The 64269-nt window shown below is 38.4% G+C and overlaps 1 protein-coding gene across 1 annotated transcript; it reads left to right on the forward strand.

The window, feature by feature from the left end:
- The first annotated feature begins 12202 nt into the window (after positions 1 to 12202).
- Positions 12203 to 60695, forward strand: htra1b (HtrA serine peptidase 1b). Its single transcript, XM_055004742.1, has 10 exons — positions 12203 to 12747; positions 26148 to 26247; positions 28433 to 28547; positions 29395 to 29484; positions 46382 to 46576; positions 48396 to 48428; positions 49668 to 49782; positions 52015 to 52072; positions 56428 to 56523; positions 60086 to 60695. The coding sequence occupies exons 1-10, from the start codon at positions 12288 to 12290 to the stop codon at positions 60252 to 60254; spliced, it is 1431 nt and encodes a 476-aa protein (XP_054860717.1). The 5' UTR covers positions 12203 to 12287; the 3' UTR covers positions 60255 to 60695.
- The last annotated feature ends 3574 nt before the right edge of the window (positions 60696 to 64269 follow it).

Consider the following 64269-nt stretch of genomic DNA (forward strand, 5'->3'; position numbering starts at 1 on the left):
CAGCTACGAAACCAAAAAGTTGGCATAATCAGAAGGTTGGGGTGGATGGATGGGTCAACAAAACACTGGACACAGTAAGTCATTTGCAAATTAATCCCAAAGTCAATACTGTTTTAACCGTCGTTATATTAGAACTTTAATTGTGTGTTTTTGTCTATAACATTACAATGAATCACGACTCGTAACAGGAAGATTATCAGTCAAAGCAGCTGAGATGTGCATATTAGTGCAAATTTATGATGGGAAACAGTTCAGAGGAGTTTTTACATGTCATTATGCACAGAAAGATAGTTGTGTTTTGTCATTTTAAGGAAATTTTCTTCATTTTCCCCGTTAAAAAGACATTTTGTGGCTCTATGGGGAAAAGTCTTACCTACCGCCAAGAGGTTTCTGACCAAGTTAAATCTGGTAAAAGAGAAAGTTCATATTGATTCAGAGAGGAGGACATAAAACAACGGTCCTGGAGTGGAACTAAAGCAGGAACACTGTGGTTAAACTCTGAGCCGCTCAGCCACCATGACAAATCCCAAAACTCAGATTTTTTCCTGAACAAAACAAACACACAGCGTCACGCTTTCACGTTTCAAAACCTGCAATTTAAAAACACTTTTCTCTTCATCACATTTGTGGTGGTTTAAATCGGAGCTCTTACTTTCTGGTCCTTTATCTCCCTGATTTATGTGTCACCACCATTATTTCAGACCAACACACCCTTCGGGGATCAGACTCTGGGTGGGTTTCCTTGGCTTCCTCCAGCACCAATAGCTGTGGAAAGTCTGTCAAACACAACAGCAGCAGCCGAAAGGTCGGATGCAGATTGTTAGCTAATTGTGTGAAAATATTTACCAAGCAGACTCAAGGAAAAGGCTGCTGTGACTCCATTCACTAAAGTTCACTTTAAACAGCATCTTAGTGAAGTTTTATGAGCAGAAATGTCTCAGGTATTTCAAATTAAATGCACAGATGAGCTAAAATGTGAAATAATGATTCCCTCAGAGGCAGCAGAGACTGTGCTGGATTGTGCAGTCAGAGTTATGCAATACCCTTTGGCCAGTAAATAAAGTCCTCAGATCTGGTAAACATTAAAAAGTGCTATTAGCCGAGTAAATCTTTCACATGTCACTCATGTTTACAAGGTACTTGAGAGTAATTCTCGTGCTTTAATGGCTCAAAATAAGAAGTTAAACCAGTGGTGAGTCACAGTTTTGCAACGACACGATTCCTAGAGCCAGAAAACTTTTTCCCCATCGACCCCAATTATTAAGGAGAAGCTTTTAAAACTGTGACAGGAGACTACTAGCCACAAACAATGAGGTTTTACATTTGTTAGAAGTTCCCAGAGGCCAGAAAAGTGACTTTAATTTGCCTGATATCGTCCTAATGTGAAGTCTAAAGGATGTTCAGTAGCACGTGATGTTTTTATTCAGGCACCAAGTCTTCAAGTTGGTATAATCAGACTGTTCCCTCAAAAAAAGATCCAATATTTTGTTAGTGCACCCTTATATGATCCCTAGTTATGTTTTATTGTGACAGAGCCCTCCGGTGGCAGCAGTTTTTATGCCTGGGTCAAAGGAAGGTGATGTGATGCAGTTATTACGCCATAAAGTTGAGGTTGGGGTGGATGGATGGGTCAACAAAACACTGGACACAGAAAATCATTCGCAAATCAATCTCAAAGTCAATATTGTTTTTAACCGTGGTTATATTAGAACTTTAATTGTTTGTTTTTGTCTGTAGCATGACAACAAAAGGTCTATAAAACCCTGTAAGACAAGCTTTTCCTTGAAGTCTGCATTGAGGTTTGATTAAACATCTGCTGCACAAAACACCTTAAATCTTCTCCTTAAAGTTTCCATAAAATGTTTATTTGAAGTTTTTTTTTCCTTACCTTGGTTTTATTCTTGACGAATCCCTTAAAGCTAGCTGAAGTTAACTAAAGCTAAGACGTTAGCAACCAAAGACAGGAAAAATCTTAACTCTAACTCTTTTTTAACCCAAACATAGACAAGCTTATGTTGATAAATAAAGAGAATAAATAGTTTCAGCATTCTTGAATTAATTTTCATTGCAATTTCCTCATACATTCCTTGTTTTCCTGTTAATTGAGGATTAAATCTTAAAGAAAATTTATGCTTTCTTTGGTTGTATTCCTCCAGAAGAATTAGCCTTTATCCAGTGATCGATTTAGTTTTCTTGCCTTCTTTATTTCTGCAGTTTTTCTCCAGATAAGGAAACAAAAGATCTTTTGTGAAATTGTTGAATTTTACTGCTGTAAAATCTCCTCCAATGCAGTAAAACTTTAACAGTTTTCTGTTAAGTTGACCGTCATTACGTCCCTCAGCGGAGGAACTTAGTCCTCAAGTGTCAGAGTGGTTGGAAGCTGGAAGTACAAAGGAGCACCTCTCAGGTAAACAGGTTTAAAAGTTCCTGCAGATTCGTATCCAGTTAATGTGGTCTTTATCAAAACACCCGCTGCTGTTGTACGTTGACTGAGAGTCTTTACGCCAAAACGTTTCTGCAGATTTATGAGCCGACTGATGCCAAATAAGTTCATCAAAAAGATCAAAACATGATGTTGTTATGAATTTTACGGTTACATGGCGTGCTGCCTTTTCTTGACTGGGTTCTGGAGAGTACAACTGAGTAGTTTTTGTTCCTGAAACCAAACCACACAGAAAACATCTTAGTGTTTTATAGCTGCTGTTGGCATCAATGCAGGAGATGCCAATGTGGGTTGATTCAGAGTGAAGAGACAAATGAGTCTGTGGTTTTTTTTCGTGTTCGGAACATCGAATCACAGACTGTCCACCCAAGAATGGAGAAGAAATATGAAATATTAAGTGACGTAGTGTTAGAGGACATGGGGAGGACGTTTTAACCTTTTCTAAGGCCAGACTCATCCTTCCTTTATGAGAGTTATTGTACGAAATAATTTTAAAAAACAAGATTGGATGCCTTTTGTTTTTAAATTCTTGTAAGTCAAGTGTACGACCCAGAGAATTGAATAAATAAATAAGTAATTAATTACTCTCTCAGCAGCAGGTGATAGTTTGTGTTTTCTTGCTGATGGTGGCAGTAACACAACCAGACCATGAACTTTATACTGACAAACAGATGATTTTGGATCTGAAGCTGCTTTTAAATGGCTCCAGGTGACTTTCTGACTTGCTCAAGACAATGATTTGCTTTTCCAGATCTTTGCTGAGCTCCTCAGACTTTCCCACTGTGGTGTTTGAGTCTAATGAGTGGATCTAATAGGTTCTATTTAAACTGGCTCAGAGGAGTCATTACATTTACATTACATTACATTAAGAGGCCATGAAACTAAGAAAATTTGATTAACACAAGTTTGTACATCACAAAAACTGGTAAAGTTTCTGTATGAATGTTTTTTTTAACCAGCAGGTTTTGTCATATCCAGAGGAGTCAGCAGCTGTAGTCGATTCTCATCATTCAGGAGAAGTTTGGAGGCCATGGAACTAGGAAAATTTGATGAATGCAACTTTCTACATGACCAAAACTAATAAAGTTTCTGTTTGTATATTTTTGATTAAACAGATTTTGCCATATCCAGATTGAGTCAGCAGCTGTAGTCAAATGTAATCACTCACAAGAAGCTAAAAGGCCTTAAGACTAAGAAAATTTGATTAATAAAACTTTCTAGATCACCAAAATTGTTAAAGTTGCTGTTTTCATATTTTTGACCCAACAGATTTTGTAATATTGAGAGGAGTCAGCAGCTGTAGTCAAATGCAGTCACTCAGGAGAAGTTGAGGAGTTGTGAAACTAAGAAAATTTGATTACCATAACTTTCTGCATCACCAAAACTGATCATTCAAGTTGCTGTATTTATGTTTTTGACCCAACAGATTTGGTCACGTTTTCAGAAGACCTTTAATAAATCTATGAAAGAAGTAATTCAACGATTCCATCATTGAAAATCCAGAGCTATGAAATATTATGTGACAAGGAATCACAGCAGTGGTTTTCTCAGGCCAGATTCCTCCTTCCTTCAGGAGATTTATTTTATATATATATATATATATATATATATATATATATATATATATATATATATATATATATATATATATATATATATATATATATATATATATATATATATAAACAACAACAAAAAAAAGATCAGATGCCTTTTGTTTTGAAACTCAACACTGTGCTTTTGCTTCTAACTCAAGAGTACGACAAAGATAATTTAATAAACAGGCACATATAATAGCAATAACTCTGGTTCCTTCTCTTTTATAAAGCCAGTTCCACTTCACTGATTTTTTTCCTAACGTGTTGCAGAACAAATGGGATTTTTTTCCCCAGATGTTTTAAAAAATAGCTTTTCCACAGCAGCAAGACAAACGACCTTCTTCATTACCGCTACGTCGAGGATCCATTAGTTTCCCTGGATGTCAAATAATGACATAATGACCGCATGATGTCACAGAAACTGACGTCATCAAGCGTTCGTGTTCGGAACTATTGATCGTTTCCAGCACAGAGTTTCTGTGATGTTTGAGCTGCTCTAAACAACTTTTACATTCTGAATGAACTATTTTATTTAAGACAAGATAAGGTGCACATTTATGGATCTATTCATACCCATAAATAATAAAATAGGCATAACTAAAGCACTAAAATAGCTCTAGTGTGTTTGTACAGATGCTAGAATCCTCCATCTGGGGCTGAAGGAGCTCCAAATATTTTACTAATTTGCAGTGTTGAATTGCAAATGAGAGACTAAATATTGCTGTAGATAAATGTGATTTAAGTTTAAATGAATATGGACACAAAAATACTTTCGTTTTTTAACACAATTTTAATAATCAGGTGCCAAAAGCATGAGCCTTAAGAAGAACAGGACAGTAATTAACTCAGATTTACAGGTTTTAAGTGGTGATTTTTAATTTATTTTTAAATTAAGCTGTGAATTTAATAGTAAAATTGTGGAGAAAAGCATATCTAAATTGTAGATTTCTAGATAGAGTAATAAAGTATTTTTAATTGATGTTTAATATATAAATATTTAGATCATATTTAGTCTTTAAAGGAAGCAGTTAACACAAAGCCAGAGTCTAACAGAATTCAATTTATTTTATTTGTTGCTGTATAGTGCACATTAGTAAACAATGCTGTCAGGCGGATTTCTCTCATTAGTAGTTTTTTTTTTTTTTTTAAATATAAGGTGGAAATGATATATCAGTTATTGGGGTTGTTTATTTGCATGTAGAACAATAAAAACAGAGAATACTGGTTGTTAATAAGAGCAACATTCACGACACTTTTATTCTGCATGGTCACATGTGAATTAAAACCTACGTCACTGTATTGAGCTTCGTCTCTGTTACCGGAAAAATCGATGGCTGAACAGCAGCATCAGCTGACAGCAGGTCAAAGACAAACTGCAGCAGCATCAGTGTACAGTTACAGCTAGAGAACATTCAGACTGAAGGATGAAGAACAGAGGAGACGTTAGAGGACTGATCAGTTTAAGATGAGAAGCAGAAACGGTCGACCTCAGACATTAATACATGTGTTATCATGCAGACTGTTACTTATTGAGCGTTTGTGTTAATGTGTAATAGAAAACTTGCACAAAAAACTAACTTTAAACAACAGATCTGAGCTGCAGTTTGACTACAGTCATGAATAAAAGTTTCCATCCACTTATAAAGACCTATATATGATAACAGTCTTGAGATTCAAATGACTCCTAGGACTCTGGATTTTCTATGATGAAATAATTGAAACACAGGAGTCTTCGTCAGACAAAAACAATCCTGTATTTTGGCTCTTTCATGGATTTATTAAAGGTCTTCTGGAAATATGACAAGATCTGCTGGGTAAAAAATATACATACAGTGAACACTAATATTTGGTAAAATTTGTCCATTTCCACCTCAGTTTGGTTCTTCTGGTTTCAAGCTTCTAGTTAATATTTGACTCCTGTGGGCTGAATTGGTTCAGTTCAACTAAATTTGTTGTCTTTCTGACTCAGACTTGTTTCTTCAGGTTCTTGATGGTTTTAAGTCAGGACTTTGGGGAGACCAGTCTAGAACCTTCATTCTAGCCTGATGGAACCATTTCTTTACCATGTCTGATGTGTGTTTAGGCTCATTGTCTTGTTGAAACATCCAACTGTGTCCAAGATCAACCTTCTGCTGATGGTTGTACGTTTCCCTGAAGAATGTGGAGGTAATACTCCTTCTTCATTATTCCATTTACTTTGTGTAAAGCTCCAGTTTCACAGAGCATGATACTGCCACCACCATGCTTGATGGTAGGTTTGGTGTTCTTGGGGTTAAAGGTCTCACCTTCTCTCCTCCAAACATATTTCTGCTCAGGTTTTGTTCCATGTGACCACAGAACTTTCCTCCAGGAGGCTGTTTCTTTGTCCACGTGATCAGCAGCAGACTTGAGTGAAGCTTATCATTCATTCAGACAGTGATAGTTTGTGTTTTCTTGCTGATGGTGGCAGTAACACAACTGCACCATGAACTTTATTCTGACAATCAGATGATTCTGGATCTGAAGCTGCTCTGGATTGGTTCCAAATGACTTTCTGACTTGTTCAAGTCAATGATTTGCTTTTTCAGATCTTTGCTGAGCTCCTCAGACGTTCCCACTGTAGTGTTTGAGTCTATTTTGCTCCAACACCTTTTGTCATATCCAGAGGAGTAAATCATAATTACACAAGAGATGTTAAGAAACTCCGAAAATCTGATAAACACAACTGTCTGCATCACGAAAACTGTTAGTTGCTGTTTGTGTATTTATGATCCGGCAGAGTTTGTTATATTTCCAGAAGACCTTTAATAAATCTATGAAAGAACCAAAATGCATGACTGTTTTTTTGGGATGCATGAGTTTCAATGATTCCATCATAGAAAATTCAGAGTTATGGAGTCATTAGAAACTCAAAACTGACATGATGTAGATGATCTTTACCCAATTATCTTCATGACTGTAATTTCGAGACACTGGAAAAACCAGTTGTTGGACTGACTTGAATGCATTTCTTCAACTGGTAACACACAAATGATAGTTTACATTGCTTCAACTTCATTTTAGGGAAAGTCAGCTTCAACTTTTCCAACTTAATATTTGCTTTACCCAAATGTAAAATGGAAAACGTGTTACTGTTTTTTCTTTTTCTTTACTCTGCGACGGAGTTGCAGCGGAAGTGAAGACGTCATGATGTCAGCGGTAAATGTAAATTTCACATTTTCACTTAAAATAGAGCTTTCGGGGTAAATAATGTAATTTTAGGGTGATGAAAACCAGAAAAATAAACGTGTAATCACCAAACCACAAAGATAAATGAGATTCAGTCAAAAAGTGGAGGTGAAATAAACACTTTCTACAGTGTCAAACTTCTCATAACTCTGACAAATTGATACAAACCGTTTGTTTTTTTTTACAGTGCACCACTTTATCCTCTCACTTCACCTCCGCCTCCCCTCCTCCCCCAATCTGACGTCACTCAGGTCCACCAATCAGCTGCCGTGTTTATCCTGCAGCTGATATAAACCGAGCAGCTTCTTCTCGCCGCATCAGTTTAGTAAAGTCACCGTTAACTTCTCAGTCAGGAGCTCGTTTAGAACTTCTGGACCAGAACTCATCTCTTCTCCACGATGCGTCTCCAGACGGTTCTGTGCGTCGCGGCGCTGCTCGCCTCCTCCGTCCTGCTGTCCGAGGCTCGGATCTCCAAACGCTTCGCCATCGGCTGTCCGGAGAGGTGCGACAAGTCCCAGTGCGCCCCGATCCCCGCCGACTGTCTGGCCGGAGACGTGCTGGACCGCTGCGACTGCTGCCCGGTGTGCGCGTCCGGCGAGGGCGAGCAGTGCGGCGGCACCGGGGACCGGGAGTGCGCCGAGGGGATGGAGTGCCTGGTGACCGACGGCGTGGAGGTGTCCGCCACCGTCCGGCGGAGGGGCAAGGAGGGCGTGTGCGTGTGCACCAGCTCCGAGCCGGTGTGCGGCAGCGACGGCGTCTCGTACCGGAACATCTGCGAGCTGAAGCGCGTCAGCAACCGGGCGATGAAGCTGCAGCAGCCGCCGGTGATCTTCATCCAGAGGGGAGCCTGCGGGAAAGGTGCGTGTGCGTGCGTGCGCATTTGAGAGGAAGAGATTGTATCTTACAAAACAAACAGGAAAAGTTTTAAAGAGCTTGAAGTCCGATAAGGAAGAAGAATTTCAGTAACAGCAGCAGAATAAACATTTTCCATCAGAATATTCTCACATTTCACAAATATTCCAAAGAAATCAGCATTAAGTCACACAAGAAACACTGATTTACTAAATTACAGGTGAATTCAAAGTAACGATGCAACAATTAATATCATAATTTAACTATTAGACTTTGAAATAAACATTAAAAACATGCACATATCTACATCCAGTCCAACATTTTACAGTTAAATAGAGTTTAGAGTTACCATGTAAAATAACTGCAGAAATACACAAAACTTCCCATAAAGACATAAAACTTCCATGAAAAAATGCAAGACACCTACAAAAACACCCACAACCACCACAAAACAACCATAAAAAGACACAAGACAATCGCAAAGACACACAAAACCTCCACAAAAAGATGCAAAATACCCACAAAAATAAGCAAAACCTTCATGCAAAGATGCAAAACAACTACAAAAATATCCACTATCAACACAAGACACAGACCAACCACAGATACAAAACCTGTATGAAAAGATACAAAACACCTACAGAAACACCCACAACCACCACAAAATGACACAACAACCATAAAAAGACACAAAACAATCACAAAGAGACAGAAAACCCCTACAAGGAGATGCAAACCTTCCAAAAAAAGATGCAAAATACCCACAAAAAGAAATAAAACCTTCATGCAAAGATGCAAAACAACTACAAAAAGATCCACAATCAATACAAAAAGACACAAAACAACTACAAAAAGATCCACAATCAATACAAAAAGACACAAAAAAAATAGCTTTTCCACAGCAGCAAGACAAACGACCTTCTTCATTACCGCTACGTCGAGGATCCATTAGTTTCCCTGGATGTCAAATAATGACATAATGACCGCATGATGTCACAGAAACTGACGTCATCAAGCGTTCGTGTTCGGAACTATTGATCGTTTCCAGCACAGAGTTTCTGTGATGTTTGAGCTGCTCTAAACAACTTTTACATTCTGAATGAACTATTTTATTTAAGACAAGATAAGGTGCACATTTATGGATCTATTCATACCCATAAATAATAAAATAGGCATAACTAAAGCACTAAAATAGCTCTAGTGTGTTTGTACAGATGCTAGAATCCTCCATCTGGGGCTGAAGGAGCTCCAAATATTTTACTAATTTGCAGTGTTGAATTGCAAATGAGAGACTAAATATAGCTGTAGATAAATGTGATTTAAGTTTAAATGAATATGGACACAAAAATACTTTCGTTTTTTAACACAATTTTAATAATCAGGTGCCAAAAGCATGAGCCTTAAGAAGAACAGGAGAGTAATTAACTCAGATTTACAGGTTTTAAGTGGTTATTTTTAATTTATTTTTAAATTAAGCTGTGAATTTAATAGTAAAATTGTGGAGAAAAGCATATCTAAATTGTAGATTTCCAGATAGAGTAATAAAGTATTTTTAATTGATGTTTAATATATAAATATTTAGATCATATTTAGTCTTTAAAGGAAGCAGTTAACACAAAGCCAGAGTCTAACAGAATTCAATTTATTTTATTTGTTGCTGTATAGTGCACATTAGTAAACAATGCTGTCAGGCGGATTTCTCTCATTAGTAGTTTTTTTTTTTTTTTTAAATATAAGGTGGAAATGATATATCAGTTATTGGGGTTGTTTATTTGCATGTAGAACAATAAAAACAGAGAATACTGGTTGTTAATAAGAGCAACATTCACGACACTTTTATTCTGCATGGTCACATGTGAATTAAAACCTACGTCACTGTATTGAGCTTCGTCTCTGTTACCGGAAAAATCGATGGCTGAACAGCAGCATCAGCTGACAGCAGGTCAAAGACAAACTGCAGCAGCATCAGTGTACAGTTACAGCTAGAGAACATTCAGACTGAAGGATGAAGAACAGAGGAGACGTTAGAGGACTGATCAGTTTAAGATGAGAAGCAGAAACGGTCGACCTCAGACATTAATACATGTGTTATCATGCAGACTGTTACTTATTGAGCGTTTGTGTTAATGTGTAATAGAAAACTTGCACAAAAAACTAACTTTAAACAACAGATCTGAGCTGCAGTTTGACTACAGTCATGAATAAAAGTTTCCATCCACTTATAAAGACCTATATATGATAACAGTCTTGAGATTCAAATGACTCCTAGGACTCTGGATTTTCTATGATGAAATAATTGAAACACAGGAGTCTTCGTCAGACAAAAACAATCCTGTATTTTGGCTCTTTCATGGATTTATTAAAGGTCTTCTGGAAATATGACAAGATCTGCTGGGTAAAAAATATACATACAGTGAACACTAATATTTGGTAAAATTTGTCCATTTCCACCTCAGTTTGGTTCTTCTGGTTTCAAGCTTCTAGTTAATATTTGACTCCTGTGGGCTGAATTGGTTCAGTTCAACTAAATTTGTTGTCTTTCTGACTCAGACTTGTTTCTTCAGGTTCTTGATGGTTTTAAGTCAGGACTTTGGGGAGACCAGTCTAGAACCTTCATTCTAGCCTGATGGAACCATTTCTTTACCATGTCTGATGTGTGTTTAGGCTCATTGTCTTGTTGAAACATCCATCTGTGTCCAAGATCAACCTTTTGCTGATGGTTGTAGGTTTTCCTGAAGAATGTGGAGGTAATACTCCTTCTTCATTATTCCATTTACTTTGTGTAAAGCTCCAGTTTCACAGAGCATGATACTGCCACCACCATGCTTGATGGTAGGTTTGGTGTTCTTGGGGTTAAAGGTCTCACCTTCTCTCCTCCAAACATATTTCTGCTCAGGTTTTGTTCCATGTGACCACAGAACTTTCCTCCAGGAGGCTGTTTCTTTGTCCACGTGATCAGCAGCAGACTTGAGTGAAGCTTATCATTCATTCAGACAGTGATAGTTTGTGTTTTCTTGCTGATGGTGGCAGTAACACTACTGCACCATGAACTTTATTCTGACAAACAGATGATTCTGGATCTGAAGCTGCTCTGGATTGGTTCCAAATGACTTTCTGACTTGTTCAAGTCAATGATTTGCTTTTTCAGATCTTTGCTGAGCTCCTCAGACTTTCCCACTGTAGTGTTTGAGTCTATTTTGCTCCAACACCTTTTGTCATATCCAGAGGAGTAAATCATAATTACACAAGAGATGTTAAGAAACTCCGAAAATCTGATAAACACAACTGTCTGCATCACCAAAACTGTTAGTTGCTGTTTGTGTATTTATGATCCGGCAGAGTTTGTTATATTTCCAGAAGACCTTTAATAAATCTATGAAAGAACCAAAATGCATGACTGTTTTTTTGGGATGCATGAGTTTCAATGATTCCATCATAGAAAATTCAGAGTTATGGAGTCATTAGAAACTCAAAACTGACATGATGTAGATGATCTTTACCCAATTATCTTCATGACTGTAATTTCGAGACACTGGAAAAACCAGTTGTTGGACTGACTTGAATGCATTTCTTCAACTGGTAACACACAAATGATAGTTTACATTGCTTCAACTTCATTTTAGGGAAAGTCAGCTTCAACTTTTCCAACTTAATATTTGCTTTACCCAAATGTAAAATGGAAAACGTGTTACTGTTTTTTCTTTTTCTTTACTCTGCGACGGAGTTGCAGCGGAAGTGAAGACGTCATGATGTCAGCGGTAAATGTAAATTTCACATTTTCACTTAAAATAGAGCTTTCGGGGTAAATAATGTAATTTTAGGGTGATGAAAACCAGAAAAATAAACGTGTAATCACCAAACCACAAAGATAAATGAGATTCAGTCAAAAAGTGGAGGTGAAATAAACACTTTCTACAGTGTCAAACTTCTCATAACTCTGACAAATTGATACAAACCGTTTGTTTTTTTTTTACAGTGCACCACTTTATCCTCTCACTTCACCTCCGCCTCCCCTCCTCCCCCAATCTGACGTCACTCAGGTCCACCAATCAGCTGCCGTGTTTATCCTGCAGCTGATATAAACCGAGCAGCTTCTTCTCACCGCATCAGTTTAGTAAAGTCACCGTTAACTTCTCAGTCAGGAGCTCGTTTAGAACTTCTGGACCAGAACTCATCTCTTCTCCACGATGCGTCTCCAGACGGTTCTGTGCGTCGCGGCGCTGCTCGCCTCCTCCGTCCTGCTGTCCGAGGCTCGGATCTCCAAACGCTTCGCCATCGGCTGTCCGGAGAGGTGCGACAAGTCCCAGTGCGCCCCGATCCCCGCCGACTGTCTGGCCGGAGACGTGCTGGACCGCTGCGACTGCTGCCCGGTGTGCGCGTCCGGCGAGGGCGAGCAGTGCGGCGGCACCGGGGACCGGGAGTGCGCCGAGGGGATGGAGTGCCTGGTGACCGACGGCGTGGAGGTGTCCGCCACCGTCCGGCGGAGGGGCAAGGAGGGCGTGTGCGTGTGCACCAGCTCCGAGCCGGTGTGCGGCAGCGACGGCGTCTCGTACCGGAACATCTGCGAGCTGAAGCGCGTCAGCAACCGGGCGATGAAGCTGCAGCAGCCGCCGGTGATCTTCATCCAGAGGGGAGCCTGCGGGAAAGGTGCGTGTGCGTGCGTGTGCATGAGAGGAAGAGATTGTATCTTACAAAACAAACAGGAAAAGTTTTAAAGAGCTTGAAGTCCGATAAGGAAGAAGAATTTCAGTAACAGCAGCAGAATAAACATTTTCCATCAGAATATTCTCACATTTCACAAATATTCCAAAGAAATCAGCTTTAAGTCACACAAGAAACACTGATTTACTAAATTACAGGTGAATTCAAAGTAACGATGCAACAATTAATATCATAATTTATCTATTAGACTTTGAAATAAACATTAAAAACATGCACATATCTACATCCAGTCCAACATTTTAGAGTTAAATAGAGTTTAGAGTTACCATGTAAAATAACTGCAGAAATACACAAAACTTCCCATAAAGACATAAAACTTCCATGAAAAAATGCAAGACACCTACAAAAACACCCACAACCACCACAAAACAACCATAAAAAGACACAAGACAATCGCAAAGACACACAAAACCTCCACAAAAAGATGCAAAATACCCACAAAAATAAACAAAACCTTCATGCAAAGATGCAAAACAACTACAAAAATATCCACTATCAACACAAGACACAGACCAACCACAGAGACACAAAACCTGTATGAAAAGATACAAAACACCTACAGTAAAAACCCACAACCACCACAAAATGACACAAAACAACCATAAAAAGACACAAAACAATCGCAAAGACACACAAAACCTCCACAAAAACATGCAAAATACCCACAAAAATAAACAAAACCTTCATGAAAAGATGCAAAACACCTACAGAAACACCCACAACCACTACAAAATGACACAACAACCATAAAAAGACACAAAACAATCACAAAGAGACAGAAAACCCCTACAAGGAGATGCAAACCTTCCAAAAAAAGATGCAAAATACCCACAAAAAGAAATAAAACCTTCATGCAAAGATGCAAAACAACTACAAAAAGATCCACAATCAATACAAAAAGACACAAAACAACCACAAAAAGACACAAAACAATCACAGAGGCACAAAACCTCCACAAAGAGATGCAAAACTTCCACATAAAGACACAAAATAACCACAAAAAGAAATAAAACCTTCATGTAAAGCTGCAAAACAACATCCACAACCAACACAAGAAGTCTTCAGAACAGAAGAAATTGTCACATTTTAAAACATTCAGCCAGATAAACTTTAGTGTTTTTAGTTGAAAAATAACTTAAAAAAAAATCTTTATGTATTTAATTTAATTAGTGCCAACTTTTATCAGATGTTTGTGGAACTTTGAAAAAAAACATGAAAGCACAACTGGAGTGTCGTAAGTTGTAATTCTCCTAATGACCACTAGATGTCACTCTAAGAAAACGCTCTTAAATAGAGCAACTTATTTGGTTAAATACTGTGAGAGAAATAATTTGTTGATTGAACTGCGGCATGAATCACCCAGATGCTAATTTTGAAAATGGGGAAAGTTGAAAATTTGTGTCAAAGTTCCTTGTATTGTTGTTGTGAATCTGCTCAGTGACAAACGTCTTTTGTCTCACTCAATAACAAGGAAAAAAGTGTTAAAAGAGGTGAAAATCGCTACAAATCTGGCCATGTTAGATGCTACAGCAAATCTGGGAAAGTTGTGGCGAGAGACGGTTAGAATGTAGTATTTTCAGACCTAAAGTGAAACTGAACGCTAATGGAATGAAAGTGGCGTCTCACTAACTCCTGTAGACCCAATTTAGAACCACCAGTTGACTTTGGAGTTGTTAAAAATGGAAAACCTCCACAACGAAAGGGTGTGACTTTCCCAAACCCACAAATTCTGTGCCACAAATGCATCCCTGAATCCACAAAATCACAATTCAACTCAACTAGAGCTGAAACGATTCCTCGAGTTATTGGAGTAAATCGATTATTAAAATTCCTCGAGGCAAAATTCTCTGAATCGAGGCTTCGTTTAATCAAGTACATGCTAGACCCCAGGACACGAAATGCCGGATCGCGGTCCAAGGCCAGACCCAGACTTCATTCAATACAAACTGGGTCCTTCAGTTTGAGGAGACGCTTCTATTTTAACCAGCGCAACAAGCTGACAGTTCGGTCATGTGACCACCTAGTGGCCCGCTGAAGCTCCAGCGCTGTCATGTGACCTCTAGTGGTCCACTAGTGACCGCCCACCATGCATGTGATTTTCAGACGTGGCGCGTTTACATGCTGGAAAAACGCATCTAGTGGACACGAACCTTCACTGTATGTTTTCTGTAAGTATTCATACACTATATATGTACAATACCCCTGTACTATACTATAGTATATACGTGTCCAGGACGGTTATTTCTGTTGCACAGCGTGTTCACTTCCGCTTTGATGCTGTAATATGCATTCCTAGTGCGGAATCTGAGTACTCGATGAACTGCCAGAATAATCGATAGAATATTCGATTACTAAAATAATCAATAGCTGCAGCCCTAAACTCAACAAAACTGCATTCTTGATTACATTTTGTGCGTTCGTTTGTGATTAATTTTTCAGTCAACCAATCAAATATTAGACTGACTCGTCACCCAGAAAATCCAGGAAAAGCTTCAAACGTACCATCACAGACGCATATTTTAACCCAAAACGTGACCTTTTCCGAAACTGAACCGTGCAGTTTTAGCGCCTAAAGTCAAGCAGCAAGCACAAATGGCAAGTATACGAGATAAAACGAAACTTTAAATCAAAGAATAATGGTCCCACACAAGCATTCTTCACGACTTGTGCCTCCTTACATGGATTTTGTGGCTTTACTCTTAACTTTTGGTGAGAAAATATGTCCATGAATACAGTTTAGTTGTTCAGGATTGTAATGTTTGGGAGCCAGAGACGACCCATGGAAGTGATTTTCTCATCTAACAAAGCAAAAGTAGGTTATTTCCCAGAACGTCGCTGGATTCATTTAATGCATAAACGGGATTTACTGCTACAGCTTTGTCTTTGTTGAAAGCTTTGTGTCTCTTTGTTATTGCTTTTTGTCTTTTTATGATTGTTTTGTGTCTTTTTGTGTTGGTTGTAGGTGTTTTGCATCTTTTCATGGATGTTTAATGTCTTTGTTGGAAGTTTTGCGTGTCTTTGTGGTAGTTTTGTGTCTTTTTGCAGTTATTTTGCATCTTTTCCTGGAGGTTTTGCATCTCCCTGTGGAGGTTTTGTGTCTCTTTGTGATTGTTTTGTGTCTCTTTGTGATTGTTTTGTGTCTCTTTGTGATTTTGTGTTGGTTGTGGGTGTTTTTGTAGGTGTTTTGCATCTTTTCATGAAGGCTTAGTGTCTTTGTCGGAAGTTTTGTGTCTCTGTGGTAGTTTTGTGTCTTATTGCATTTTTTTTGCATCTTTTCATGGAGGTTTTGCATCTCCTTGTGGAGGTTTTGTGTCTCTTTGTGATTGTTTTGTGTCTCATTGTGGTTGTTTTGTGTCTTTTGCAGTTATTTTGCATCTCTGAGGTTTGCGTTTCAAGCATTTTAATTTTTCCCTCTGTCGTCGTCAGTCTCGCTTTTAAACTTCCAATGAATAACCTCTGAGGTCACCTTTCTGCAAATGATGCTGCAGTTTTTTTTCCATATCTTTTATTTAGCAGATTACCAGAATGTGCAGCTACACGTTTCAACTTTATCCCACTTCATCAGCTCATGTAAAAAGGACTTTTTAAAGTCTTGGCGAGCTGCTGCAAGTACCTGACTTGAAATCCTTCTGTCTCTCTGGCGTCTTTCCGTCAAGTTTAAAAAATGTTTTCCACCTTTAAATCTGGCTCACAGACTCGGTGTTATCTTAACGGGGTCATAATGTGTTGAAACGAGGCCAGGAAGTCCTGAGTGCCTCCCTTGAGCTGCGAAAACAAACCGAGGCTCAGAGAGGCAGCAATGAAAGAGTCCGGAGGAGCAAACACAACCTGCTCCAGCTGCGAACACAATCACCTGCCGAGGAGCTAAACCAGGTCAGAGTCCTTCTCCGTCTTTGATCCGAGCATCCAAAGCATTCATTCATTCATTCTTCTTCTACTTCTCTCATCCTTTTCCCTCCTAATGGACTCCATCTTTAATCAACCGCCGGAGACGCTGTTCCTTCTTTCTGAGGGTTTGACCTCCTTCAGTTGAGGACAGAAATCTGGAAGCAGACTGATGTTCAGCTCAGCTTCAAAAGAGGTTTCTGGAACACAAAGAAACAGGAAAAAAAATCTACCTAAATGTCATATTTGTCCAGAGGTTTAGACACAGGTCTTTCAACGTTTAATCAAATCCAGCTGTTCAGCCTCCTCTTGCTTTATGTGATGGAGATCAAGTGAGTTTTTGTCCTCCAGAGGACTTTTCTGTAGTTTTTCATCTGAACTTGAAGTATTTTATATGATCTAGTGTGTTTCTGTAAGTGTTTTATCTGTTCTTACTTAGTAAAAGTGGGAATTTCTGGAAAACACAAGGCACAAAACAATGATAAAAAGACATAAAAGAAATAAAAAATTGGAATTTCTCGAAAATTAATTGTTTAATTCAAAACTAGTTTTGACAAAATGATCAAAAGGTCACACAAAAACATCACAACGAGGTGCAAAACAACCACAAAACACACAGAACAACTACAAAAAGACACAAAACTTCCAAAAGAAGTAAAACCTTCATGCAAAGATGAAAAACACCTACAAAAACACCCAAAATCAACACAAAAATACACAAAACAACCACAAAAAGACACAAAACAATCACAAAGAGACACAGAACCTCCACAGAGACGCAAAATATGCACAAAAAGAAATAAAACCTCCCACGAGAAGACACAGACCAACCACAAAAAGGCACAAAACTACCTCAGAGATGCAAAACTTCAATAAAGAGATGCAAAATGACTGCAAAAAACACAAAACAACCACAACACAAAACCTCCATGAAAAGATGCACAACACCTACAAAAATACCACGATAAGACACAAAACAACCATGAAAAGACACAAACCTCCACAAAGAGGTGCAAAACTTCCATAAAAAGATACAAAATACCCACAAAAAGAAATAAAACCTTCATGCAAAGATGCAAAACAACTACAAAACGATTCACAATCAACACAAGACACAGACCAACCACAAACAGGCACAAAACTACCTCAGAGAAGCAAAACGTCCATGAAAAGATGCAAAACATCTACAAAAACACCCACAGCCACAACAAAAAGACACAAAACAACCACAAAGAGACACAAAATAACCACAGAGATACAAAACTTCCACAAAAAGATGCAAAATACCCACAAAAAGACATAAAGTCTTCATGCAAAGATGCAAAACAATAAGATCCACAGCCACCACATAAAGACATAGAACTAAAAATTGAATCAACCGCCAGAGATGCTTTTCCTTCTGAGGATTTGACCTTCTTCAGCTGAGGACAGAAATCTGGAAGCAGTTAGCGACACGCTAACACTCAGTCTGCGCTGATTCATCTCTTGGATCTCATTGGCCAGTTGTGTAACTTCCTAAACAGACACAGATTTAGGTCACGCAGTTATTTAACCCAGATTCCAGGGGATCAAAATGTTTTTTTTTTCTCTTCTCTCCTTTTATTACAGTTTTTTCTGCTGTTTTTTCTGCCTCCTGTGCAGACTTGCAGGCCGTTTGTCTGATTGACAGTCTTGGAAACGGCAACAACAAAAAACACGGTCGCACGGTGACTCAGCTGCAGGAATGTTTCCCAAATGATGCCCTGAAATGCAAACTGTCATTTGGGTTCAGACGACGAAACACTCACAGGACAGGAGTTTATGTTTTAGGGTCAAAAAAACACTTGATGTACCGTTTTACTCAACCACAAATTACATTCACATTCCAGTTCTTATTAAAGAACAATACTGATGTTGCACTACGTTGTTCTTGGTGTTTAGTAAAGTGCATGGAAACACTAGACAGTTAAACTCTGAGGAGCTCTGCACTGCATCTGTTGGTTCCTAATGAAGATGTAAATCACAGATGTGCTGCTATGCAGGAAAAATCACACAATCGTATGTGTTTACAGCTTTGAAATGTAAAATATTGTCAAAACACAACAAGTGAAACAAATTCAGGCCAATATTTAGCAACCAAAAATGTCTAGTCTCTCTTTTTATGCCACTGTTTGTGTTTTTAAGGCAAAATATTACTGGTTAACGTTAATTCAATACAATTTGGGATGGTTTGTTCGTTAATCCAGCGAAGACACAAAACATCCATGAAAAGATACAAAATAACTACAAAAAGTACAAAAACAACCACAAAACAATGCAAAAGTTCCACAAAAACAACCAAAACCTTAATGTAAAGATGCAAAACTGCAAAAAAACAAAACGACCGTCAAGAAGCCGAAAATGTCCACAAAGATGCAAAACCTTCACAAAAAGATGAAAAATACCTACAGAAAGACACAAAACTTCCATGAAACAATGCAAAAGAATTGCAAAAAGATCCACAACAGCCACAAAAGGACACAAAACAATCACAAAGACTTGTAAAACTTCTACAAAGAAACAAAACCTCTAAATAAAGATGCAAGGCAACCAGAAAAAGACACAAAACAACTAGAAAAAGACACAAAACCTCCAGAAAAAGACACAAAATAACCACAAACAGACACAAGCTGACTGCAGCCTTAGTGAATCTATTTCTGGTAGTGAAGGAACACATTGTTTGACTTATTTTATTTGGGTTTTAAGACTAAAAATAAAGACTTCCTGCTTTATCCATTAAACTGTGTTGAAACGTTGCACCAGTGTGAGCAGAAACCGTCCAGCAGATCATTGAACCACCGACTCAGCGTTCAGTTGACCGTTCCTGACCTCTGCAGTGAAGCTACAGACACCTGCAGCCGCTCGGCTTCTTCATGCTGAGTCTGACTGAGTTCACTTCAAAGCTGCAGTGAAACCACTAATCCTGCAGCCAAACACACAAACAGCCGAGTCCTGCAGACGTTCAGCTGCAGACGGAAACTCTGCAGCAGGAAACTCTGCAGCAGGAAAACTCATCAGGTTGGAGAGCAGAGACGTCTGAGATGGAACCAAAGTGACAAAACTTCACCTCCAGTCAAAGTCAAGCCGAGAATTTAACAACCTCAGACCTAACGTGACAAAAAGCCTTTTAAACACTTTAAAAAAATCACTTAACTTCCCCTTTTAACTGGTTAGAATTCATCTGATTTGCTCTCTTTAGAAATATCTGTGCTTAAATATACTCAGTTAATGAAGATAATGTAGAGAATCTGGCTTTAAAGATGTTTAGAACATTTATTTGGATGGAAAAGATCCCCAAAAGTCACATTTAAATCATATTATTGCAGATGATGCTCAAGCAAACTGTAGGAATTTCAGTTTCTTTTCTGTTTTGACCAAAACAAAGGCAATCCAACGGCAATCTGCATTAAATATGACATTAAAATTAAAAAACCCAACAGATTTTCCTTCCTTTTCTGTTATGTTTAAGCCAAACACTCAGTGTTCGTTAAATTTCTCTGTATTTCACAGTTCATCTGAGTTTTAAATCAACTTTTTCTATCGGCTCTAAGCAACAACTAGAAATATGATGGAAAATATGGAAGAAAAACCAAGGAGAAGCGTAAAAAAGATGCTTCAGAGGAAGATTTCTGATCTAAAAAATAGTCAGCGAGGTGTGCATCATATACATGCACATCAAAATCTCCATAAAAAGATCCACAACAACCAAAAAAAACACACAAAATAACCACAAACAGAAAATGTGACAAAGATGCAAAACTACCATAAAAAGAATTAAAAATAACTACAGAAAGCCACAAAACATCCATGAAATGATGCAAAAGAACTACAAAAAGATCCACAACCACCACAAAAGGACAAAAACTACTACAGAGGAACACAAAACATCCACAAAGAGATGCAAAACTTTGACCAAAAGATGAAAAATAACCACAAAAAGACAACAATCACAGAGACACAAAACAACCACAAAATGATGGAAAACTTCCATGAAGAGATACAAAACTACCATAAAGCAATGCAAAAATAACCACAAAAAGACACAAAACCTCCACAAAGGCACACAAAATATCCACAAAGATACAAAACGTCCATGAAGAGATGCAAAACTACCATAAAAAGAATGAAAAATAGCCATAGAATGACATAAAACCGCCATGATATGATTCAAAAGAACTCCACAAAAGATTCACAACCACCACAAAAGGACAAAAAAACTACTGTAAAGAAACACAAAACAACCACAAAGATCCAAAACCTCCACAAAGGCATAGAAAATTTCAACAAAATGATGGAAAATAACCACAGAAAGACATAAAACAACCACAAAATTTCAGGAACAAATCACTTGTTAATGTTTTACATACATTAAACCCATGTGAGAGTTATTCATTGTGACAATATATATATTTTGAAATATTATTCTGGTATTTGGCAGCATTTCCCGTCCCTGTATAATTGGTTTTACAGGTTTTAACGTTTTAGCAGATGTTGGCACAGAGTAAAATCTGGATTATATGTTGCATAAACCTTTAACTTTCTGCAGTCAACAGCAACAGAACTGCATAAAACCACATTAATAAAGCTGCTGATGCTAGATTTTCATTTATTTTTACCTTTTAAGGAAGAAGTTTTATAACTGAGACATATAATGATGTACAGAGAGCATAAAGTAAAAGCAAAAAAATTGAATTTTCTTCGAAAAATACGTGCTTTCCTTTGCGAGGTCAAATGACGGGCTGCTACTGGTTCGAGTTTTATCAGCTGCGCCGGCGTCTGGGGAAGGATTGATATGAAGTGGAGAAATGTGGTGAAGAACGATCTGCTGATAAGATCTGAAGAATGTGAAGGATCAGTCGATATCGTTCAGAAAGATCCTGCAGATCTGTGACCCTGAGGACAAACTCAGGCATGTCCTCACTGGAGCTCTGCCGGCTGTCAAATGTTGGAAAAATGAAAGCTGGAGGTTACATTAAACGGATCACAGCAGCGGTTTGATAAAAAGCTTTGTGAGGTTTAAACAGCTGCCAACTCTTTTACAGAATGTGCCACTCGTTTGTTTCCTTCTTTAAAAAGGATTGCATCATGCAGACTGATTTTCAGCTTCAAAAGAGGTTTCTAGAACACAAAGAAACAGGAAAAAATAATCAACCTAAATGTCATATTAGTCCAGAGGTTTAGACACGGATCTTTCAACACTATGATCCAAGTTCAAATCCAGCCGTTTAGCCTCTTCTTGCTTTATGTGATGGAGGTCAAGTGAGTTTTTTGTCCTTTGTTGGACATTTCTGTTGTTTTTCATCTGAACTTTATATGATCTAATGTGTTTCTCTATGTGTGTTATCTGTTCTCACTTAGTAAAGGTGGGAATTTGTGCAAAACACAAGACACAAAATAATGACAAAGAGATATAAAACTTCCACAAAGATACAAAACGTCCATGAAAATATGCAAAACACCTACAAAAACACCCACAACCACTAAAACAACCATAAAAAGACACAAAACACATCCCAGATACAAAAAAAACACTACCAGGAGATGCAAAACTTCAACAAAAAGATGCAAAATACCCACAAAAAGAAACAAAACCTTCAAGCAAAGTTGCAAAACAACTACAAAAAGATCCACAATCAACACAGGCCAACCACAAAAAGGCACAAAACTACTTCAGAATGCAAAACTTCAACAAAGAGATGCAAAATAACTGCAAAAAACACAAAACAGCCACAAAGAGACACAAAACAACCATAAAAAGACAACACAATCATAAAAAGACACAAAACAATCACTCAGAGACAAAAAAATTGTAAAAGTGGGAATATCTGGAAAAGACAAGACACAAAACCTCCATGAAGACACAAAGCCTCCATGAAAAGATGCAAAACACTTACAAAAACACACACAACCACCACAAAAAGACACAAAACAATCACAAAGAGACACAAAACCTCCACAAGGAGATGCAAAACTTCCCCAATAATTGCAATAACCACAAAAAGAAATAAAATCTTCATGCAAAGATGCAAAACAACTACAAAAAGAATGTGCAATCAACACAAGAAGACACAGACCAACCACAAAAAGGCACAAAACTACCTCAGAGATGCAAAACTTCAACAAAGAGATGCAAAATAACTTCAAAAAGACACAAACAAACGACAGTGAGACACAAAATTTCTGACAGACACAAAATCGCCACGAAAAGATGCAAAACACCTACAAAAACACACACAACCAAAAGACACAGAACAACCATAAAGACACAGAACTACCTCAGAAATGCAAAATTTCAACAGAGATGCAAAATAACTACAAAAACACACAAAAATTGCACGAAAACATGCAAAACATGTACTTAAAGTCCACAATTGCCACAAAAAGACACAAAACAACCATACAGAGACATAAAGTTGTGTGCATATATGTATATATGGAGGGAGGGAGGGAGGGACGGGTTTTCTTGTTTTTAATGTTTTTAATGTTGTAAAGCACTTTGCGTTGCATTTTTAACTGTATGAAAAGTGCTCTATAAATAAAGTTTGATTTGATTTGATAAAACGCCAAACGAAACGTCGAAAACAACCAAAGAGACCAACAAAAGATGCAAAACAGACAGGAAAACTCAACAAAAATACACAAAGCAACTACAAAGACACAAAAACCCCACAAAGAAACACAAGATCTATGCAAAACTCCACAAAACTGCAGTAAAACACGTGTGCATCAATCTGTGATGTAGTAGTTTAAGATGTTCATCAAGGGATCGAGGGTCCCTGGTTCAAACCCACCTCTTTACCTTTATGCTCAACTTTTAATGAAAGACGAAGAAACATTCAAACCAACAACATGTTCCTTCTTCTGTCAGGACTTTCTGAATTCCCACAGAATCTTTTAAAAAAAAGTCACAAATCTGTAGTTTTCATTTTCAGTGTAAAAACACTAAAAAACACAAAACAACTTCAAAGACACTAAACAACTACAAAGATACACAAAACAACCACCAAGGGACACTAAACGACTACGAGACACTAAACAACCACTAAGAGATGCTAAACAACTACAAAGATGCACTAAACAACCACAAAGAGACACTAAACAACTACAAAGAGACACTAGACAACCACAAAGAGACACTGAACAACTACAAAGAGACACTAGACAACCACAAAGAGACACTGAACAACCACAGAGAGACACTAAACAACTACAAAGAGACACTAGACAACCACAGAGAGACACTGAACAACCACAAAGAGACACTAGACAACCACAAAGAGACACTGAACAACCACAGAGAGACACTAAACAACTACAAAGAGACACTAGACAGCCACAGAGAGACACTAAACAACTACAAAGAGACACTAGACAACCACAAAGAGACACTGAACAACTACAAAGAGACACTAGACAACCACAAAGAGACACTGAACAACCACAAAGAGACACTAGACAACCACAAAGAGACACTGAACAACCACAAAGAGACACTGAACAACCACAGAGAGACACTGAACAACCACAAAGAGACACTAGACAACCACAAAGAGACACTGAACAACCACAGAGAGACACTGAACAACCACAAAGAGACACTGAACAACCACAAAGAGACACTAAACAACCACAAAGATACACAAAACAACCACCAAGGGACACTAAACGACTATGAGACACTAAACAACCACTAAGAGATGCTAAACAACTACAAAGATGCACTAAACAACCACAAAGATACACAAAACAACCACCAAGGGACACTAAACGACTATGAGACACTAAACAACCACTAAGAGATGCTAAACAACTACAAAGATGCACTGAACAACCACAAAGAGACACTAAACAACTACAATAGACACAATAAGCAATCTACTAAATGTGAATGGAAGAAACACGTCTCAGTTGCAGCCAGTCCTGATAAACCAGCTGCTTCATGAACAGCTGTGCTGCAGCTTTTTAACCTCTCATTCTGTCACCACATCAGACATTTTCTTTCTGAAGCAGAGAAACGACGAAACTTCAGGTCATCATGTGACTGGAGACGTGTTTCAAGTTCATCATCATATAAACTAATGTTCAGCTGTGTGACCGTCAGCTCAGAGGTCCAGTGGTTTGGATCCAGATCTGTGAACAATAAGGTCCAAAATCCAGCTGTTCTTCTCTTAATGTTCTTCAACAACACTTCTGTTGTTTGACATTTGGGCCTGAATCACTTCATATGATCCAGTGTGTGTCTGTCAGTGTTTCATTCGCTCTTACTCAGTGGTAGTAATTGTGATGTAGGATTTAAAGATTTAATTCAAAAATTATTTTCACAAGACAGTCACACAAGTCACCCAGAATGCTCCGCAATGAAACAACTACAAAGACACACAAATTTAACACAAGACCCTAAATAACGACAAAAAAAAACAGTTAACAGCTAAAAAGAGACACTAAACAACCACCAAGAAACAAAATACACATACAGAGAAACACAAAACAGTCACAGAGAGACACAAAGCAACAACAATGGCATACAAAATACACAAACAACAACAAAGAGACACAATACAACTAAAAAGACGCACAAAACAATCACAAAGAGAAACAAAACGACAATGACGTACAAAAGACACAGAAACAGCGACAAAGAGACACAAAACAACTACAAAGACACACCAAACAACCACAAGGAGACACAAAACACCTACAAAGAGACACAAAACAACTACAAAAACATACATGACACCCACAAAAGACACAAAACACCTGCAATACAAGACAATGTTTTGCTTTCTGAATCCTCCTACAGGTCACTATTTAAACGACTGCCTGCACAGCCATCGCACATCAAATATCCACTATATTTACAAGCTTGTTTTTAATATTTGTGTGTATTAACTGCTTCTATAGCTGCGATATGTGATGGTTTTATTTAATGTGTCTCGACGTCTTGCTTTAAAAAACACATTTATGACAGACGGAGGAAGGTGTTCAGTAAAACAAACGGTCAGCTGATGTGTTATGTAAGGCGACAGTGACGGTTTCTGTCTCCTGAGTCATTTCCGTTTGGTTTTACAAGCATCGGTGGGAGCCGCAGACAGACTGCAGCTGTTCTTACACCTACAGTTTATATACCAAACCACACACATCTGGATCTGGTTTAACACAGCAGCTACAGTTCGGGTCGGTTTGCACCAAACGTCGGACCGCAGACAGTCGCCACAATTCACATGTTGAAACGTGATTCTCTCATAAGTCAGCAACAATTAGACGGTGATTATTTTTTATCCAATCTGGCAACACAAGCCCACCGTTTGCTCCTCTGTCACTGATCTGACAACTGCCATGATGGATGAGGTGGTGAAGCTGAGAAAAATCCCTTCGATTGTTGCCATTAAGTGGTCACTGACATCTTGTTCTCCTTCCTTCAGGTCAGCAGAACCCCGACAGCCTTCGTTACAAGTACAACTTCATCGCTGACGTGGTGGAGAAGATCGCACCCGCCGTTGTTCATATTGAACTGTACCGAAAGTAAGAAAATCTACCTGTACGCCTTACACAAAATTTGTATACGCCCAGTCAGTATACCTGCCCACACCTAAGCATTCTACCAAATATGCAACCTGTTGGCCTAATAGTGTAGTTTCTGTCTATATGGTCAACAACTTTTGGTTGCATGTGGATCTCATAGACTAGAGGAGGTAATGTGCATAAAGTATATGTAGAGGCCAAGTCAACTTTGACAAAAAGACACAAAACAACAATAGCCCATAAAACAACTAGAGACACGAAAACCATTGCAAGCACAACAACCTACAAAGACACAAAACAACTACAATAAGGCATAAAACAAGAAAGAGACATGAAAACAATTACAACCACAACAAACTACAGACACATAAAACTACTACAAAGACACAAAACAGCTATAATGATGCACAGAAAACACAAAAATGACCACAAAGAGACAAAACTATAAAGACATAAAACAGCTACAATGACACATAAAACAAGAAAGAGACAAAAGAAACAAAATCGCCAAGAGACACAAAACTACAAAGACACAAAAAGACAAAGTGACCAAAGCTTCTACAGTGATACAAAATCTCCACAGAGACGCAAAGCTTCTCCAAAAAACACAAAAAATAACCACAAAAAAAAGCACAAAACTTCCATGAAAAGACACTCGATGGAGACCAAACCTGATAGAACTTCTAAAATCTCCAGATATCTTGTGCTCAACACCTTAGTGTTACGAATTCAAAGGTGGCTCAGGTGCAGGAAAAGGAACAGACAGATTCAAAATGCAAGTAAAAGATTTATTTGCACAGTCTAGAACAAAAAGAACTACAAGTCACAAGACTAGGAACTACAACAGGAAACGCTCGAGGCAGAAATGAATCATAAAGCTCAGGAAACTACTAGTGACCACTAGAGGCAAGGAAGACAAACTAGCACTGACTGACGGTGGGTAACACCCAGGCAAGAAAGTTCAAACTCTAAATACTATGATAACAGAACCCACACAGAACTCAAAGCGAAGCTAATCACATTAAACTCGGAAAATCACTGAAACTGCTGATTCTACAAATGTACTAAACTATAACACTAGGAAAAATAAACAACTAAACTAAACTGTAACTCACGAAGAAACAAAAGCGAGACGCTCAGACTGGGATCTAGCGTGTCTGGTAGGTGGTTCTTGGCTGCTTGCTTGGAGCCCAGATGGAGAATGTTGCAGGAGGCAGCAGCAGGTTCTGAAGATGGACACCAGGTGAGAGAATCCAGGCTCAGAACTGGAGGTGGCGGCAGAAACAGTTGGACCCAAACTGGAACAAAGGAGGACAAACAGGATTACTAAAGAGTCTCAAAAAGATACTGAGGCTGGAGTAACAAGCAGTGTGTGGTTACTGGCTGTGTCACCATCCAGCACTGAGAGGTGAGCGGCGTCTGATTATATAGTGGTGAAGGAGGGCTTGATTGGTAGATTTCTACCTGCTCCTGCACCAGCTGATGGTGATCACAGATGGGAAACACCTGCCGCTGCTTCTGCACTGCTGAACCAACCTAAAAAGGAAAAGAGGCGGAGAGAGAGAGAGGGGGAGGGCACTATCTAGGCCTGGCAGCAGCCAACCTGACACTTAGGAATAATCACTGACACAGTTTCATTATTGTTTAATCTGCAAAATATTCAGTTGAGTAGTCGATTAGCTGCTTTGCCAAAAACAGATGATGATGACGTGTACTTATAGGTTGTTTTAACAATGATCCAAAATCTTCGGAAGTTTTACCTCAAATAAACCAAAAAATCATCACATTTGAGGTTCTTTAACCACCAAATGCTTTGAATTTTTGCTTGGAAAAGAAAAAAAGTTGCTGATTAGTTTGCTATCAATAAAACTAACTGATTGATCAACCAATTGGTGCTAATGATAATAATAATAATGCTAATCCATCGCCTTTGCATCGAGGGCCATCGTTCGGCCAAACTTTGAATTTTCTATTTGAATTTCTACAAAACTGATAATATTCTCCTCCATTACAAATATAGTTTACAGTAACAGTAAGTGTTATAGCTGCAAGCATACATTTATACCTAATAATGTCCTCCTGCTGTTTAGTGCAGCACTTGAAAGCAGGTACAGCTGATATGAGGTGACCTCATGTTCTTGTTTCAGATGTAAAACCAAGCTCATCTTTTACTGTTTCTTTTCAGGATGATATTTTCTAAGCGAGAGGTGGCGGTGGCCAGCGGTTCTGGGTTTGTTGTGTCTGAAGATGGACTCATCGTCACCAACGCCCACGTGGTCGCCAATAAACACAGAGTAAAGGTATGAGAAGCACACGAAAACATGTTCACAACACCTCAGTTTCAAAGCTAAATTCCATACATTGTGTTCATGGAGAGAGAGCATACATCCATCAGCCACAACATTAAAACTACTCACAGGTGAAGGAAACAACATCAGTGGGTGATTTAGCAGGCACTGGGTGAACAGTTAGTTCATCTGACAGACTTTGACAAACTCTGACGTTCAACAGTTTGGTCAGATCATCTCAAAAACAGCAGGTGTTGTGGGATGTTAACAACGGACTGAAGGTTGACCTGTCTGATCTTACAGAAGAACTACTGTAGCTCAAACCTTCCTACTGTTTTGATAGAAAACGTGTCCGACCACACAGTCACAGCGTTCTACAGTGGACATCAGAACTGGGCCATGAAGAAATGGAAGAAAGTGTCCTGGTCTGATGAATTTTCTTTTCCATCCTTTGGGTGTAGGCGTCATTTAGAAAGAAGGATTCATTATGGAGAGAAGGCAGTAAGATGCTCTGGAAGATGTTCTGACGGAAAACTCAGCCTCTTGGCTGTTTTGGTGGAACGGGGCTGATCTACACAATATTAGTCAGGTGGTTTTAATGTTTATGTCAAATGAAATTGAAGGTGATCAGTGCAGAACATCTGAAGACCTAAATTTGAAATCCAGGTGCACAAAAAACACATCTGAACATGAGTTTTGCGTGGACAGATGTAAACTGACAAAACAGAGGAAGTAAAATGGTGTCTCTCTGCAAGATGAGTCCCAGCTTTACTCTGTGTTTGTTCACGTTCTGGAAAGTTTTCTCGTAATAATGAGGTGTTTGATCTGATCAGGATGGTGTTTTATTTGTTTCTTCCAGGTGGAGCTGAAGAGCGGAGCCACATACGATGCCAAAATCAAAGACATCGACGAGAAGGCCGACATCGCTCTGATCAAGATCGACACACCGGTGAGCAGCGGGGAGATAAAGGGAGATTCTATTTTGGAGAGGAGTCTGGTTTTAATTTTAGCTTGGAGCAATTTTTGAAGCAAAGGTGGATCACGAGTCTTTAAAGTGGGTGTCGGTGGAGCAAATGCAGATAAAAATAAAGAGAAGCAGAATGACCACAAATAGTTTCAAAGCGACCGCAAAAAGATTCAAAATTAACACAAAAAAACAAAAAAAAAAGATCAGGATAAAATACAAGGAGACAACAAAAAGCCTTAAAATAACCACAAACAGACCCTGAATGATCACAATGAGACGTAAAACAAGCACAACGAGCTGAAAAGTGACCACAAAGAGACACATTATGTCTACAAAAAAATCCACAATGACCAAAGAAACACAAACATTAAAAGATTTGGAATTATCACAAAGAAGCCACTAAGACACCACAAGAGACTCAAAGAAACCACAAATGGAAAGCACCACATACACCTGGAAAGTGATCACAAAAAATCCCAAAGTACCACAAACAGACACAAAATGAATACAGAAAGTTTCAAATGACCACAAAGAGAGGCTGAATATTTGGAGATGTGAACAAAATGACCATAGAGACACATAAAATGACCACAAAGAGACAACCAGAAGACAAAAAATGACTGCAAAGGGATGAAAAAAGACCACAAAAACATAAAATTAACCATAAAATGACACAAAAATTACTGTTAAAAGCCACTATATAAGCACAAAGAGCTGCAAAATGACCACAAAGTGACACATTATGTCTACAAAAATACCACAAAGAGACATAAAATGACCACAAAGAGGCACAAAGAGCCGTCTACAAAAATCCCTAAAATGACCAAAGGGACACAATGTGAACAGAAAAAGTGACAATGGCATCACAAAGAGCTGTAAAGTGACTGTAGAGACACATTATATCCACAAGAAGTCCCAAAATGGCCAAAGGGACATAACATAAACACAAAAACTTGCAAATGGACCAAAAAGAAAAGTAAAACTACAACAAAGATGTGTTAATAAATAACCAAAATGAACTGCAGAATGACCCCAGACACAAAAAATCACCACTTAAAGAAACAAATTGACCATAAAGAGCTGCAAGATGACTGCAAAGAGACGAAAAATGACCACAAAAGCATAACAAAAATATATAAAATGAGACAAAGTGACTGTTAAAAGCCACTAAATAAGCACAAGAAGCTGCCACCACCATGCTTCACATCATGATGCTGCCACCACCATGCTTCACATCATGATGCTGCCACCACCATGCTTCACATCATGATGCTGCCACCACCATGCTTCACATCATGATGCTGCCACCTCCATGCTTCACATCATGATGCTGCCACCACCATGCTTCACATCATGATGCTGCCACCACCATGCTTCACATCATGATGCTGCCACCACCATGCTTCACATCATGATGCTGCCACCTCCATGCTTCACATCATGATGCTGCCACCACCATGCTTCACATCATGATGCTGCCACCACCATGCTTCACACCATGATGCTGCCACCACCATGCTTCACATCATGATGCTGCCACCTCCATGCTTCACATCATGATGCTGCCACCACCATGCTTCACACCATGATGCTGCCACCACCATGCTTCACATCATGATGCTGCCACCACCATGCTTCACATCATGATGCTGCCACCTCCATGCTTCACATCATGATGCTGCCACCACCATGCTTTACACCATGATGCTGCCACCACCATGCTTCACATCATGATGCTGCCACCTCCATGCTTCACATCATGATGCTGCCACCACCATGCTTTACACCATGATGCTGCCACCACCATGCTTTACACCATGATGCTGCCACCACCATGCTTCACATCATGATGCTGCCACCACCATGCTTTACACCATGATGCTGCCACCTCCATGCTTCACATCATGATGCTGCCACCACCATGCTTCACATCATGATGCTGCCACCACCATGCTTTACACCATGATGCTGCCACCACCATGCTTCACATCATGATGCTGCCACCACCATGCTTCACATCATGATGCTGCCACCACCATGCTTCACATCATGATGCTGCCACCACCATGCTTTACATCATGATGCTGCCACCACCATGCTTTACACCATGATGCTGCCACCACCATGCTTTACACCATGATGCTGCCACCTCCATGCTTCACATCATGATGCTGCCACCACCATGCTTCACATCATGATGCTGCCACCACCATGCTTCACATCATGATGCTGCCACCACCATGCTTTACACCATGATGCTGCCACCACCATGCTTTACACCATGATGCTGCCACCACCATGCTTCACATCATGATGCTGCCACCGCCATGTTTCAATGACTGCAAGGAGATGAAAAATGACCACATATCTTGCATATGCATATCTTCATTTTTTTGCCTATACACTAAATAAAAATGTCCTGTGAATTGTCAAAGGGATAACAAATGGTTTTTCCCTCCTCATACCTTGTTTTTATTGTCCTAAACAAACTGCTGAAATCAGGTATTTATCCCTTTGTTTTTCCAAAGTCTCTGTTTCCTGGAAGGAAAGTCTGGTTTTAATTTATGGGATTTTTTTTCAGGGCAATGCAGAAAAATATCATGATTCATGAGAGTTTGGAATCTGTGGAGCAGGTTGGGCTTAATTTGGGTTTTCATGTTCTCACGGCTCTTTGTTTTGGTCCGCCGATGACTGGACGTTGAGGAAGTGAGGTTTTTAACAACATTTATGAACTGGAAAAAACATTTTTAGGATTAGGAGGTGGGTGCGTCCCGTTTGTGTCCAGACGGTGGGAGGTTGCTGCTGCTACTTCCTGTTTAAGGTCAGAAAATTCAGCCGGTTTTCTTAGGTAAGATTTAAAAACAGTAATTTACAATCAAAGTGCATTTATTCACAGTCTGAGATCTCATATTAGACACAGAGCAAGACAGACTAATCCTGATTCTCCGATTTCATAAGAAGTCTGTTTGTGAGTGCACATAATTAAAGACTGGGGCTATAAATAGGCCAGATAAGAGAAAACAGATGAAGAATTAAGAGAAATCAAGTCCAGCTGCACTTATGAAAGCACTGCCTGCTTTTATAAACACCTTATGTCATGTCACTGTATTATACAACTCCAATCTGGTTTCACTTTTCACAATAACAACAACAGGAAGATTTAAAGGTCAGAAAATACAGATATTGAGTTGATCTTTTAATATTAACAAGGCTTAACATATGCGTCAGAGTTGTGAAAATATTAGAGCATTTCAATATAAGATTTATTGTATTGCAGGTACATAAGTCATAACATGACAATTTAAACTTACACTCAGTTTTATGGACCCAGATTTTACAAGTCAGCTTTATTATTTCACCAGACACCCTGATAAACCCATACTGTGACAATAATATTCCTGATTGATGATTAATTTCAGCAGCTTTTAAGGCATAACTGCTGAAAATATGCGGCTTCTCAAATAGTAATAGTTATCTCGATGTTTTCACATTTTAGGTTAAAATAAATTGGACAATTTGGTCTTTTGTTAATATTGATGGGATTTTTCACTATTTTCTGACATGTTAGACACTAAACAATCAATTGAATATTTAAAAATTCACTTTTACAGTACAGTCATGTCATGTGGTTGGTTATCAAGCCAGTATTCTCAAGTCACAAAATAACCCCCCAGAGGCACAAAATAACCACAACAAGATAAAAATAAACCACACAGAATGACAAAAGGACCCAAAATAGACACACAAAAAACTCAGACACATGAAAAATTACCGCTAAGAGCCAAAAATTAACTACAAAAATGCAAAAATTAACCACAAAATCCCAACACTAACCAGAAAGAGATGCAAAATGACCAGAGATAAACAAAACAGGTGAAAATGACAGCAGAGAGAAGAAAATTTAACAAAAAAGAAAATGACTACACAAAGCTGCAAAATAACTATAGAGACAAAAAATATGACCACAAAGACACATTAGTTGATCACAAAGGAATGGAAAATGAGCAAAGGCACAAAATCGACGACAAAAAGACACAAAATGGCTAAATTTACATAAAAATGACCTCTAAATAACACAAAATGAAGAAAAAAGGTGAAAATTTTAGCAGGAAGAGCAACAGAATGACTTAGGAGACACAAAATGACCACAAAAAGAAACAACATAACTGCAAAGAAAAGAAAAATGATTGCATAGAGCTGAAAATGAACCTGAAAAACTCAAAAATTAATCAGTAAGAGATGGAGAACAGCCAACGGATGACTACAGAGATGGACCCGACTACAAATAGATGCAAAAGCTCCACAAAACCACTGTAAAGACGCACAAAACAAGCACTAAAATCACATCCATGTTGTTTGCAGTTGTTTTGATTTGCAAGTCTGTGCCCAGGAGCACCTTAAAAAAAGCAATTTAAAGGGAATATCGAGAATATTTACTGTTTCTCGTAATAAATGTGTGTCTGAAAATGTTGTATTTTATTGTAATAAGGATGCTGTATGAGGATTAAATTTACTGCTGTTTTTGCATCAGATAGCAGGTCATATTTTTTACGTTATGGTTGGTTGCATGATTGCACACATTTAAATATAAAAAGTTTTTTGCACGGTCAGAAAGCCGCGCTGATGAGGAGAATTAAAGTCAGACTTGTTTTTGCTTAAGAACAACACACAACACACAAGACAAACATGAATGAACACAATAACCCCACACACACACACACACACACACACACACACACACACACACACACACACACACACACACACAGAGAGAGAGGAACGCTGCAGGATGTGAGTTCATGTTTGCCGGGCAGACAGGGTTGTGGTTTTCCCCGACGTGTTTGGGCGGCTGGCAGGGAGGAACTGGAGCTTCAGCAGGTGAAATGGTGTAGAAATCAACAAACATGCTCGGCATTAGCGGTGATGGTTTGCATGCACGCAAAGAAACAAAAACAAAGAGGCATCTGTTTGTGTACAAATCACTTTCAGACCTCCACCCTTCCTCACATCCCAGAACACACCTTAACTGTGTGTTAATGGACACAAACGTTGTGTCTTTCAGTGGGAGGTTGTTTGATGTTGAAGTATCACAGTTTGTTTACAGCCTGTAGCCTGATATTTACAGGTTTGGGGATCATTCCTGGTAATTTGAAGACATTCAACTCAACAAGTTGATTGCGGAAATTTAAAGACATTTTTAAAAAATGCAGTCGGGAAAAAATAGTAACTGTCAAGCAAGTTGTCAACTACAGTGAGTGAAAAGGGTCAAATTAATACCATGAAATTAGGATTACTTATGAGCCTAATGAGCTAAATGTTTGCAAAAAAACCCCACAATTAATGGCTCATATTGGTATGAAGGGAGAAAGCAAACAAATAAGTAGTAAAACCTTCATTTTTTTCTTCATGTCTAAGTGGGCATATCCTGAAAACCGACATTTTTACATCAAACTAACGTTTATGCAAACTACAGGACAAATGGAAACATTTAGTACATCATGATGCTGCCACCACCATGCTTCACACCATGATGCTGCCACCACCGTGCTTCACATCATGATGCTGCCACCACCATGCTTCACACCATGATGCTGCCACCACCATGTTTCACATCATGATGCTGCCACCACCATGCTTCACATCATGATGCTGCCACCACCATGCTTCACATCATGATGCTGCCACCACCATGCTTCACATCATGATGCTGCCACCACCATGCTTCACATCATGATGCTGCCACCACCATGCTTCACATCATGATGCTGCCACCACCATGCTTCACATCATGATGCTGCCACCACCATGCTTCACACCATGATGCTGCCACCACCATGCTTCACATCATGATGCTGCCACCACCATGCTTCACATCATGATGCTGCCACCACCATGTTTTAATGACTGCAAAGAGATGAAAATTGACCATAAAATGAGACAAAATGACTGTTAAAAACCACTATATAAGCACAAGGAGTTGCCAAATGCATGGCAAAAATAGCACAAACTCCACCTAAAATTTCACAAATAATGTTTCAGGGGAGCTCAGGTCTTATTAAGAGGAGCCAAGTTGCTCCTGGTCGTCCTGTAGTTTGCAAATTGTTCACAGATTATCAAGATTTCAACTTTTAAGATCAGAAATTGAACTAAATTTTAGTTTTAGCTGAGCCAGAATGCAGTTATCTTAGCAACTACTTCTCATACATCTGGCACAGTGAAACAGATGCTTGAGTGTTTTGACCATTTCTACTGCACTGTGCCTTTGGAAAGCAGCATAGTTCATCCAGACTGGTGCTTGCATTGATTGACTGACTGATTATGCATCATTTGAGCAGCAAAAACTTCACTTCATCGCCAACTTACTGCTTGCTATTAGTACAGAAAGTTTGGTGAAGTCAGGTCACTGCACCTAATTTTCGTTCCCTCGTTCGAGTTAATAAAGTATTGAGCTGAAATGAAGGTCAGAGGATTTAATGCATGGTTTAGAGATGCATCAGTTTGCAGGAATGGGAAGAATCTTACATTCATATCTCTGGCTTTTATACGAGGGAGTGTTTGAGTCCCTTCTGCTGACCTACTGAGGCATTCATCCAGCAGCGTGTGCAGACACAGCTGCCGGCTGTTTACAGTCTCCATTCAACCAGCGAAGCCTTGTGGCAATATTCCACCTTGATCCTGATTGTTTTCCATGACACGTGTCCATGAGCAGATTATGGAAGCTGCTGATCCAATCTGCTTTAACACGCAGGTCAATTAGCGTATTTACAGGCTGCTGTTTACTAGAATAGCACTGAGAAAGGAGTTGATTTGTTCCAAAGAATAGGAGATTTTCAAGTTCAAAGAAAGAGATCTGAAGGAAATGAGTACCCCACGATGATCAGAGTTTATTATAACTAAGAGCTGCCTTCCACAGTGTGAATTCTCTGCCGTTACTTCTGTAATTCTTTATCCCCTAAATTCCTCAGAGAGCTGCCAAATCTCTGCCGTGTTGGTTTAACCCGGCGGATGAAAGGTCTGGCTGAGTCCTGCATGAGAGAGAAAAGACAACATTTCATTGGATTCAAACAGCAGGACAGTTTCCCAGCAGACATTATGAACCACTCAGTTCAGGAAAACACAGGTGTTAGTAGTAACGTTAACATTTGGGTTAAGAGTAGCAGTGAACCATGAATCTGCAGGAACCTGGAAGCTAATAAATGGGATTCAAGCAGCATTAATCCTATTGTTTATACTGGAACTACACTTTTCCTTAAAGTGTCTTCTGTCAGTGCTCAGTATGACGGCGCACAATCTGAAAAAAATGCCCAGTACTCACAAAAACTGATGTTTTAGTAAATACAGCATTGGTTTGATTAACCCACTATAACTGTAGCCCCAAGCTGTCAAACCACCAAGCTTCACATCATGATGCTGCCACCACCATGCTTCACATCATGATGCTGCCACCACCATGCTTCACATCATGATGCTGCCACCACCATGCTTCACATCATGATGCTGCCACCACCGTGCTTCACATCATGATGCTGCCACCACCGTGCTTCACAGCATGATGCTGCCACCACCATGCTTCACATCATGATGCTGCCACCACCGTGCTTCACATCATGATGCTGCCACCACCGTGCTTCACAGCATGATGCTGCCACCACCATGCTTCACATCATGATGCTGCCACCACCGTGCTTCACATCATGATGCTGCCACCACCGTGCTTCACAGCATGATGCTGCCACCACCATGCTTCACATCATGATGCTGCCACCACCGTGCTTCACATCATGATGCTGCCACCACCATGCTTCACATCATGATGCTGCCACCACCGTGCTTCACATCATGATGCTGCCACCACCGTGCTTCACATCATGATGCTGCCACCACCGTGCTTCACAGCATGATGCTGCCACCACCGTGCTTCACATCATGATGCTGCCACCACCGTGCTTCACATCATGATGCTGCCACCACCGTGCTTCACATCATGATGCTGCCACCACCATGCTTCACACCATGATGCTGCCACCACCGTGCTTCACATCATGATGCTGCCACCACCATGCTTCACACCATGATGCTGCCACCACCGTGCTTCACATCATGATGCCGCCACCACCATGCTTCACACCATGATGCTGCCACCTCCATGCTTCACACCATGATGCCGCCACCACCATGCTTCACATCATGATGCTTCCACCACCATGCTTCACACCATGATGCTGCCACCACCATGCTTCACACCATGATGCTGCCACCACCGTGCTTCACATCATGATGCCGCCTCCACCATGCTTCACATCATGATGCCGCCACCACCATGCTTCACATCATGATGCTTCCACCACCATGCTTCATATTATGATGCTGCCACCACCATGCTTCACATCATGATGCTTCCACCACCATGCTTCACATCATGATGCTGCTACCACCGTGCTTCACACCATGATGCTGCCACCACCATGCTTCACACCATGATGCTACCACTATCATGCTTCACTCCATGATGCTCCCAGCACCGTGCTAAAGTGTCTTCTATCCCTGCTCAGTTTGGTGGTAAACAATCAGAAAGATGGTACAGTACTTGCAACAGCTAATGTTGATAATGTTTTACCTTGTAAATGCTTTTGCAGTTCAGCTCTTGGATGGTTATTTGTCAGTTTGTGCTAAAATTCATGTAATTATTGGCTGCAAACCTAATTCATATGTACACTGATAACCACCTGCATAATTAGTTCTTCCAATGAGGTCGACCCACATAAACACACAAACAGAAGCTAGATGGCCGGGCTGCATGTACAGACGTAAACACCAGGAGCTGCTTATGAAAGGATTCATTGAGCCGCTCTAATCAGCTCAACATAAAGTTCTTCTGTTCTGAAGCTCAAACAGCAAAATGACCATGTTTGCTGCTCTGTGGTTTCCAGGATGACAGCAGTTTGTCCGCGGTGAGATTACAAACCCAAGGGGCCGTGTTTAGCCGTAATTTAAGAGACGCCAACGCCACAACAACAAGGAACAAAGCGGTGGTTTTGTTCATCCCTCGTTCTCTCCTTCTCATTATCTGCCTTCCTTCTGTCTGTCACTGCTTTGATGTGAATGCAAGAAAACTTGTTTCATTATAAAGTCAGTTTGCATTCATTTATTGTACATGAAATCACCACAAATCACATAAAAAATCTCATCATATCTGGTCCATGCAGATAGTTTGGAGACTTCTGCAGCCTCTGCAGTACAACAGAATTTAGTTTTGTCACTCAGAACACTAAAAATGTTTGAGAAACTCCCAAACAATCTGCATCTCTGCACCGTGCTTCACATCATGATGCTGCTACCACCATGGTTTATATCATGATACTGAGGGTATCATGAGGGTTTTAAAAACACAAGTGAGAAAAAAACAGCTGAAACTGTGTGCAAAAAGCATTTTTCTTGATGATTTAAGTGAGAACGTGGATTTCTGCTTTTTGTGCAGAACTTTACATCATCTGAGGGGAAACGGGCAATTTCAAGTCTTCATTTTAATCCCGATTTTCCGGAGCTCAGTGGAACTTTAATCCCAAACGTTTGGCTTGTGTTCAAGGCTCCACATTTCATTTCGATGATTTGTTGTCGGTCATGTACAGATGTGCTGAACATACCTGTGGCTGCAGACGTGCTGTTCCTGCACGCCACTCAAAACTCTGCAGCAGCAGGAGAAAGTCTGGAAATGTCCTCATCTGTGCACAGCTGCACTGAGACGCTAAACACTTCCACATCTGTCACATCTGGCTGCATGTGTTTCTCTGTGTGCTGTCAACTGGCTGTCTGCTTCGTTTCTTTCCTGCCCTCCTGCTCACCTTGTTCCACGACTTACTAAACCTTCCCTGAAAGTGGGTCACACTCTTGTTACTTAACAGAGGAAATGGGCTGCACATGTGTCTGTCAGCGGTGAGGAAACACAACGCACACTCAGACGCTGACGGACAAGCAGACATTTGTCATGCAGCGGTGGAGTCGATGAAAGTCACGGCTGCTTTATGTCTCACTTTTTCTGCTGCGCGTCACATCTGGCCTGAAGTAGGTTAGTAGGACGGCGAGCGACGAGCCAGCACTCCCTCCAGACTCTGGGCAGCAGCTGGAGGGTTTTAAAGTTTTAGAAGTGTTGAAGAACCAACACTTTGTCCTGGTGGCCAACGTCACAACTGCAACAGAAAGCACACAACTATTAAAGAGAAGTCTGTGACACACTTGCAAGTCCAGACAGGACAAGTTAAGGTGCTTTCAGGCAGCATTCTTAATTTTCAGGATCCAAATGCACTTAAATGTGTTCAAAATGCATGCTAATAAATCTGACTTTACAAGAAACGAACATGGCAGATTGTCACAAGACTAAGGTCACAAAAAGCCTCTGCAGTTATTAGAAATGATGAGAGGTTCCCAGGAAACATTAGTGGGTTGTTTAATTGGTACAGTTCTTTCATGCTTATCCATTAGCATGTGCAGCTAATGCTACTGAATTATCTTTTTAGCGCTAACTTGGCACGGGTTTTTACGTTTCAGTTTGAGTTTCTGTTTCCTGTTTTACGTTTCTGCAAAAAAAATGATGGATTAATCCTGAAATGCTGCAACAGAAAACACAATTAGAGAAGTCTGTTGACACACTTGCAATTGTTAAAGTGCTTTCAGGCTGCAGTCTTATTTTTCCCAACAAAAAGATTTTCAAGAACCAAATGCACTTAAATGTGTTTTAAAATGCATGCTAATAAATGTGGAATTTTTGAGAAAAAAAATTATTTCATACATCTCTGGCAATTAAAACTTCAGAAAAATAGTGATACAAACTGCTTGTCCAGCCACCAGATGGTGTTTTTAAAAGTCTCTTTGGTAACTGTGATAACTGGTATCATGTCTTGTTATATGCTGCAGTTTTGAACATTTCCTGACCATGTGATTAAATGCATAAATAAAAGGTTAAAAATTCAGTTAGAAGTAAGTTGCAGAACATTGTTTAGATGTGTTGGGTTGCATTAGCTTGATATTTTATGTTTTTTAAAGAAAATTTTTTGCACTAGTTGATATAAAACCAAAAACTAAGTCAAGAAAACTTAGTAAATTTGGCTTGATAATTAACTTAATTAATGATAAATAGCTAATTTAATTGATGAAACTAAATTGTTTCACTGTGGATGCTGCAGAAGAATCAAAAAACAAAACAAAACAACAAACAGGAGTGACTCAAGTACAACTCACTGGTAAATATCCAAATGAAACACATATTTTCTAATGTATTATTAATGTAAAAACACAAGTTTTGCACTGAAATCTGAGTAATTGATTTTGTTGGATCACCTTAGTAAAACTAAAGTTAAATCTGTAAATACACTGTGGGATGTTTTATTGTCTTAACGCTTATTATTTAAATTATATAATTAAATTTGTTCCGTTAATCTAATCTTCTTTTTGCATTGGAAAGCACTTTGGGTCAACACGTGTAGTTTACATGTGACTTGAATGCAATAATTTAAACAAATAACAGTGACTTTATTTGTCTAAACGAGGTCTTGAACATATTTTTCATCTCAAGTTGATAAGACACAACTTCTTTTGAGCATCTTTACTTTGAATTTCTGGTAGTTTATTGCCGTTAAAAAGCTGCTCAGATTCACCAGTTTGCAGAATATTTTGTGTTGTTTCCAGTTGGGGAGTTTTTTGCTGTGTCGAGAGAGAAAAAAATTGAGTCACGATGATTCAATAGGCGGCTGGAATTCAGGATTTCCACAAGGAGATGCCAGCAGTACCAGTAACCGCCTGTGTAATCAGCCTTTTTAGCCTTTCTGTTTTAATTGCGGTGCAACTTCGACCACGACTTTAACTCCAAATGCGCTAAAATAACAACAAATGGTTGCTACTGGACATAACTGCTGTTTTATGGAGGGTTTAGAACGACACACGTGGTGGATTTTACACTGTTGGTAGCGATGTTAAAAAGCCAAACAATCAGTGTCGCAATTTTTCAGCCACCAGCCAAAGAAAAGGAACCAGAACCATGTTACTGCATTTACATCTTCAGCATCATTTATCAGGAAAACAGAACGGCGGAGCACATTGTCTTGCCAAGTATCGGTTTTCTCACCAGCTTCAAAGCTAAACGGCTAACTATGTCACATATCCAGTTAGTCACACGCTACATCTTTATCAGAAACCATCTTTTTTTTATCAGTAATGTCAGCAGAATTATTAAAGAATTACTAAAATGTCTTTAGCGTCTATGAAAGGTAAACAAAGAAGACTGCTGCAACATATTCAAACATTATTTCTGTCTGGTGTGTGAGCTAGCCAGAGATCTGAATCAGAGCTAACCTGCCAGCTACGTGGCATTTACAGTGTAGGTAGTTTTTCTACCCCAAATTTATCCCCGGAAGAGGTTCTACAGGGCAGTTCTTGTTGTCAGAACGTGCATAAAGTTGTTGGCCACCTTAAAACAGCATCCAAGAGCCTGAGACATTAAACTTTTCAAGGATTTAGAGGAAAATTTGAAGGCTAATGTTCAGGAGTACATGTTAGTAAATGTTCAAGATGACGGCTAAATGTTGGAAGAAGGTTTTTAAGGCTTGAAAATGTCAACATGGTCATTTGTTTCATGTGGATAGGGTTAGGGTTGCACACAAAAGGAAGATAACGGCCCCATTTCTTTCTTGTTTTTGTCCTTTCATTGATTTAAAATGCTAACAGATTAACTGAAAGCACCAAACTGCAAGCAGCTTGTGGGGCTCGTGTTTATCTTCAATGCACAATAAAGTTTTGGGCCACCATAAAACAGCATGTAAGAGCTTGAAGTACCAAACTTTTCAAGGGTGTAGAAGGAGATCTGAGGGTTAAAGTTTATTTAAACATTTAAATAAACTTGCAAGACGATGAGTTAAAGGTTGGAAGGTTTTTAAGGCTTGAAAATGTCAACATTGGTCATTTGTTTTATGTGGAAATCTGCCTACCGTTGCATGAGAAGCTGCACACAAAACAAGAAAGCAGCCACTTTTCTTTCTTGTTGTTGTCTTTTCGTTCATTTTAAATGCTAACAGATTAACCGGAGGCCGACTGAGTTTGCATCAAACTGCAAGCAGCTTGTGGCGCTCGTGTTTATCTTCAATGCACAATAAAACCCTCATTTTCACATTTTTTTGGCTCATGTACGTAAAAGCATGTTTGTCTAGTGGCTGGGGAAGATTAGCGACGGCTATGCTAACATCGGTCTGCAGCCTGAGTGTTTCCTGGATTTAATAAAACGTCAAGATGAAGCGAGTTAGGGAGCCATAAAATCCTGTTAAAGTCCATTTAAACCGATTATTCCTTATAAAAGTGTGTTCAGTGTGTTTGCAGCAGCGGTGGAGCGTTTATACGGCAACGCTGAAAGCTGCAGAGGCAGGCATGGAAAAGCTAATATTTAGGAGCTGCACACAAGCAGAACTACACAAATTATCTGTTGGATTCTCACAAATCCATCCAGCTGGACTTGTGCTTAACCTCTATTCCCACCTCAGCGAACCACACTCGTACAGTAACGACGCTCTGCTGGGATTAATTTCTTTTGCAGATGTACATGTAGACCAAAACCAAAAAGAACGAGCCGTGAAATTGAGAGAGAGCTGCCCAGTGGCCACATGTTGGTGCAAATCGATTCATACGATGGAAAAAGACGAGAAAACTGCAACATGGAGTAGAGAGTGGATGGCATCCTGGTTTTATTTAAGAGTTTAAGAGATGAGGAAGGCCAGGACGCTAATTTAGCAGCTGGACGGGTCAATCCAGTTTCCTGTTTGGAGTTTAAAGCGGTTCATTGATTCTCTAGCATTTTATAGTTGCCTGTGAAATTTCACACTCTTGCACCAAAAGTACACCATTCAGGACAGCTCTTTACTTTTTAGCCCACAGTTTGTTGCTCTGTTGCACCTAATTCGAAACCTTCAGGGCAGAAAAATGAGGAAATGCCAAAAGCAGCAGTTCCTTAAATGTCCACCAGTCACTGCCTCCAACAGTGAGTCAATCCCCATAGACGTCCATGTTAAAATGTCCAACTTTACAGCAGGAATAAACGTGTTTTCAGCCTGGAACCAACACCTTTTTTGGTCTTTATAGCTAATTTCAACATTCCTACAGCTGTACAGGAAGTTATTTTTTTCCAAACTCATCTGCTGAAATTCTATTAAAGTTTCAAGTTTTGCATAAGTAAGGGTGTGGCTGATCTGAGCCATATTATTTGCTAAGACTGAATTACAATTATCTGCAGCTGAATTGTAATTCCAGTTTAATTCTGACTTTTCAATATTCTGGTTCAAAATATCTTTAATATATCTACACTGTCTTTTTTAGGTTCTTACATTAGGTTTAAACTGGCCAAAGTGGTGCTGTAGACATTTTGAACTGGAAATTTAACTATAAAGTATCTCAGATTAGAGTTTAGACTATGCAAAATGATGCTACAGATCTCTGCAGTTGCATCAGAAGCTGGGAAGTTGTGGCAGCTTGTTTTTAAAACCATTTTCAGAGCAGCCCCAGACCAAAGTTCTAGTAAATTTCCACCACAAGATAATGAAGGAAGCTCTAGTTCGCCACAAACTCCTGGCTTTTTCCATTTCACTGCATTTTTTATCCATCTTCTCCACCACAGCAGCTGCTGTTACTTCTGCTAAAACTGTGAAAATGCTTTGCAGGACCGACATCCAACAGGAAGCCTGGCATGAGCGGCACAGTTCAGACTAGTTGTGACAACGTTTGAGATATTTGCAGCTGTTTTGCAATTTAGATTATAGCTTTTACCGCTCAGAGTGACATTATACGGCAGATATCTGGAATAAAAATCAGACTAGTCACAGTGTAGTAAGTCAAAATGACGGTGAAATCTGTAGTTTTAATTCAGTTCAATTCAAAATGCTCCACAACACAGTCAAGGACACAGATTTAAAATCTTAAATAAATAAACTGATTTCCAATAGCAAAAGTGCATACATTAGAGGCACACATCAATTATTTAGTTGAGTTTAAAATACAGTTTGCAGTCATTACAGGGTAAAGTAGGCAGTGTCTAAGGGTCATTCCAGAACTGGAGGACATTTTACGTCCCACCTGTCAAATTTCAAATAATCCACATACAAAATACTAAAACATGCAGTTGTTGCATAAATTTTCTTGTCCTGAGACTAAATCTAAAAAAAAAAAAAAAATCAGAGAAAAGAATGTTTGAAAATATTTTTTAAAATACCAAATAAGCCTGGAGTTCCACCTAAGATGCCATTTGTCTTGTGTTTTTGTTGTTGTGTGTCTTGATTTTGTTGTTTTCTGTTTCGTTTGTCGCTTTGTCTTATTTCTGTCGTTTTGTATCTTGTTTTTGTCATTTTATGTCTTGTTTTTGTCGTTTTCTCTTTCATTGCTGTCATTTTATGTCTTGTTTCTGTCGTTTTCTACCTTGATTTTGACATTTGTATCTTGTTTTTGTGTCTTGTTTTTGTCATTTTATGTCTTCTTTTTGTCACTTTGTGTCTTGTTTTTGTTGTTTTCTGTTTCTTTTCTGTCATTTTGTGTCTTGATTTTGTCATTTTATGTCTTGTTTTTGTTGTTTTCTGTTTCGTTTGTCATTTTGTGTCTTGTTTCTGTCGTTTTATATCTTGTTTTTGTCATTTCATGTCTTGTTTTTATCGTTTTCTGTTTCATTTCTGTCGTTCTGTATCTTGAGTTTGACATTTTTATCTTGTTTTTGTCATTTTGTGTCTTGTTTTTGTCATTTTATGTCTTGCTTTTGTCGTTTTGTGTCTTCTTTTGTCATTTTGTGTCTTGTCATTTTCTGTTTCGTTTCTGTCATTTTATGTCTTCATTTTGCCATTTTATGTCTTGCTTTTGTGGTTTTGTGTCTTCTACTTTTTTCTTGACTGTTTTCCATCAGTCAGTTTGTCCTCTTGGTCAGCAGTAACAGCAGCTAAATATCTAGCTTCTACTGCTGAGAGAAAGCTAACATTAGCATGGATTAGCAACCCTGTTACTGTGATTAGAGTAGGGTTAGCAAACCACTAATAAAACATGGAATAAAAATGCTACCATTGATGTGGAAGCTGAGCCAATCAAGCCTTTGATAGTTTATTACCTATTACTGATGAATATGGAGCATAAAACTGTAAAAGAGAAGGTTTAGTTTTCAAACATTTTGAAGCCCAAATGTCCCCCAATTCTGGAAAAAAAAAAAAAAAGTTTTTAGCTTTGACAAACTCATCTGATCGCTAAAATGAGGAATCAGTGACCACACATGGCAGCAAATCTTAAGGAAAGAACCAAAACTTTCATGTTTAATCCCAACATAAACACAGAACACAAGCAGAGACTCACAACTCCTCCAGATGTTTTGTTAATTCTAAACTCTGCCTGGTGAAGCTTTTAGTCTGGGGTGTAAACATTAAGAACTAATTGTGTGTCAGAAGCTTTTAGTCGTCAGGAACCAAGTGATGATTTGGAAGCGGGACACACACAGAGAAGTCGGTGGGTTCGGGTGGAAACGAGGCCACAGGGCCGAGCCGAGGGATTTATAGCTCAGTTTGATTTGGTAAGAGTTGGATTTGTGGATGAAGAGAAGCCTGGTGCTGCAGGAATGCTGACTCAGCTCTGCTCAGAGAATAAACTGCTGTTTACTGGCCAGAGTCTGCTCGGTTTAGCAGAGAGAACACTCAAATCCAACACTTTCACATTAGTTTTTAGGAGTTTTCTTCACTATAATGTATATTTAATGTACTTTTTTGGCCAGATAACCAGCAGATAATCTGATTTTACCAGCTGAAGTCAATAAAAAGGTTGTGCATTTGAGTCCTGCTTAACTTTCTTTCCTTCTCTCTGCTTGGTGTGTTTTCCGGAGCAGATGAAGCTGCCGGTGCTGCTGCTCGGTCGCTCTGCAGATCTGCGTCCCGGAGAGTTCGTGGTCGCCATCGGCAGCCCGTTCTCCCTGCAGAACACCGTCACCACCGGCATCGTCAGCACCACCCAGAGGGGAGGCAAAGAGCTCGGCCTCCGCAACTCAGACATGGACTACATCCAGACGGACGCCATCATCAACGTGAGTGGAGAGACGCACAGAAAGAGTCTCCAGAGCCTGCAAAAGTAGAAATGATGCAAGCCGTTTGTAGTAATCACTGACCCCTGATTAGCCAAAATCTTCTGCAGAAGTAATACGAGATGCAAAGCTGCTGGTGTGGAATACGAGTGTAGATGATCTTTTTATTGCATTTAGCAGCACTGATCGGCTGTCAGATATTAAAATTTTCTCTCTGTTTAGGAATTACTAGAATGAAAATATATAAAACGAGATGCTACAGGCAAAAACATGGATTTTTTTCACGCACAATTTTGAGATTTTGCCTCCATATCATGTATTCTTTCAGACTAGTGGGAGGAAAATGCCAAGAATAAACATTTAGGGGTTTATTTTACTACACTTGTTGCCATGTTATTATATTATATTATATTATATTATATTATATTATATTATATTATATTATATTATATTATATTATATTATATTATATTATATTATATTATATTATATTATAACAAGAAGAAGAAGAAATATATTTTAATTTAATACTACTGCTACTAGTAATGATAACAAATGTTTATATATTATTAAATTATTATATATAATAATTGTATTATATAATATATAAATAATTATATATTACATTATACAATTCTTATGTATATCTGTCTAATAATATTATATTAATTTATTATTATTATTATTGTTATTATTATTATTATTATTATTATTATTATTATTATTATCATTATTATTATTATTATTATTATTATTATTATTATTATTATTATTATTAATAATAATAATAATAATGATAATAATAATAATAATAATAATAATAATAATAATAATAATAATAAAAACTGCAACAACAATAATAATACATATTTTATTATTAAATTATTATGTCTATAATAATTTTATAATATAATGTTTAGTTAATTATACATCACATTATTATATAATATATAACACAATATATTATGGTGTTACCATGGTTGCCATGGTGGCACTTTTGTAAGGTTTTTTGTTGTTGTTGTTGTTGTTTTTTATGTTTTTAATTCATTTTCGCAAGCTTTGAGTTTTCACAAATTTCATTGGATTTACACAACGACAAATAAAAGCCTTCATCTATCCATTCACATCAGTAGATTTTAAATATATTACATATTTTAGAGGCAGTTTGCTCAGTAGGAGTTTTTTCTTCTACCCTGAACCAGAAATATCCACTTCAGCACCTGAGAGCAGGTTTTCTAGTTTTATTCATATTTATTTATTCATATTTTTGTACATTCTGAAGGTTTTATAGAAGAATTTGTTCATATATTGTTTACAGCCTGATTTACAGAATATTTTATTCCCAACCTACACTGTTGTCACTTTCTGTGCCAAACTTAACTACCACTCACAATATCTATCTATCTATATCTATATCTATATCTATATATGTATAGATAGATAGATGTGTGTGTGTGTGTGTGTGTGTGTGTGTGTGTGTGTGTGTGTGTGTGTGTGTGTGTGTGTGTGTGTGTGTACTACTACTGCTACTACAGTTGTGCTTTATAGTGTATAAGTCTTTCTATTCTATTCTAAAAACATGAGAAAAACAGTTTTTTTCCAGCTGTTGACTATATTTTCTGAATTATGGAGTGATAAAAACAAATGTCCAAAACCTCTGGCTTTAATCAAGAAGAAACAATCAGATTTCTGTTCTAGAAACTAACACAGACCATCACATAGTTACATAGAAAATACCTCCAAAAATGTGTAATATGAAATATAATTGTCTCACTGTGTGAAAAAATACATTTACATTCTGCGTTTGTCTGTTTTCGTGCAGTACGGCAACTCAGGAGGACCACTAGTCAACCTGGTGAGTGAATAACAACATGATGCTTCCGAAACAAGATTTAAAATGTATTTTCCATTTTCCATGTTTACAGGGCTGTAATTCTAAATGAATGATAAATACAGTCTAGACATTGTTAATGTGGTAAATGACTATTGTAGCTGGAAACAGCTGATTTTTAATGGAATATCTCCATAGAGGTACAGAGGAACATTTCCAGCAACCATCACTCCTGTGTTCTAATGCTACATTGTGTTAGCTAATGGTGTTGAAAGGCTCATTGATGATTAGAAAACCCTTGTGCAGTTATGTTAGCACATGAATGAAAGTGTGAAAACATGAAATTGTCTGGGTGACACCAAACTTTGGAACAGTGTGTAAGTGTTTCCAGCGGACTGAATTCATTACTAACCTTGAATTCTTTTCATTATTATGAAAGGAAACAACCATAATGTAATTTCACAAAGGCACACAGCCAATTTCCACAATGCCTGTTTTCTCAATCTGCAAAAAAATCAAAAGTCTCTGGGGACTTTTAACTCTCTATTAACCTCGGAAGTGTTTTCCGAAGGAACGCTTAGCTGTTAATTTACTAAACTCACAGTTTTAAGTTAAAAAGGCCTAAAAGTCTCACATTTTTGAGCATAAGTTCATTATAGTAGCAAGTAAGCTCACATATTTACATTAAGTAAACTAAAAACAGATAAGTTGTTGCTATTTTCAGTGCAAACAGGATTATTTATGTTGTGTGGCTGTTTTTGGAGGATTTGCTGTATAAACACAGCTTCTCTAGTTGTCAAATAATGTAAAATTCACTCAGATATCATATATTGATGCTGCATACAATGTTTTTTTTCTGCATATAGTTAAAGTTATTTATTGTATAAGTTTATTTCATGTGTTTTTATGTAATATTTGAGGAGCTGAAGTAGAATTTTCCAATAAAAACTAAGCAGTCCTGTACTGTTTGCTCCACCCTCAGATTTAACTTCATTGGCACTTTGTCTCTCCATATCTGTGAAACACAAACACAGTTTCATTCTGCTGGCACACATGCACATGTTGCAAAACAGAGACGTACGTAATCTCATATAAACAAACACCCGGGGCCATGAAATCCTTATTAGGAAGGTAAATAAAGAGTTTAGCTAACGCTTGGCAGAAGGTCTCCGTCCACAGCTGAGTCTGATTAGGAGGCGTCAGACTCGTCTTTTAACGAGCTTCACCAGGATTTCTGACTGTAACTGTGTGGCTTTTCTGCAGGACGGGGAGGTGATCGGCATCAACACGCTGAAGGTCACAGCAGGAATCTCCTTCGCCATCCCATCAGACAAGATCCGACAGTTCCTGGCCGAGTCACACGACAGGCAGGCCAAAGGTTCGCCAGCAGTTTGGACAAAATCTAGGCGCATCTTCCATCCTTTTCCATGTTCATGAGATCTCACATGTTTTTAGCTCCTCTGGCAGTTTGCATGTGGACAGTTTTTTAATCATCCCCAACAAATTTGACGTTATTTTAAACAATTTTTGAGTAATCGCAGAGTTTTTACTGTTTATGGACCAATTTTTAGTCATTTTGTACAAATTTGTACATGTTTTGGAATATATTTTGAATTATTTTGAACACATTCCAAGTCATTTTGAACACAATTTCAGTCCTTATGGGCACTTTGTAACTAATTATAGAACAAATTTGAGCCATTTTTAATAATTTTGAGTCATTACTGACACAGTTTAGTATATTTTGAGACAGTTTTTGAGCTATTTCAAACAAATTTTAAGTCATTTTGAACAATTTTTGAGTAATTGTAGGCAAGTGCTTGTTATTTTTTAATTTTTTTTGTCATTTTGGACACAAATTGAGTCCATCAAGAATTTTTAAAAACTATTTATGGACCAATTTCAAGTCATTTTGGACAAATTTTAACTAATTTTGTACAAATTTGTACATTTTTTGTAACACATTTTGAGCATTTTGAACACATTCCGAGTCATTTTTGATGCGATTTCAGTCCTCTTGGCCATTTTCTAACTTATTATGGAACAAATTTGAGTCATTTTTAATAATTTTGAGTCATTACTGACAAATTTTACCATATTTTGAAACAATTTTTGAGCCATTTTGAACAAATTTTGAGTTGTTGTGGACAAATTTTAAGCTATTTCCTTGTTTTCCCCACTGTGTGAAGATTTTTTTTAACTAAAATCCAACAGTTTAATGAAGTATTGCATTATTTTATGGCTCTCTTAGTCCAACTTGGTTCCTAGAATCTTTCCTCACCTCAAATTACTGGCTAAACATTATTTTTTAGCTATTTATTTTGTTAGTTTCTGAGCTATTTTTCACTCACCCATCAACTTAATTTCCTTTTGTTTTCTTTCTCTGCACCAAATTATGTAGGACTTCCTTTGAAATATCCTTAATTTGCAGCCAAATTCCTGCTAATTCTTAGGAAATCCTGAGGGCAGCTTAAAGGAAATTAACAGATAACTTTCCAGCTTCCGTGCCGCTATCAGTCCCATTATAAAGGCAGAGTAAACACCCGGTTGTATTAATAACTCTGTAGGTTTTGTTACTTCCTGATGGAGTAGAAATAATAAGTGAATGCTAGTTTTGAAGCCTCTCCATCAAGATTCACTCTTATTTCACACAATCTCAAAAACAGTTCTTTTTTTCTTTGCTACAGTAGAGTTTCTATAGTTCCAGCTGTTCATGTAATCATAAATCAAGCCCCAGTCTAACAGTGAACCAATCTAAACACTGATGGTGTCGTTATTCTGCAGCCACACATTGTGCAATCAACATTTCTTTCATAATGACAAGTTAAAGCAAAAAAAACACGTCTAGTTCCACTGTAAAGGAAACCACTTAGTGCATAAAGCAGGACAATAATGAGAAGAAAACTGAAAAAAATAAATATTGTTTAAACATTTATAATGCACAAACACTGCAGGGTTTTTTTTACATATAAAATGTTTAAGATCCACTTTTTAGGATAAACTTTAGGCTTACAGTCCTGTTTGTTTGAAGCTTTGTACATAAACTTTAGCAGGAAATGCCATCTTATAGTTCTGATATTTAACATGCAGACATGAAAACTAAACAATAAAAACTGGAATCCACCTCAGTTAACAGTAAAATGCAGCCTTCAGCAGCTGCTAACGCAGTCGGTTTATAATGAGTGAATTAAACTGAATTTCCAGGAGCCAAACACATACTAAAAGCATGAGCATTTTTTATTGGAGTTAGTTTCCTCCCCAACGTTACTCTCAGTTTAGAGGTTTCTACCTGCGGTGTCTGTAAACATCTGTGAGTCCAAACTGTTTCAGAATGTAAATAATAATTTCCAGATTTGCTTTCAGAGCAGATTTTGGATGCAGAGTTTTCAGTGTTGGACGTTAACAACTGTGAGAAAATGTCAACAGTGTTGTTTCTCAAAAGATGAGGGTAAAGTTCAGGCATTTACAAGACGCAGACACAAAATATCTGGTTTGAAAAGCTGCCTGTCGAATATTTTAAAGCTTAAAATTAAAAAAAAAGAATAGAATAAAGAGGAAGATGGTTTTCTGAGTGTACTTTACAAACGGCACATTTCCTTTTGTTCTGCAGGTAAAACAACCCCGAAGAAGAAATACATCGGCGTCAGAATGATGAGTCTCACTCCAACGTAAGTTCACATTCCTGATGTTTAGCGGTGGTGTTGTGGTGTCTAGTCTCACATATCCAGACCTATAACCTCCACGGTGCTGCCAGCATTGTAGAATGGTCTGCTGCACCTCATTAGCATTCAGCAGTTGAGAATAAACTCTGCCTTGTTTGCATTTCTTTTAACCAATTGTCTCGGACGATGCTCAGCCCAGGATGCAGTGATGGTGCCCCTTCAATACAGTGACAGGGGAGTTGTGTTGAACTGAAAGAGCAAAGCAGGGCTAGCTCTATGTGTGATACAAATTCACAGCAAAACTTCACATTTTCAGTTTCTACTTGCAGGTTGCTGTTCTCTGATATTCATCTGGTTAAGTGGTTCCTTGAGCAGTTGTTATATTCTTAATGTATACCAACTTCTCAGAGAACCCCCAATGTTTTTAAAAGTGTCATGTTTAGTACAGGATGAACTCGCAGTAACATATAGATTTATGAACATAATTTACTAGGTATTGATATTAAAAAGTGCTCACTGTAGTTGTCGTCCTCATTTGAAGTTGTATTCAAAGAGGGAACATCTCCATAGCTGTCAGCATCCTCTTGGTCTGGAAGACAGAGTGAAAGTGGGGAATTATATTCTGATGTAGCGTCAATGTGTCATAGTTGTAATGTTCCACAGTGTAAAGTGAATTATTTTCACCAAAAATGTTGTAAAATCGTGCGACGCCTACATTCTTTAAGTGCTTTTCTTTGCTTCAGTGATGAAGAAAACAACCAGGACTTGGTGATTAGCATTTCCACGGGTGTATTTTAAATCAAGCTGCAATATAAAAAACAAAAGGAAACAGTGGGTGATATAAAACAGCAACTGCAGTCTTTGCATGGCTCTATTTTAGCACAAACAATGATCTTTTCCTGAACTCAGTGAAGTTTCATTGTTGTGTACATAAAAGCAAACAGTGGGCAAAAACTGCAACAGAAAACAGCAACTGCAAGTGTTTGCATGGGTGCATTTTAACCCAAACTACACTCTTTTTCTAAACTTAACATTTTTCTGTTGTGTAAACATAAGGAAATATTGAGAAAAAAGGAAAAACATCAACTAAAAGTGTTTGCATGGCTGTATTTTAACCCAAACCGTGATCTTTTCTTTCATAAACCGAAGCAAACAGTGGATGAAAATGATGACGACAATGTCATCATGACAGTGTTTGAATGGATGTATTATTTACCCAAATACCTTTACCCAGACTTTGTGAAGTTTTATTGTTGTGTAAATAAAAGCAAACAGTGGGCGAAAACAACAAGAAATGGCAACTGAAAAGTGCTTGCATGGGTGTATTTTAACCCAAACTATGGTCTTATTCTAAACTTTAACATTTTCTGTTGCAAAAATATAAGGAAATAGTGAGAAAAAAGGGGAAAACAGTGATGAAAAGTGGTTGCATGGGTGTATTTTAACCCAAATTGTGATCTTTTCTGACCATAACTATATTTTTTCTTGTGTAAACAGAAGCAAACTATGGCAATAAATGTTTGCATGGAGTTATTTTAACCCAAACATTGATGTTTCTCTAAACTTAGCTGTTATTTTAGTGTAAATGGTGAAAACTGGGGGTGAAAATAGTGCCAGAAAACAGGGACTGAAAAGTGCCTTTATGGGTATATTTTAACCCAAAACATGATCATTTGCTAAGCTTTGTTAACGATAGAAAAAGGAAAAAACTGACCGATTGAGACTTAAAACAGTGACAGAAAAGTAATGTTAACACCGAGGTTAGACTAAATCTACACCATCAGTACATTATACATTTTAATCAGTCCACTTTTTCACATGTACTGATTATAAAATTGCTCTAATTCTTGGATTTCTGTGACATCAGGCTTTTCTGCTGCAGTCTGTTTAATCTCCAGATGTTTCTCAATCTTGACTTCCATCCATAAAGCGGGTGGCGATCGTATAGAGAGCGTGAGCTCAGCTTTAGCTACCTGCTGCCAAATGACCAGTTTCATCAGGAATGTGAGTCAATGCAGGACACAGCCTCCAGGTCAGAGTTACGCCTAAACCGGCCTCCAGAGCCTCAACAGGAAACACCCGAAGCCCCAAAACAAGCTCCACTTTACGACCGCCAGTTCGTTTTAAACACACCAGAGGGGACGTTTAACATCAACGGCCTGTTTGTCTCATCACTAATGACCATTTTTACAAAGATTACAGATAATTTTACTTCACTGTGGAAGTGATCTGGGAGATATTTGAATCTTTTGTCTCATGTATCATGACATAGTGATGGAGTTGTCCTGAAAGTGATGCTGCATTTAAGGACTCAACAACATTTGGGAACAGATTAATGCAGAAAAATGCCAATTTTTACATCATTTTTTGAGCCTTATTTATTGGAAGAGGTTCTTGCAAGTTTTTGAGTTACATAGAGGGAACAATATTGTAAAATGTAATTCCATTCTGGTATAGAGAACTCCGCTGAGTTTCTGTTGCCATCCTGTTGTTGTGTTGTGTCTGTTGTGTTATTAAATGAGCAGATGTCGGAGCTACATGGTAGTTTCACCGCTGCTGTTCTGTCTCCAGTCGGCCCATGTGGTTGTAACTGGAGATTAAGGAAGAACAAGAGCCGAAGACCACACAGGACATGTTTTTTTTAATAATAATCTTATTTTGTTTTGTTTTCTGGATCTGACTGACAACACTAACTTTCTGTCACTTAACTCTCTAATCTCAACAATGTGCACTACTGTTCAAAAGTTTAGGGTCACTTAGAAATGTCCTTAGTTTTGAAAGAAAAGCATTTTTTTTTCAATGAAGATAACATCAAATGTATGATAAATACAGTCTAAACATTGTTAATGTGGTAAATGACTATTCTAGCTGGAAACAGCTGATTTTTAATGGAATATCTCCATAGGGGTACAGAGGAACATTTCCAGCAACCATCACTCCTGTGTTCTAATGCTACATTGTGTTAGCTAATGGTGTTGAAAGGCTAATTGATGATTAGAAAACCCTTGTGCAGTTATGTTAACACATGGATAAAAGGGGGAGTTTTCATGGAAAAACAGGAAATCGTCGGGGTGACTCCAAACTTTTGAAGGGTAGTGTATATAAAAGATAAATGTTGCCACCTGTCGTATTATTTTGTGAACTAAGAAGAGATGATTTTCAGGTTAAGTATATTGTAGGTTTAGCTTCTTGTGTTGGTCCAGATTTTAAGATCAGGATGAAATTTACATCTGCCTTCATTCAGGTGTCTTAAATTTAAAGATATTTCTGAATAAATGCAGCATCATCAATCAGATACTGATTAATTTGCATCATAAATTGAGTACGCTGGACATTTTTCTGGTGCTGATATTACAGAGACGCTACTGAACCTTAGCCTAAACCTAGCTTAATTTCATATATGTGCACTGGGTGGAGGTCATTAAATGTCACATACGACTTTGTCATGGTGCCCCTTTACTAGCTAGCTAGAACCGCACAATACTTACTCTCTGGCTGCTGCAGGATTAAGCAGTTCAAGGCTCCATCTGGTGGCACAACTAGGTACCACAACTGATCTACAAAACCTAAAGTGTGTATTATCTTGGTAAATGGTATCAGATTTGGACTCAGTAGCAGGGCTCCCTCTGTGCATGATCTACATTTACAGCAAAACTGAAGTTTTTCAGCGTGGCAGGTTTCTACTTGCAGGTTGTTGTTCTCTGATATTCATCTGGTTAAGTGGTTCCTCGAGAAGTTGGTATACTCTTAATGTACTTTCTCATCCCTTCAGTAAGCACAGATCCATCTGGAAAACCTCAGGTTTACTGAGTATTTTAAACGTAGCATGCACCAGGGACACCTAATGTCAAAAACAGTCCTGACTGCTGTGAATCAGGATGTGCAACTCTTCAATCTTTATGACTGAGAATATAAAATGCTCTATCAGAGAAAAAGCTGTTTTTACTGATTTGAAATACCATTTAGTTCCCATTTGTCCAAATGTTTTTTGTTGGGGAGTCGACTGGACCAGAGTGTTGCAATGTCTTAATCAAATTTGAGGCAATTATTCATTGGTATGTTGCTTACGGCCTCACACATTCCTTTCTGAGAAAACCACAAGACTGAAATACTTTATCAGTCTAAATGAAAACTTAAGTTTTCTCTGAGTTCAAGACCTGATGCTCTGTTGTGCTTCAGGATTTTATTTCGATTTTGCCATGTTGTTTTAGTCGTTTTCCTGGAGTTGAACCTGTTCTGTGCTCACAAGGATGCTCCTCCAAAATCAGATGTTACATTCAAGACGAGTCCGATGCATCGTCCCGTCAAACCCAACTAAAATTGGACTGTTTTGTTGTTTTGGATGTTTATTCCCACCTCAGGTTGGCGCAGGAGCTGAAGGAAAGGCAGTCAGACTTCCCAGATGTCACTTCTGGAGCGTACGTCATCGAGGTCATCAGCCGAACTCCAGCCGAGGCGTAAGTTCCAAGTTCAAGTCAGAGTCGTACTAGTTGTGTAGATTCTCAGGCATCCAGGTCGTGGTAACCCTACGAGCTAGGGGTGTGGATCTCTACTTTAAGAGGTGATCCGATATGAATCTAGATACATGGGTTACACTATGATTCACTAACGATACATTTTAATACATTACAATTCGATGCAATGCAGCTTGAATCTATTTGTGTGGTGAAAAAAATTAAAGAGAAATATCGAATATATCGAATACACACAAAGACAGACTGTTGGTGTATTAAATATGAGAAAATATTAACATTAACCTCTTCAGTATGTTGCAATCCATCACTTTCAACGACACTGCAGGGTCTTAGGTCCTTGCCTATGAAACGGGCTATAGATGCCATGATTACCTTGGACCTCGCAGAGTTGCAGCAAAGTTTCAAGAAGTTTTTAAATCCAGTGTCTGTCTTGCACGTTCTTGCTCGCCTTAGCTTTGCTAGCACTAGCATCCACATATCCTTGTCGCCCGCATCTGTCTCAACAGGTGAGATTAGTCGTGCTACCGCTTTAGTTAATCGCAGCCTTACACTTCACAAATGGTCAGATTTTTATCCAACTTTCCCTCCTTCTTTAAAAATCCCCAAATTTTCCACACTTTAGAGTAGGGGTATCAAACTCATTTTAGTTCAGGTTCCACATTCAACCCAATTTGATCTCAAGTGGGCCGGACCAGTAAAATCACAGCAGAATAGCCTATAAATAACCACAACTCCAAATTTTTCCTTTGTGTTAGTGCAAAAAAGTCCATTCTGAAAATTCTCACATTTAAGGAATTCTCTTTTTACAAAACATGAACAATTTGAAATTTCTTAAGAAAAATAAATTCAATTTCAACAACATTCAGCCTCAGTTTATCATTTACACATTACAACTTCCAGATCACAGAGTGTCTACAAAGGAACACAACATTTAGTCACAGCTGTCTGGAACTGAACAATATATTATTTTACTTTAAAAGAGACAAAAAAGGATACAAAATGACAAAAAAATGCGGCAAATGACACGAAACAAAACAAAAAAGTGACAAAAAGTTAGAGAAAAAAGTTACAAAGCAACCAAAAAATGTATAAAGGAGACAAAAAATGACAAAACCATGAAACAAAATGACAAAAACGGTACACAAAACAATGAATGAAGCAAAATACAAAATGACAAAAATGAGACAAAAAACACAAAACGACAAAAACGTGACACAAACGATAAAAGGCAGACAAAAAAAGACAAAAAACAAGACAAAATTTTACAAAAATGAGACACAAAACGACAAAAGAACAGTCAGCAATCTAGTATTTTACTTTATGATCAAAACAACTTGTCATGGTCTAGAAATTATTTTAAATTTATAGTTTTACTAATTTACAAACGGTAATTAATGTCTTTTCTGTAATTTTAACACTTTACAAAGTCATCCGATGAACCAGATCGGACCCTCTGGCAGGCCGGCTTTGGCCCGCGGGCCGCATGTTTGACACCTCTGCTTTAGATTTAAGATGTGAGGGTGCATTGTAAACTGTGCCGGTGCTCTCCACCATGCTCTTGTATTGTTGTTGCTAGCAAACGCATTAAGCAAATGTTACTCACGTAATACGTCACAGCAGGAGTCTTGTGAGACTGGAGTGGCCATATTTAGTAGCAGAGCTGCAATCAACTGGTTCATAACTTCACAACCGGACATCAACTGCTCCAAAGTAGATCAATCCAGATGCCCGTCGATCAAGGTATTCATATTGTTAAAGTTAAAATCGATTTCCGGTTCTTATCTGTGAATCTTTACACCCCTACTAGGAGCTTTAGTAGAAAACGAAGAAGCATCTTTAGAAACCTAAATACGGAGTCCAGCTGCATTTTACAGAAGCCCCTAAGACTTTATTTGATGTATTTCTGCGCTAATCGTGAGTTTGATTTGATGCCAGCAAAAGCACAAGTGGCGCATTCATCACCTCTTTCCTGATTTAACTTGCTGGATAAAAGTACCTGCTGCTTGGTTCAGCTTCACTCCTGCAGAATATATTTGCTTTATGGAAAGATTTTTGCTGTTCACATGAAAATAAATGTCCCACCTGAGAAAACATGGGTTGTTTTCCTGTTGCCAGGTGGGTTTAACGCAGGAGGGGTCGCAACAAGCGTCTGATCTCGCTGAAAGGACGTTTATTAAATGTGAAGGTTGTGCATGAAGGTTCGGAAAGTTCACTTCTGGTTTTAAAGCTGCTGTTTTTGCTTTTGGAAACGTCCCGAGCACCGGAGAAATGTTTCCCACCCAGATCGTCCAACTCGCTCTGGCAGGTCGGACAAACCTCTGCAGTCAGAGTGGAATAGATTTGGATTCGTCGTTGGAGTGGTTTCAGCTCTGGAAGTGGAGGCTGGGCGTTTGAAGAGCTGAAAGAAATGCAGGGCTTCAGGTTCACTTCACTGAAATACTGAACCGCTGGGAAGCCAAAAGTCAACAGTTGTTCTTAAATCCAGTTTTGATTCACGTCTGTCATGTTTTGGACTTGAAATCCAAAGAATGTCATCAAACCAGGCAGTTGTAGACATACGAATCAAGGCAAACAAGACAAAAAGGGAGCAATGCATCTTTTTCTAATTTTGCACGAGTTCCTCACATTTTGACAGTAGTTCTCAGTGGAATTATCTATTTATTTTGGCTTCCTGTGGTGTGATAATGTTGATTCAGCTTTGCAAACACTTAAAACACTTTTTTCTCCTACATTTCTGACTGTATAAGTTATTTGAGGCTGTTTACAATAAATTTGTGAGTTTTTCCTGCAAATTTACAACTTTCCTTCCTGATAGTATCCAACTTTTTTTGATTGAGGTTTTTTCTTGCAAAGATATGCTTTGATTAAAGTTTTTTCTTGTTATTTTTACGCTTCACAGTTGAAAATTCAGAATATTACCGCCTTCGCCCAACTCGTGTATTTTTAAAAGATTTTACAGATTTAGCAAAATTTAATTTCTTGTATTCAAATTTTAAATACTGTTTTTTGTAAATTTGTGATTTTTCTCACAAATTTACCACTTTAATTTCTGAGAATATACTTGTTTTCCTCATTAATTTACCTCTTTAATCTTTTTTTTTTTACCCTGCTATGTAATTCTATTTCTCTATCAAGCAATGGCTCATAAAGTGAAAGAATAGTCTTATCAAGTCTTTTTAAAACTTTTTTTTGAGAATTTTACACTAAGTTTCTCTATTAGAAAATACTTTTAGAAATTATAAGGTCAACTCCTGAATAAATGTCAAGTTCTCAACAAAAGCAATTAATTGTCTGATTGCATCAATGATAAGTTTAAAGCAGAAATTAGACTAGTAAGTTTATTTGAGTTTTTTAGAAGGCTTGGTCCAAACTTTAACTACTATATTATCATTCACAAATATTGGAAAAGGAAAAAAGAGGGTGAAACCTTTAAATACAAGAGCATCCGTTACAAATAGCTGGGTTCCTGGGTGGCAAAGACAATATAATCAGACAAAAAAGAAGTAAAACATCTCATTGTATTATTTTCTTTTTTTTGCAACAGAGCTGGCCTGAAGGAGAGCGACGTCATCATCAGCATCAACGGCGAGCAAATCACCTCAGCCAGCGATGTCAGCGCCGCCATAAAGCGGGACAAGATGCTGCGAACGGTGGTGAGGCGAGGCAACGAGGACGTCATGCTCAGCATCGTCCCCGAGGAGATCGAGCCTTGACCTCTCAGCCGACTCAGCGACCAGTCAACGCAGCACCTTAACCAGTCGACCAATCCCGAGCTGGCTCTCAGTGTCTTCCAACCAATCATGAACATTTCAATAAACCGACCAACCAATAGGGGGCGTGCGTGTGTCTGGAGATTGTAATTATTAGTGCTCTTCTTCTTGTTGTTTTTCTTTTTTAATGCTCACACACAGCTTCTTGAAACCGCAGCTTCAACCCTGTCGTCTCAAACTAATGTTTCCTCTAAACTTTCATCGTCACAAACCTTTTATATCCTACTAACTATCTGTCGCTGCAAAGAGGTTCCTGCAGGTTACCGTAGTTTCACTGTGTACTGTATGTTCTGGATGGAATATTTTGTAATAGTATTTTTTTTTGTCTCTGTGTTTAATTGATGACAATATTTTCAAGAAAGGGAATAAAATTATTTTTAAAAATGTTGTTTTTATTATAATATAGTTGGTGTAACAATCATTCCTGAGTTTATATTGCAATGGAGAATAATGCTACAGTCACCCAAATATTCTAGATAGAACTCAAAATCTTGCATGGTACTCAAAAAAACCTCAATACTAAATGCAAAAGCCACACTAAGCTGCATTTAATACATAAACAAGCAAAACTAGTTTATTTATCCCGGATGAGCCCCCATTTGTCACAAACTAGCTCAAAGAGTAGGAAGTTCACTTAAGAGAAATTTATTTAATCTAACATCAGATTATGGAACATGTTTAATGGCAATGTTTTAAAAGGAGGGAATATATGCATTATTTATTATAATAGAGGGTGCACTAACCTTAGTACATCCCTAATGTATTGCAATGGAGAAAAATGCTGCTGTGTTCCTACACCCACCCAAATGTTCTACGCAGATCTCAAAATCTTGCATTGTACTTCAAGTAAAGCCATATTAAGTTGCATGTGAAACCAAGACAAGCTTTTACATTAACAAGCAAGTTTGAATATCCTGGATAAGCCCCCACTTGCCACAAACTGGCTCCAAGAGTAGGAGGTTTCCACAGGGGATTTACTTAAGTTAAATGAAACTTATTAAAACTGAACTAGTATCAAACAATAACGTAGAGCCATTGGTGGCAAACCTTTCAAAAGAAGGACTAAAATTATCTTTGAAAATGTTATTTTGATTATAATAGAGTTGGTGTAATAACCTTAATCAGTCCCTAGTTTATTGTCATTTTTATTAATGGGGGAATAATGCTGCTTTCTTTTCACATTCACCTAAACAGTCCACGTAGAAGTCAAAGTCTTGCATTGCACTTCCAAAAAAGCCACAATATTATATGCAAAAGCCACATTAAGCTGCATGTCATACCAATACGAGCTTTAACATGAACAAATTTGTTTATCCCGGATGAGCCCCCATTCATCACAAACTGGCTCAAAAAATAGGAAGTTTACATGAAATTGATCAAAATCACACTTAAAGTGTGTTGTATAGAAGAAAACGTACAGTGCAATAACACCTGAAGCCCCTAGTTGCACAAGCAATTTATTCCCAATTTATGTGGAGCCATGATGCAGACGTACAGATAGACTCAGTCGATAAGCCCAAATCTGTTAAAGTTCTATTTTTTAAGCTCATTTTATACTTTGTTTATGCAGTTAGGATGATTGGAAATCACAGGTGGTGTTATAGGGGAATCAGGGAAACCAGGCACTGACACACAAGCGGGGAGACAGGAGGAAAATAGTGAAGGGCTTTATTAAACAAAACGAGCTACAACAACACAAAAGGGGAAACTGGACTGAAGGGGAAAAACAAGACCAAACTTTCTCCAAAATCTCACAATTAACAAAAAGGGGCAAAACCTACAAAAACTAACACAGAACTAACTAAACTACCAGAAGGGATACTCAGAAGGATCAAGAACTGAAACAAAGGGGAAAGGCAGGCTTGGGAAATTCAGGGACTGAGCAGGAGGCAAGACAGGGACAACAGGCTGGAGACAGAAACAGGGTGATGAGAATCCAGGAGCAGAACTGAGGGGGGAACTGAGTTCAAATAGGGCTGTGAAGTCTGGAGGGAAGCAGGATTCTTTGTCCGGCAGGGAGTGAGTGGCTGAACTGTGCTTATATGGGAGGAGGTGTGATTGTGAACAGGTGAGTTGCATGAGCTGATTGCTGCAGCTGACTTTCATCCCAGCAATCAGCAGTGCAGGCAGTGAGAGCAGGAGGGTGAGTGAGAGACAGAGAGACACATATGGGAGAGAGAGATGACAGACAGAGGACAAAGACAGGAAGAAGGAGAGACAAGGAGGAAGGAGAAGATCAGGGGCTGGAGCAGGGATCATAACAGGTGGACCATATTATCAACATAGTCTTTCAAAAGCATTTCTTTTTGGTCATCCATCAGAGCAAATACTCTGGTTATTAATGTAAATAATGCAGCTAATGAGAGATGAATGTTCAACCAATAGCTAATTTCTGTTCTACCTTTTAACTCACACAGCAGCATCTCCTTTGCTGCTTGTAAAGCATAAATTTACACAAATACAACTTAAATTTGCTAATTTCAACTTTACCACGAGGCAGGTGATATTTTTGGTCCACTGGATGCTAAGAATATTTGTAGAAATATAGTCTGTACATTGAGTTTTGTTAAGTTAGCAACTAGCAGACGAACACAGGGAAGCATTTAGCAGCTAAAAACATGCTATTTTCACTATAACAGAACTCTGAATAAAGATATCCGGAGACATTACACAAAATCATTATTGTTGTTTGTGCCAAAACAGTTACATGATCTCTAGAAAATGAGTCAGCAACTATCTTTATCATCATTTATAAAGCTAAAACTTAAAAAATTTGCTTGTTTCTACTCCTTAAATGAAATGATTTTCAGTTTTTGTCTGTTTTATATCATCCAACCCGGACTGTTCGGCTTTTTAACTGGACAGAAAAAGACATTTAAGGGAGCTGGGAAGCTGCGGTGAGCCTTTTCAAAAATTATTTTGCAGTAATAATGAGTAAATCATTGGCACATTAACGTCTGATGAAACATAATCACCTCATCAGCTTCATAATTTACAGTGTGTCTCTGCTGTGTGCACTGCCTCCAAGTGGCTAAAAGAAATCTGGCTTTAGGAGCTCTGAATGAGTGAACCTTTATGATATTTCCTCATTAAGGATGTTTAATCATACACACATGTAAAAACAAACAGAGAAGAGATTAAACACCAGCGCTTGAGCTCCGTTCACAAGGAAACAGAGAAAACACTGAGAGAAAGAATCCCATCGAGTCTCAAACATCGTGTTCTGGTCTCTGTGACCTCAGTGTGTGAACCTCCCTCTGTGCAATGTGACACACTGAACACTGACTTCAACACAGCAGGACGACACAATAAGTGTGTGCATGAATGCAGTGCATGTGTGAAGCCCAGTGGAGATGAAGTGTTACGTAATGACGTTCAAAAGCAGCGATGTTCTGAAGTCAGCTCTGAGCAGGAGGTCAGTTAAAGGGCATCTGCTGTTGTTCTGTTGTACAGATCAACACTTTAACTATTACAATGAATTTTATTCTAAAATACAAAAAACCAAAAAACTAGAAAAGCACAGCAGTACTCCACCAAGGCTGCTTATTCCCCCATATGGCCTTTTTTTTTTTTTTTAGAAATGCAGGATTTATTTATGAGTTATTGATAATCAGAAATCATGGCAACATAGAATGTGTCCATTTAATATAGATGTACCCACAAACAAAATGACCTTGAGCTGAGCACAGGTGTGTGTTATGCATGTGGACGTTATGTATGGATGCCAAATCACGTGACCTAAATATGTAGCGGGCGGTGGGAATTGATGGGACTCAGAAACACCCCCACAGTTTAATCAATTGTTCATTGTATCGTTTCTGACAGATAAGTCCCCATTAGTCCACAGCAGTGGATTTGTAGCAGGATCACAATCATGTGATCGTCAGCAGGCAGCTGACGTAGTGTTTACTTGTTGTCATGGTTACAGTTAGGCTGATTGTCACATTAACTCCGCCGC

Source organism: Amphiprion ocellaris, chromosome 18, assembly GCF_022539595.1.
Source record: "Amphiprion ocellaris isolate individual 3 ecotype Okinawa chromosome 18, ASM2253959v1, whole genome shotgun sequence".
In the NCBI taxonomy this organism is placed as follows: Eukaryota; Metazoa; Chordata; class Actinopteri; family Pomacentridae; genus Amphiprion; species Amphiprion ocellaris.

What these genes read in the sequence shown, in the direction of transcription:
- htra1b (XM_055004742.1), top strand. Translation starts at nt 12,288, where the DNA reads ATGCGTCTCCAGACGGTTCTGTGCGTCGCGGCGCTGCTCGCCTCCTCC. An exon ending in CATATTGAACTGTACCGAAA is followed by an intron (nt 26,248 to 28,432) that starts GTAAGAAAATCT and finishes GTTTCTTTTCAG; the next exon opens with GATGATATTTTCTAAGCGAG. An exon ending in AGACGGACGCCATCATCAAC is followed by an intron (nt 46,577 to 48,395) that starts GTGAGTGGAGAG and finishes GTTTTCGTGCAG; the next exon opens with TACGGCAACTCAGGAGGACC.